The sequence below is a fragment of the Rosa chinensis genome, chromosome 5 (genome assembly GCF_002994745.2).
Source record: "Rosa chinensis cultivar Old Blush chromosome 5, RchiOBHm-V2, whole genome shotgun sequence".
NCBI classification, from domain to species: Eukaryota; Viridiplantae; Streptophyta; class Magnoliopsida; order Rosales; family Rosaceae; genus Rosa; species Rosa chinensis.
In genome coordinates, this window is record NC_037092.1 from 61549662 (window position 1) to 61621750 (window position 72089).

At 38.8% G+C, this 72089-nt stretch overlaps 2 protein-coding genes and 1 long non-coding RNA gene across 4 annotated transcripts; all 3 read left to right on the forward strand.

The window, feature by feature from the left end:
* Window positions 1-11765: 11765 nt before the first annotated feature.
* On the forward strand, window positions 11766-23011 carry LOC112165545 (4-coumarate--CoA ligase-like 7). The gene is made up of 6 exons (XM_024302093.2): window positions 11766-12936; window positions 13212-13401; window positions 14430-14575; window positions 22281-22348; window positions 22426-22528; window positions 22635-23011. The coding sequence occupies exons 1-6, from the start codon at window positions 11926-11928 to the stop codon at window positions 22746-22748; spliced, it is 1632 nt and encodes a 543-aa protein (XP_024157861.1). The 5' UTR covers window positions 11766-11925; the 3' UTR covers window positions 22749-23011.
* A 22344-nt stretch (window positions 23012-45355) lies between these two features.
* Window positions 45356-49586, forward strand: LOC112164785 (4-coumarate--CoA ligase-like 7). Its single transcript, XM_024301095.2, has 6 exons — window positions 45356-46615; window positions 46889-47078; window positions 48220-48365; window positions 48835-48902; window positions 48978-49080; window positions 49187-49586. Exons 1-6 carry the CDS (start codon window positions 45605-45607, stop codon window positions 49298-49300), a joined length of 1632 nt encoding a protein of 543 aa, XP_024156863.1. The 5' UTR covers window positions 45356-45604; the 3' UTR covers window positions 49301-49586.
* Window positions 49587-63614: 14028 nt separating this feature from the next.
* On the forward strand, window positions 63615-65817 carry LOC112201919. 2 transcript variants are annotated; one of them, XR_005800822.1, is made up of 5 exons: window positions 63615-63750; window positions 63829-64255; window positions 64862-64945; window positions 65070-65112; window positions 65621-65817. It is a non-coding gene; the product is annotated as an uncharacterized LOC112201919 (long non-coding RNA). The 2 variants fall into 2 exon arrangements; XR_002936954.2 differs by lacking the exon at window positions 64862-64945.
* Window positions 65818-72089: the final 6272 nt, after the last annotated feature.

The window sequence follows — 72089 nt, forward strand, 5'->3', positions numbered from 1 at the left end:
CACCCTTAGATCACCGCTGACGTGCCGTGCCAAGTTAGCATCAGAAGCTCCAGAAGCTGGGAAACTGAAGCACATCAGTCCCACATCAAAAATATGGAAGAGCTCGGCCTCTTCCCCACCTATAAATGGTTCTCTCCTATCTCCTCATTAATTACGCATTTACTACTTACCTACTGTTACTTTGTCAACATAAATACATTGACTGACTTAGGCATCGGAGAAGAGAAGACCGCCCAATGCGGTCTCCCTCTGACGCCCTCTGTATTTCACTTGACAGGTAGCGGAAGCTCAAAGAACATTGCAAGTAGCGGTCCACCCATCGGACCAGCGTTATCTAAGGTTTAGCTACCGCTAAATCTTAGACATCAACACAGGGTTATGGCTTCGTGCTGATAACGTGTTTTAGGGAAACGATATTTGAGAGAATTGAATCGTACTTTCATTGATAATAAAGGCCTCTTTATATAGAGGATAATAAGACATAGAATCATAGTTATATAAGGAAACGTAATATTACATTGATTGGATATCTCCAAGATTAATCTCCGATTTTATCTCTAATTCTAACCTATTACTACTAGGTCAAGTAACCTAGAGTTTGGGCCAGACACATATTCAGGATTTACTTGAACAATATTAAATATTTTTATTTTATTCATTTGTTTATTATTAACATACTTGAAATCATATTTAGCTTTTTGTTCATTTCCGTATGAAGATGAAGGGAAAAGTCATTTTTCACTTGAGTTCTAATGATTATGCAAAATGTGAAGTTCTATAATAACATTGTCACTTAGGTTACCAAAATATTATTTGAAAAGTGAATTGGAAGGTTGTTGGTATAATCATTAATTAAATCACACCCCATACCCTATTCAGATTATGTCCGCCATTAACAGGCCTTCAATGCTTGCCTAAAAGCCTCATTTTAAAAAAAAAACCAAGATTCAATGTAAAGACTCTCTCCGAATGGACCACATAAATGGTATTAAATCATGCATGACGTCGAAATCTAGCTTTCAATGGTATTAAATCATGCATGACTTCAATGTTGTCCTCCTTTTTGATCCAAACTCGATCTAGTTCCCTATCTGTTTTCTTGGCCTTGCTGCAATCGTTGCCATTATAACCACTTCTAATATCTTTACACTGTTTTTGAGCAATCAAAACAAGTGAAAGATTGCAATCCAAATCTTGTTACAGCTATTCTTGAGTTGTGGGGTAAAGTGCAGGATTTCAATCTTCTAGCAGCGACGTTAGGCCATCTCTAATCTTGGTGGTCTAAAATAGACCATGTTCTGAAATTTTAGACCCTATAAAAGTAATATTCATCCAAATAGTAAGGTATATACTTTTCTCAACTCCAATTTTTCGGGGCTAAGCTATAATTTGCATAGCAACATTTGCATGTGGTGGACTAATCTAGAACCCTTCTCCATCCACTTGTGGTCTACACTCTACAACATGGTCTGAGTGTAAACTAACTTTTAGCTTTTAAACCCTCAAATTTTTTTTATTTTTTTTTTATTATTTGTAATAGATCCAACCTATTATTGGAGATGATATTTGGAAACATATGGTCCAAAGGGTGGACTTTAGACTTAGGATTGGAGATGGTCTTAGGATCAAAAGCTTCTTCTTCCCTTACTCCAATATTGATTTTAAGAATCACAAGTTTTCATGATTTTATTTAAATGGTGCCAAGGAGAAGATCCGGATCCATTTTGTATGGAGCCAAGCTTTTCTTCCTTTATTATAATTAATTAAGGGGAGCGAAATCTATACCCCTTAATCCTTGTTTTATAATCTACACTCTAAGTTTCCTTTTTTTGTAACTTAAAATTTTTTTTTTGTCTAACTTAAATTTTATCTTTTTATAAGAATTTTGACCAAAGAATGAAAGGAGGAGTGTGGATTACAAACTAGGGAGTATGGATTTCACTCCCCTTAATGTTGCCTAATTTGGTTGAAATCTGGGTATAGCCTTAATGGAATTTTTTAGGTCTCTTAGAGCATCTTTAGCAATGCTAGCCATTTTTTTAATCAAATTTTAGCCAAAGTAGCTACTTTAGAAAGTCTCCTTGGTCTATTTCCTCTTCCAAACTACCTCTTCTCACCCAAGCAAACCTGCCCTCACTAAGTCACTATATCTGAATCCTCTGGAAGTCTATGGTCATCAAAGTCTCCTATGTCTCCCCTTGTATTCAATAGTTTCATTAATCAAGACTTGAGGGCAGTCGCACCAGTCATTTATTCAAAAAAAAAAAATCCCAAAGATCCCATGAGAGATGAACCGATAGACCCAAAGAACCCATGAAAAGGTCATTTCACTAATTACAAACAATTACAAATAGATCAAACTCATTCCCATAATAATCCCAAAATCATGGCTGAAAAAATAGATCAAATTTTTGTAGAAGTAAACCAACACCGTCCAGTTTTGGATTAACCATCAACTATATGATGGTATGGTATATGAGTCTAACATCTTAATATTAGATTAGATTAGAAAACTAACACCATGGTATATGGTTTGATAGAAGCATGTGGAGTTCTTTCAATGGAGAAAAGACTAGAAGGGCCTCAAAATACTAGTTTAGCTGGCCGTCTTGTTGTAGGCGTTGAATATTAGATAATTAGTGTAAACACACTCTAGCCTCTCCCTCCCTAGTAATTGGGGGAGATTTTTAAATCCAGTTTTTCCAAGTCTTTTTGTGCATTTTAATCATTATCTTTGTTTCAAAGAATTCGTCTACAGCACTTTGATGTATTGATGCACCAAGTAGGTCGGCTTCATACAGTAGGGAACTGACTCCATCTTATGGTAGACTAGTGACAGTCTTATCTACTGATATAAAAAGCTGGTCCACTAGTGATGCACTAATCCTTAAATGTGCCGTAAAATTTTTCATTCTTCAAGCTACTTTAAATTATTTAGGGGATTCAATTCATCATATTATGACAAAACCATGATTAGCTGATAAACTTCTTTCCAGGGTATATTTCAACACAGCCCACAGGCCCCGAAGATTAATTTAGATGAAAATTTATCGCTTTTTTGTTGAAGTGAGCATCTCATGTACCGAGTCTTTGATGCAAGGACGATAATATCCTCAATATCCTTGATATTTCCTCGAAATTTCTATTTTTTACAAGCACTGATATTAATTTTCACATCTTTCCGATATTTTATTTTTAGCTGATTATACAATTTTGATGTAAAATTTTAACCAAATTTCCATCAATATCGATATTTCCATGACTTTCGATATTTTAGTCATGGCTTTGATGTACCAGTGATGATAATCTAATACGATAGGTTAATGTGACAAGAGAAGAACGAAAAAAAAAACCATCAGTTTCATAGTTAACTTACTTTATATCAAATTTTCAAAAAAAAAAAAAAAAACTTACTTTGTATCATTTGACAATCATATGTCAAGACAATAAATCTCCAACCGGAAAAGGTCGACACTTCAAAGAATTCAACACTGTTAAAGGAAAAGCACATTATGTGCCTTCGTCAAAGAAACAGACGAAGAGGGAATCAAGCAATTACAAATCATAGCTCAATCAGCATTTAGTATCATCAATGTAATTGATATTTCCGTTGTAATCCTATCCCTATATAAAGGGGTTATGAATGAAATGAGTAGATAATTCCAATCCATTTTTACTTTTACACGTTATCAGCATGCTCAGAGCTAATTTTCTAGTTTCTTTCTTCTTCGCGTCGAAAAAACCAAAACCCTAGAAGAAAAAAAAAAGAACTTTTTCTTCCTTCTTCCTGCCGCCACCAACTAAAAAAAAAATAAAAAAAAAATTTCAGATCGGCCTTGCATCAGACCCGGCCTCAAAAACCACCTCCCACCTGCTGCTGCGCCGAGCACCATTAAATCCCCGGTCTGCAAGCTGGCCTCACAACCCGCCCGCGTCTACGCTGCAACAGCAGCACTCTGCCTCCAGTTTCCGGCATCGCTGCCTCTAGCCCAGCACCGTCGGAGCCCGCCTTCTGCAGCAGATCCCAGACACAGCAGATCCCACATCGATCCCGCCTGCATCACCTCCCCGACTGACAGCAAGCCTTGCGTGCACGGCCTCTGTCCCACCCGCCTCCAGCCCACCCGCTCAACGCAGCAGACCTGCCGAAAATCTTCTTTTGTACCCAACCCATCTGCACACCAGAAAGAGAGCGAAGAAGACGAAAAAAAAACAGAACAAAAAAAAAAAGAAAAAAAAAGAGAGAAAGCAATTAAAAAGAAAAAAAACAAAACAAAAAGGGTTTTGTGGCCCATTGTTGAAAAAAAAAAAGGAAGCAAATACAGTTTTTTCTCAAGACCAAAAATATCGCTACGCACGCCTGCATCAACACGCGCGTGTGCTAGGATTGTTTTATTTTCTCGAAATCAAGTATGTTTTCTTTATTTTATTTTATGATTTTAACAAAGCATGCTTTATACTTTATTGTTTATGCTTTTATTATATTTTGTTATTAAGCATGTTTTGTTCGATAATATTAATCTTCTTACAGCATGTCTTGTTATTTATGTTTTAAATAATTATGTTTAAGCATGTTTCAATTATGCTATAGTTTATACTTTATTTTGAACATGCCATATATATTTTGTTATATATTATTTATGCAATTCTGAGCATGTTTTGTGAATTTTATTGACGCTTATATAGTTATTCCTAAGCATGACTTTAATTATGCTATTGTTTATATTTTATTTTACGCATGCTATATTATTGCTATTATTATGTGTAGTATATAATTTGTTGTATATTTGTGAAATTTAAGCATGCCATGTAGTTTATTTTTTTTTATATGCTATATTTTAAATGTGCTATGATTATTTTTAATGCAACATATCAATACCGTTTGGCCATGATAATGAAAATTCATGCGCATTATATACACACTTACTGTGATAAAGTATTTTCACATAGCATCGAAAAAAATGTGACCATTACGAATCTTGATCTTGAAATCTAATTCATAAGTTTGGAAAATAATTCACGTGGATGTCTTTATGACTGCGTAATTTATTTCTTCTCTCTTGTTTATGTAGATGGCTGATCCAACTCGACCTGAGTTTGACATTTTGGACTCAGAAGGACTTGAGTACCACCGTTGGGTTTCCGATGTAGAAATTGCCTTTGTGGCAAGAGACTACACTGCCACCATCAAAACTCCCACTGACCCCAAAGACGATAGACCGTCTGATAAGGTGAAAGCAAATGCCTTAATGTTTTTTAGGCGACATATTGATCCTAGCCTACGCTGGGAATACCTTCAGTTGAAGACACCCAAAGAACTGTGGGATGCCCTAAAGGGACGATTTGGGAACATTCATGACACCTTGCTCCCATAACTGACCGTTCAATGGAATGAAATCTGCTTGCTTGACTACAAAAGGGTCAATGACTTCAACAAGGACATGTTGCGCCTAAAAGCACGTCTAAATTTCTGTGGAAGGGAAATCACAGAAGATGATATGATCCAGAAGACTCTTTCCACTTTTCCTACTTCAGCAATTATACTAGCGAACCAGTATAGGCTGGAGTACGATAACAAAAGAATCACAACCTTCAACAAGCTGATCAACCTACTGCAAGTGGCTGAGAGGCATAATAAGGTTCTTTTGAACAACAATTCTAGGCCTTTTGGGACAAAGAAAATTCCTGAGGCTGATTATGGCAAAGTGAAAAGTGGACAGAACCCCAATGAAAAGGGAGTTGGACGTGCTGATACCTTCCCACGTGGCAACAATGCACCACGTGGCAAGGGACATGGGGGTCATTATATGGGCCGTGGAGGCCCTCCCAATGTATGGCGCAAAGATGGTGGTACTGGCCCTAGTGGTCATGGAAACAAGGTGCAAAGGGCACTTAAGAACCCTTCAGTCAAACAGAATAGAGTTGGCAATGAACCATGCTATAGGTGTGGAATCATTGGGCATTGGTACAAGAACTGCCAAGCAAGCAACAGAGTAGCAGCCAATTACAAGAGATATATGGAGTCTAAAGAACAAGAAACTCACTATATGGAAGAAGGAGGCCATGACCCAAATGTCAACCTCACAATTGCAGACCTCAATAGCAACAAGGAACTTGCTCAGTCAATGGATGCACTAGATTTTGACTGACCTGCTTTATCTATTTATTTTCCAAAGACAGTTGTGAAGGCATAATGCCTCACTTTTACTTAGACTATTGTTTTGGTCTTAAAGTTTATTTTCAATCATGGATTGATGAATAAGATTTCTGAACAAGACCTTGATTTGATTATCGTTGGCTTATTAATAAATTTTGAATTTTATTCTGAAGCACTGAATTTATTCAAATTTATTTACTATACACATATTTACATGGTTCGAAATTGCAATATAAAGATGTAAAGCAATACATCTAGAAAAAAAAATTATTACTAGAATGAAAAGATTATCATTCTACTAAAATAAAATTACTCTAAAGAATCTGAGATATATTTAAAGTCAAAGACGCTCTGTATGCACCAAGAGCTAATCGAACCTTGTTAATGTTTCAAAGCAATTTATGCCAACGGTTACCATGTAAAAACACACCGTGAGAATGGAACTAAATACCTTGATATTACATCTAATGATTGTGGAAGGAAACACATCTTAGAGAAACTTATGTGTCAATTTAGTGGACTGTACCTCACTACGATTTGGATCATTGAATCCTATACTGTCACCAACAATGAAATGTGGGACACTGACTCATACAGGCTTTTGCATGACCGCCTATGGCACCGAGGTCGTGACATGATGATCCGTATTTTTCAAGAACTCACACGGACATCCCTTCTTTCGAGTGAAAAATGGGAGACAAATCCGCCACACTGCAACGTGCCGGTTCTAGGATTGCTCAAATGCAGTCATTGCTTTCTGAAGTACCAGAAGCACTACCTCCCTCCCATTATGCCTCATTGACTATTTCAAAAGCACATCACTCGTTTTGCAAAGCCTGCTCTTTAGCAAAAACAGGATCGAGACCTTCCTATGCTAAAGATACAAAACAAAACATTTCATTCTTACAAAGGATACAAAGAGATGTCTGTGGACCTATCCATCCAGAATACGGACCATTCAAGTACTTTATGGTTCTGGTGGATGCTTCGACAATCTGGTCACATGTCGTTTTATTGTCCACAAGAAATGCTGCAATACTCCTGGCACAGATTATACGTTTAAGGGCTCACCACCCTGATCACCCTATCAAGTCTATAAGGCTTGATAATGCTGGAGAGTTTACATCAAAAGCATTTGATGATTATTGCATATCTATTTGGATCGATGTAGAGCATCCTGTATCCCATGTGCATACACAAAATGGTCTCGCAGAAGCCACCATCAAAAGGCTACAGATGGTGACTAGGGCATTGGTTATGCGCACCAACCTGCATATATCTGCATGGGGTTATGCAATATTGCACGCAGCTTTACTTATTCGTTTCAGACCCACAGCTAGCCAACCATTTTCTGCGTACCAGTTGGTAACTGGATATGAGCTTGACACTTCACACTTACGCATATTTGGTTGAGCAGTATATGTGCCTATTGCGCCTCCATAGCGCATCAAAATGGGTCCCCAGAGACGATTAAGTATTTATGTCGGATACGAATCCCCAACAATTATCCGCTATTTCGAAACCTTGACAGGCGATCTCTCTACCGCTAGATTTGCGGATTGTCACTTTAATGAGACAGTCTTCCCGTCGTTAGGGGGAGATAGGAAAAAGGATTTTCCAAGGGAACGACAGGAATTGTCATGGTTTGTCCCCACTCTGTCTCATTTTGATCCCCGCACTTCACAAAGTGAAAGTGAAGTGAAAAGAATAATCGATCTTCAGAATGTAGCAGATTCGATGCCTGATACGTTTATTGATATCGCAAAAGTGACGAGATCACATATACCAGCTGCAAATGTGCCTGCAAGGTTAGAAGTCCCCAACAAGGGGCACGGTGCCGCAGATAGAGGCACTGCAACCGCACTTAGTGGAGGTGTGGTTGAGGCCGTGGCTCCCCAAGGAAGACGGGGAGGTCACTTGGTTCGATTGACACTCACCCAAGGAAGAAGAGGGTGAGTAAGGCACAAACCAATCATCAATGTATAGAATCCCTCTCATGAGATTATCTCTGATTATAGTTATGTCCATGAATCAATACTGGAGGACGCTCCGATGTTTGAAATGATTCCAGAGAACAAAGACATCTCAAAGGATTACGAGAGTGCGTATGAGTAGATAGACAGATCTTCCATACACATTGATGATATATACTGTTGCTCAAGGAATCATAGAGCACGATGATATCGAACCACGCTCTGTTGAAAAATGTCAACAAAGAGCAGATTGGCCTAAATGGAATGAATCAATCCAGGTAGAATTAGATTCTCTGACAAAGAGATAGGTATTTGGTCAGGTAGTGCTAACCCCACCAAGTGTAAAGCCAGTAGGACATAAATGGATCTTTGTCAGAAAGCGTAATGAGAAGAATTAAGTACTATGGTACAAGGCTCGCCTTGTGGCGCAAGGTTTCTCACAACGCCCTGGAATTGACTACGAGGAGACATTCTCTCCCAAAATGGACGTTATAACGTTCCGCTACTTAGTTAGCTTAGTAGTTTCCAAATGACTGGAAATGCAGCTCATAGATGTGGTTACTGCATATCTCCATGGGGATCTAGATTCAGAGATATATAAGAAAGTGCCTGATGGCCTTACATTACCCAAGCCAAGTGACTCTAAACCACGGAGTGCGTTTGCAACTAGGTTGAAACGCTCACTTTACGGATTAAAACAATCCAGGCGGATGTGGTATACCCGTCTAAGTGACTACTTGATTGGGAAGGGATATAAGAATGATGAATTATGCCCCTGCGTATTCATAAAGAAAACAAGTTCCGGATTTGCAATTGTAGCAGTATATGTCGATGATATGAACATAACAGGTACTCATGATGAAATAAGAGAAACGGCGAGCTACTTGAAATCCGAATTTGAGATGAAGGATCTTGGGAAAACTCGATTCTATCTAGGCCTTGAACTAGAACACCGAGTTTGTGGAATATTAATCCACCAGTCTGCATATGTCCAAAAGTCAGGCGATATAACATGGACAAAGCACATCCTGCTAGCACTCCCATGATCGGTCGAAGTTTGGATGCAAGAAAAGATCCATTTCGTCCAAAGGAAGATGACGAACAAGTGTTGGGAGCTGAAATTCCCTATCTAAGTGCAATAGGCGCATTATTGTACGTAGCCCAATTTACTCGACCAGACATTGCATTCTCAGTGAACTTGTTAGCTAGATTTAGCTCAGCGCCAACGCAGCGTCATTGGAATGGTATCAAGAACATTTTCAGATACCTAAAAGAAACCATTGACTTGGGACTGTTCTTTCCCTACAGAGAGACAAGAGGGACCGCAGATGGAATTGCAATCCCTAAAGGAAATGTTGATGGCGAAAGCGCCACTCACTACACTGAAACACCAAATGACGTTTTGGTTGGTTTTGCTCATACTGGGTACCTCTTTGACCCACATAAAGGTCGTTCCAAAAATGGTTATGTATTCACCATTGGGAGCAAGGCGATATCTTGGAGATCAACCAAGCAAACCCTTGTGGCTACCTCCTCGAACCATTCAGAGATCATCGCTCTACATGAGGCGGTCCGTGAGTGTGTATGGTTAAGAGCTATCATCACACATACTCGAGGAACTAGTGGTTTGAGTTCTACCACTGAAGAGCCTACTTGCATTTATGAAGATAATGCAGCTTGCATCGAACAGATGAAGCTAAGATATATCAAGGGGATAATACAAAACACATATCGCCAAAGTTTTCCTACAATCAGCAACAACAGACCCTCCTCAAGATTCAAGTGAATCAAGTAAGGTCTGAGGAGAATGTGGCAGATTTGTTCACCAAATCTAGGGCTGGGATCGGTTCTGTTTTTCAATTTTTTTGCAGGAACCGGAACCGGAACCGATGATGTTTTTTCGGTTCGGTGTTGCTACGTTTTTTTGCCGGAACCGACTTGGAACGGTTCGGTTACGGCTTGTAACCGGTTCCTGTACACACAGCAAAACAGCAACAAACCTATCCAGTTTCTCAGCTTCCCAGCCACATTATGTTCTGCAATTTTCTCAGTTTCTCCATTAAAGAACACAGCAGAACTGGAGGAGGAGGAGAAGAAGAATATGGCTGCCATTTTAGATTCTTTCAAGTTCCAACAACAATCTGCAGATTAACAATCCAACACGACATTATGTCATTATCCAAAGTCAAAACACATGAAGATGGCAAAACACATCAAATTGCACAGTTTAAATGCAAACAACAAATCTAAAAACACAGCAAATTGATAAATCTAGAACACAAATCCATGCAATAGATCTGGAGAAATCTCATACCAGTAGTTATGAAGAAGAAGAAGAAGAAGACAAGATCGATTCAAATTGATGAAATATGCCTCCAGTAGTCTGGTACAACCTCAATAAGACTGAAATAATAGCTATGAAGAAGTGCATAAGAATTAAGAAGGAAGAGGAGGAGGAAAGAAGAAGAATGGTTGCCGCGGGGGAGGTGGGGAGATATGGAACTATGGAAGTATGATTAAAAAGAAACAGAGAATATAGAGAAAGAGAAAGAGACAGAACAGAGAAAGAGAAAGAAGAACAGAGAAAGAGAAAGAATAAAGAAAGAGAAAAGGAGACAATAAAGAAAGAGAAAGGAAATAAAAAAAGAGAAAAGGAGAGAATAAACAATAAAGAAAGAGAAAGGGAGGTGGTGGACAACCGAGAGACAGAGAGAAATGGGAATGGGAGGGTGAGGTTTGTATTTTATTAGAAAAAAAGACAGAATAGGGGTTTGGGTAGTGGAAACTGACTTTATGGGGAAGGAGTAAGACTGACAGCACGTGTAGGTTGAGTGTATGACTATGGGTATCGGTTCCAGACACTCTTCTAGAATTAAGAACCGAAACCGAACTGAAAACTCACAAAACGGTTCGGTTCTGAAAATAAACTGATTTTGACAGCCAAGAACCGCACCGAACCGCACCGAATCGGCAATTTCGGTTCGGTTTTTTCGATTTTCGGTCTAAAAATCCCAGCCCTAACCAAATCACTGCCTAAGGCCACATTTGAGAAACATTTGAGCATAGGAATGCGAAGACTTTCCAAGCTCACTTGATTAATGTAAAGATCAGGGGGAGGTGTAGACGTCAGGGGAAGTCTAACACATACATGTCATTCTCAAATGTAGAAGGTGCGTTGTGCTCTTTTCCTTTGACCAAGTTTTATTTTTGTCCCACAGGGTTTTTGTTGTTACTTGGCAAGGTTTTTAGTGAGGCAACAACTCATGCACCATTTCGTCTTTGACTTGGCACAAGGGGGAGTGTTAAAGGAAAAGCACATTATGTGCCTTCGTCAAAGAAACAGACGAAGAGGGAATCAAGCAATTACAAATCATAGCTCAATCAGCATTTAGTATAATCAATGTAATTGATATTTCCGTTGTAATCCTATCCCTATATAAAGGGGTTATGAATGAAATGAGTAGATAATTCCAATCCATTTTTACTTTTACAAACACCACATTTTGGGTATTGATCATCTTTTTAATTAGTCAGCCTGCACGTAACTATTTGACAATCCCAATATGGTTTTGTTTCTAACCATGCAACATAACATTTCTATCCGTACCAAGACAGACATTCAACCATAGTGTAGGTAACAAATTCCTCATTCTCTGAGTAATCTCCCAGCTTTGGTTTTGTCTCCATCACCCTTTATACTTATAGTCCCACAAACCCATTTGCCCCGAAGTCGTTATCTTTCTGTCAAAAACAACATTGGGTATACCCATCACTCTTCTCTGACTTAATTTTGCAATGGAAACATCTGGGTATGGCCGTGATGGAGTTTTCAGGTCACTCAGACCACCTCTGGTACTACCCAGAGACCCAAATCTCAGCATGATCTCTTTCCTCTTCAAAAACTCTTCTTCTTATCCACACAAACCTGCCCTCATTGATGCCGAGTCCTCTGAAACCCTGTCCTTCTCCCAGCTCAAGTCAACGGTCATCAAGGTTGCCCATGGATTAATCCATCTGGGTATTAAGAAACACGACGTGGTTCTGATTTTCGCTCCCAATTCAATCCAGTTTCCTATTTTTTTCCTTGGAATTATTGCAGTTGGTGCCATTGCAACAACTTCAAATCCTCTCTACACTGTTTCAGAGCTTTCCAAGCAAGTCAAGGATTCCAATCCAAAACTGGTTATAACTGTGCCTGAATTGTGGGAAAAGGTGAAGGGTTTAAATCTTCCAGTAGTGATTCTAGGACCGAAAGGTTCATCTTCCCAAATTGAATCCAGCTCAAGAATTGTGGGTTTTCATGATATGGTTCAGTTATCTGGGCCTGTCTCGGATTTCCCTAGTGTAAATGTTAAGCAGACTGATACTGCTGCGCTGTTGTACTCTTCAGGTACAACAGGCCTCAGCAAAGGTGTGATTCTGACTCATGGGAATTTCATTGCTTCCTCTCTGATGAACACACAAGATCAAGAAGTGGCTGGAGAGATGCACCATGTGTTTCTCTGTGTGTTGCCAATGTTCCATTTGTTTGGATTGGCCGTCATCACTTACGCACAGCTGCGAAAGGGAAATACTGTGATTTCGATGTCCAGATTCAATCTGGAGAAGATTTTGATGACTGTTGAGAAGTACAAGGTCACCCATTTGTGGGTTGTGCCACCTATTATACTTGCTCTGTCAAAGGACAGTGTGGTTAAGAAGTACAATCTTTCATCTTTGAAGCATATTGGGTCTGGTGCAGCTCCTCTGGGGAAAGAGTTGATGGAGGAGTGTGCAAAAATTATTCCTCAAGGTGTAGTTATTCAGGTACTTAATCAAGCTTATCCTAATTTATAGTGTGATTGACACTTGTGGCTTTGGATTAGTTTTTTCTTGAATAAGATTTTCAATTGAAAATGTTCAGTTTATGTGAAGTATTGAAATTGGGTAGTGGAAAGAGTAGCCATAATCTAGTGTTGCAAACGCTAGGAGTGTGAAGAGGTTTTGGAAGTCGGTTTGTTTTGCATGTTTAAGGTGACCTCAGTTTAGTAGCTTTGGAGTTTAAAACTTCTCCATTGGTTAGATGTTTGCTTGTTTTGCAGGGTTATGGTATGACAGAAACCTGTGGACTTATTTCAATTGAGAATTCACTAGTAGGACCTCGACATAGTGGTTCAGCTGGCACTCTTGTTTCTGGAGTTGAATCTCAAATAGTCAGTGTAGATACATTGAAGCCTCTCCCTCCAAAGCAGTTGGGGGAGATATGGGTTAGGGGGCCTAGTATGATGATGGGTAAGTGCAATTTCAATTTGGTTGTTGTTAATCTTAGAGAAAAGAAAGAACAATTATTCTGCATTTAGGAGAAGTTAGCTTACTCATGATTGTCCTGCATTTGAACTGGCAGTTCATTCCATTTACATTGCAATCCATATTCTATTAGAGAATGCATTTTATTATTTTATTTTTCTGGTAGCTAGTTTGCGTATGGAACAATAACAATGAAACATGAGGTACCTTGGACCGCGTTTGATGAAAATTTTTGCAGTAGAAATTTTGATTGATATTTTGTAGGTTTCATGTCTAATTGTCTGCACAGATTTATGACAAGGGAATGTTTTTCTGCTTGGGACGGGTGTACTCAACACCTATGGGCTAATTGTAGAAAACTCAGTAGGTTGGGTGAGTTTGTCAAATCTGATTGAGTGATTGCCAATTTTGGCAGAGGCTGCACTGTGTCAAACTATGAACTTGTAGTGATGCTTTGTTCATCCCAAAGGAGAATATTTCTTTGTTCATTACCATGTAGATCGCACTCCCTTCCCTCACAATGTTTACTCTTTCCCGACTGAAGATTTTATGTGGAATGTTTTCAGAGAAATTTAAGTTGGTCTGCCACTAAATGAATAATATGCATTTTACTACAATAACATAAGCATGGAAGACTTTATATGACATGGGAATCTAATTGCGCCTCCACTTTCCTATTTTTAGCATGGATTAAGAACACTTTAAGCAGTAGCCTGGAGACATGTCAATATGATGCACACTTTAACTGAGGTACTAGTTTAACAGACAAAAGTACTCTCTTTTTCCAATGAGAATTCTCAGTTACGGATGCCTTCGTTCAATAAAATTATTCAAATCTAATGAGGTTGGAAACCTTTGCACTAGATTTGTCCATCAGGTCTATTTGGCTTAAACTTTGTATGGAAGTTAATTGGTAGAACTTTTCATTGAGTTATATTTAAAGCTTTTATATGATAACATTTACTCTATATTCCTGCATATGATAACATCATGATTACATTACTCATTTTCAGGTTATTTTAACAACCCACAGGCCACCCAGCTAACTTTAGATAAAAATGGTTGGGTACATACGGGAGATCTTGGATACTTTGATGAAAGTGGCCAACTTTTTGTGGTTGACCGAATTAAAGAACTCATTAAGTATAAAGGTTTTCAGGTAACTTCTGTTTTTGAAGGAATCAATACATGAAATGTCTACTGGCGATTTTGGTTCTAACTAGTTCTATTGGGTAAAAGTAGTCGAACAGAGTAAAGGCAAAAAGAAAGTTTGAGAATTTCTAAATGTTATCTCTATCTTCTCCAAAGATGGAGTATATATATAAAGTATGCAGAACCCTAATAGGAAAGTGACTACCTAATTACATCGTAATATACTTCTCCTTAACTACATAATATTTTAAATAATTATACTATCCTAATTACATAACAATTGCTACAATCATGGGATACGATGCAGGAGTGACTCACACCAACATTCCCCCTCAAATTGGAGCATACAGATCACGTATGCCCAACTTGTCAAGTGAGTCATAAAAGGCTTTACTCGAGAGAGCCTTTGTAAGAATATCTGCTAACTGTTCTTCAGTAGGAACGAAGGGAAACAAATTGATCTGTCCATCCAGCTTCTCTTTAATGAAGTGTCGATCTACCTCCACATTCTTTGTGCGATCATGCTGAAGAGGATTGTGAGCAATTTCAATTGCAGCCTTATTATCACAAAAAAGCGTCATAGCCTTTTTCTATTTGAACCCCAAATCTCTCAACAAATTTCTCAACCACAACATCTCACAAAGTTCTTGGGCCATTCCTCTATACTCTGCTTCTGCACTAGAATGAGCGACCGCATTCTGTTTCTTGCTCTTTCAAGTAACCAAGTTACCACCCACAAATGTGAAGTAGCCCGAAGTAGACCTGCGATCTGTAATATTACCTGCCTGATCTGCATCTGTGTATCCGGAAACATCCAAGTGACTATGCTTTGAAAAGAGTAATCCCTTACCTGGAGCAGACTTCAAATACCGCAAAATACGAAATACAGCACTCATATGAGCCTCACTAGGATTATGCATAAACTTCACCACACTAACTGCATAAGGTAAATCAGGTCTAATGTGGGATAAATAAATCAACCAGCCAACTAACCTCTGGTATCTGGCTTTATTCGTAGGTGCTTGGTCTAAATACTCTACTAATCGATGGTTTTGCTCAATAGGAGTATCAACAGGTTGACAGTCAAGCATACTTGTTTCTGCCAGCAAGTCGAGAACATACTTCCTCTGACTCAACACAATACAATCATTCCCACGAGCAACTTCAATTCCCAAGAAATATTTCAAAGTACCCAAATCTTTCGTTGACAGGACCCGCCTCGGATTTCACCCTGAAATCCAAAGTGACCCTGCGGGGCCCACCTTAGAAGAAATTCTACAAAAAATTTGGCGGAACTTCCCCTAAAATGGGCAACCCAAACCTGTAGAAAACATTTACACTCCTCAAACAATTCATCCTTATGCTCCTGGAGCCACCCTGCTCCCTAAATCAACATCAGTCTCCAATTCACAAAACACACATCTCAACTCGAAAAGCATAAATCTCATAGGAAATCAGAGCAATTCTAACAGAAAGGTATAAGAGGAAAACCTAATTCAACGACAGATGCGGAAGCCATGCTGTTGACTATGCCTCAACTCCGTGTACGCCCGACCTCAACCAATTCGCCTGCAAACTGGGCATTTGAAACCGAAGGGCCCAGGGGAAAGTACATAAAATACGTTAGCGTGAGTGGACAAAAATAAACAATTTTTAAACCAAGTGGATTTTATACTTTCCCACATTTATTTCCTTAAAAACCCTCGATGCATGTAATGATTTAGAAAACAAATCACGAGAAGCTTCGCTCAAGAAAAACCGACTAGACCGAGAGGAAAGATCGAAACTCAGATACTCAACAGGATAAGACCTGCCCCGCAGGTTACACGGAAATCAGACTAGGCCCCGCTAGTCGAGAAATGATAGGATATGGGGAAGAGATATCACCATGCGGGCAATGGAGCCTCCAGGCTCTACCTACCCTCAACTGCCACTCACACATAGATTGTGCGAGGAGGAGAACTAATAACCTCAACTTCCACTCACACATAGATTGTGCGAGGAGGAGACCAAATAACCTCGACTGCCACCCACGTGAGGAGGAGAATAAATCACCTCTACTGCCACTCACCAACACAAAGTAGGTGAGGAGGAGAACAAGCTACCTCAACTGCCACTCACAAACACAAAGTCAGTGAGGAGGAGACCTAACAACATAACCCGCGTATGGTGAGGAAACATCATCGAAAACCAGTAAATCCATGTAGCTTCCCCACATTTCTCACGAGATAGAAACCATGTATTCAACGACGTGACCCCGCACGCCAAGATTACTCTCAATCTCAAAATGGATAAGTGAGAAATGGAAATAAATCGACGGCGTGTCCCACACGCCCAGATATTCTCAAATCCGTAACCAAAACCGGAAATTAGTATAGGTAAATCCCATTTCCAAAAATCTCTCAAAATCTCCAAAAAGCCAACCAAATCCAAAATCCTTAATTAGGCATTCCCGATGCCAAAATTGAAAGTCAATAAACAATTGAGAATATCCAACTCCATTGAAACTCATCTTAAAATCTTCCAGGAGCTTAACTCGGTGATTAGGGATATGCTTAATTCCAGAAATTTACCTCGGAAATAAGGAATTCATCAAATAATATAATAAAACAAAACCAACCATTGAAGCTCATTATTGAAAGCAAATCCATGATATAATTCGAAATCAATTTCCGAAAATTAATTCATTTCCTCAAAAAGTAATATGAACAATCACTAGAGCATTATTTAAGAAAATAAATGCATGCATCGCTATTTAAAACAAAAGTCCACTCATAGTACTATTCCGACGATCACGCATTCGTGTTCCGTCATCGAGCAATAGCTCGGTACGTCGTCCTGTACACAATTATATTCTGTGAATAATTCTTCAATAATTTAATACAATTCCTAAAACCAATTCCTCATAATTTCACCTCCCAATTCTCCTCGGATTTAGCCCAAATTATACTACTAATACCAATTCGTTAATTTAAAGGTTCCAAGGCAGAACCGTGAGATATCCGACGGTCGGATTCTCGTAATTCGATAATCGAAACCCTAAACTTCAGAAATTCATAATTAATTCCAAGTTTCTCCAAAAATCACCAAACTTCACATACAAGCTCTACACTATTTATAGGATTTAATGGGCTAAAAACCGGAATTAAAACACTGTCCTACACGCCTCCACGCGCCACCCACAGTGGCGGCGCGTGGGGCTCACGCGCTGGCTGCCACCACCTCCGATGGCCACCAGAATTCAACAGTAGCTGCAAAACCACAGACCCAACAACATTCTCAACTACAACTTCTCTCAATTTTACCTTTAAACGTCCGGATTAATCCCGTGAAGAAAACCCAGAAATGGTTTTCAGATGCCCTCTTCTATTCGACCTCTACACCGGAAATTGCAGCAAGAGGGGTTGGGGAAAACGTTCACCAGCTCGAGGAGTCCCTGCTGTCCACCTTTGGCGGTCGGAGGTGGTCGGAAACGATGGAATCGCCTGAAGGATCGAAATTGGACCCGGAAGGAACTTCACGTCGATTTGAGCTTTTTCGGCCAAATCGTTGCAAATCAAGGGCACCAGCGTGAAGGTGGGAAGGAGGCGAGTTTGTGGTGGCTTGGAACACGCCGGGGGACGGCCGGACGGCGTCGAATTGCAGCGAGGAAGCTGCTGCCCGAAGAGGAAGGGGGAGAGCGCGGGGAAGAGAGAGAGCTGGGGTGAGTTTCCGGAAATGGAAACCTACCTCGGTAATTTTTCCATATATATATAATTTTTACCATGAACAGTAACTTTCACATTTTCGCGTATAACTTTCGCATGCGAACTCCGATTTTTACGAACCACATATGCACGCGCTCGGTTTAACGTTCTCTACAACTTTCATGAAGAACATTTTCTCAAATTTTGACCCGAACAAAAAGTCATATTTTAGGGCCACTAAAAGTATCGAAACGACGGTAAAAGTGAAAGTAGTTGTCGTTTACCGTCCAAATGACTAGTAAACGGGTAAGTGAAGATACGGGATGTTACATTCGTCTTAAATTAAGAAAATAATTGACCTTGTAACATCTGAATCTCCTCAAAGTCATCACCTGTCACAACCATGTAGTCAACATAAATAATCAAGGCAGTCACTTTACCACATCGATGCTTAAGAAATAAGGTGTGGTCTGAATTACTCTGCCGGTACCCAATTTTCTTCATGAACTTGGTGAACCTACCAAACCAAGCTCTGGGAGACTGCTTCAAACCATAAAGAGACTTTTTCAATTTGCACACCACCTGCTTTCTAGTAGAAGTACCATATCTAGGAGACAAATCCATATAAACCTCTTCATGTAGATCACCATGCAAGAATGCATTCTTAACATCAAACTGTTACAAATGCCAATCAAGATTAGCAGCTAACGAAAGAAGTACCCGAATTGTGTTAATTTTGGCCACTGTAGCAAATGTCTCATCATAATCCACTCCATACTTCTGCGTATAGCCTTTAGCCACTAATCTTGCCTTATATCTGTCCACTGAACCATCAGGATTGTGTTTCACAGTGTACACCCACCAACAATCAACTGTCTTATTCCCAGGTGGCAATGATACTAACTCCCACGTACAATTCTTCTCAAGAGCATCCATCTCGACTGTCATTGCCTACATCCACTTCTCGTCCCTCATTGCATCCTGCACTTTACTAGGAAGTGATACAGAAGATAATTGATTCACAAAGGCTATATATGATTTAGACAACCTATGGGTAGACATATAATTAGCTACAGGATACCTAGCCTTAGCATTCAAAATTGGTTAATATTTCTTTAGGGTCTAACCACGAGTGGAGCGTTCCAGTAAGACTCATGTTTGAACCTATATAGAATCGACTAAAGGAACAATACTAATAGACAAAGGTGGGTTAGGGGATTAAGGTAAACTACTACGTACCTCAGGTGAAGACTGAGCAGGGGAGACCACTGATAGAGAGAGAGAGAGAGAGATATACTGAACGGTTAGGAGCTTCTTCTTGAAGGGTAGACAATTATGCAATTGTCTTTTCTGTTTCGGAATTCACAATGCTCTGTTCGACAGTTGCATGGCGAAGGGTAGACGATTCAGCAATTGCCTTTTCTGTTTCGGAACTCGCAATGGTCTGTTCAGCAGTTTCATGGCGATGGGTAGACGATTCAGCAGTTGCCTATTCTGTTTCGGAACTAGCAATGCTCTATTCGGTAATTGCCTTTTCTGTTTCTGCAGGAGTATCGTTGGTTTCCGGGCCACTGGACATTTCCTCTTCACTAAATGATCGATCGTTTGAGATAAAGCGATCGATCGTTGGTCCTGTTTGATATTGTCCTTCATAAAAAGCACCCTGCTCCCCCTGACTATGAGTCGTAGAAGGTGGAAAATAACATGTATCCTCACTGAATGTCAAATCCATGGTGACATAAAATCATTGAGAGGGAGGATGATAACACTTGTATCCTTTCTGATGAGTTCCATACCCGACAAAGACACACTTGAGAGCCCTTGCGTCTAACTTGGAACGTTGGTTCTTATAAAGATGGACATAGACTACACAACCAAAGACACAAGTAGGAAGGGTATTAAGAGATGGGATAGAGACATAACTAGACAATACCTCAAATGGAATACGACCTTAAAGAGAGGAAGATGGGAGACAATTAATAAGATGGGAGGCACACAACACTGCCTCTCCCTAAAGATATTTAGGCATATTGGCACTAAGGAGAAGGGTGCGACCCATGTCTAACAAATGACGATTCTTCCGTTCAGAGACCCTATTCTGTTCTGGTGTTTGTGGGCAAGTGGTTTGGTGAACAATTCCATGAGATTAGAAGTAATCATGAAATCAATGATTACGAGCATCATATTGGGTACGGAAAAGATTATGAAAAGCTGTAAAAGCAGAGAAGACTGCATCTTTTGACTTAAGTAAAACAACCCAAGTCAATCTTGTGAAATCATCAATGAATAAAACAAAATAGTGCATTCCAGAAAGTGTTGAATGTTTGGAAAGTCCACATAAATCTGAATGAATTAATTCAAAAGGCATTGTGCTAGAATGAAAGCTGGAAGGATAGCTAGACCTATGGCTCTTAGCTAAAGCACAAGTCTCACAATGTAAGCTAGACTCCTTTATTCCCAAAAACAGAGAGGGCATGGACTTCTTCATACCTCCAAAGGATGGATGGTCTAAACGGCGATGCCACAACCACAACTCATTCAACCGATCAGAACTCAATGTCAGGGCAACACGGTTTTGCAGACTTGGCGGTGCTTGTGTATGTCCTGCATACATGCAATCCAAGTGAAACAGTCTCTCCCTTAGGTGTCCCTTGCCAATTATCACTCGAGTGCACAGATCCTGAAAGATGACATACATAGGATAAAAGATTACAAAACATTTGTTTTGTGTATTCAACTGAGACACAGATAAGAGATGATGAGACAGAGATGGTATAAAGAGAACATTATGAAGAGTAATGGAAGGTGTAACCTAGACAGACCCAATTCCTAAGACCAGGAAAAACTCGCCATTGGCATTAGAGACATGTGTTATGGATGGGGATGACAACTTAACAAAGAAAGACTTATCATAGGTCATATGATCACACGTACCAGAATCAATATCCATGTATTACTACCAGTAAAGCCAGAAACACGTAAAGCAACACCAATTTTACCTCGTTTTTCCTGAGTTAAGGAAACATTACCCTTGGTGAGATCTTCACCCTCCACACTATAGAAGTCTGATTCTTGCACCGACACCAATTGAATTGCAGCCTTGCCCTTCTGACCGTTGTTACCACCTTTCCACCCATAATTATTGGAGTTGCGTCTCATAAGCTGGGGACAATGACTCTTATAGTGACCATGATTTTTACAATAGTTGCAAATTACCTGATTGTTGAATTGTGCTGCTCCTTCCATTTTTCCTTCTTCAACCAGCAAATTTTGACAAAAACAAGGGGAGAAGAGGCTGACGGCAAGGTATGGGAATTTTAGGGTTTTAAGGCGAAAGGAATAGAGAACAAAGACAAAGGACAAACTCTCAAGGAGTACCAAAGACAAATTTGCAGCGGAAACAAATGAGACAGAGTCCAAAGGATCTCTACTCTGATACCAAGTCAAACAGAACAAAGGCAAAGAGAAAGTGACTACCTTCTCTATCTTCTTCAAAGACGGAGTATATATAAAAAGTATGCAGAACCCTAATAGGAAAGTGACTACCTAATTACATCATAATATACTCCCCCTTAACTACATAATATTCTAAATAATTATACAATCCTAGTTACATAACAATTTCTACAATCATGGGATACGATGCAGGAGTGACTCACGCGAACAAAAGTTTCTGTATGAAAAACTAATTATAATAATAATAATGAAAACGGCGTGGGTTGATTTTGATTTCTATGTAGGAGCAATATCTCCTGTCAGTTGGCTAATCATATGATTACCATGGTCTCAATATAAAATAAATTGTCACTGTTGCAACATCTCCTGTCATTTGGTTAATCATATGATTACCATGTTCTTAATTTGAAAAGACTTTGTCTCGTTGTTTTCCTCACTCACATCGTAGACATCGGACAATTCCTTTGATTTGCCTGTTACCTTTTATTTACTGTTCTTGTTTTATGCATGCTTTGTACATCCACTATACTATTCAATCATGTTTTCTTTGCTTTTGTGGTCCTCTGCTAGGTAGCACCAGCTGAACTTGAAGGCCTGCTAGTTTCTCACCCTGAAATATTGGACGCCGTTGTCATCCCGTAAGTTGTATGCACACAAGATTCATAACCTGTACTAATTACAGGACTTGAATAATTGGAATATTTGCACCATACAGATTTCCTGATGCTGAAGCTGGTGAGGTCCCTGTTGCATATGTTGTGCGCTCGCTAAACAGTTCACTGACCGAAGAAGATATCAAGAGTTTTATAGCGAGTCAGGTAAGGAGGCAACTTCAAGGAAGAATCAACAGCTAACTATCTAAATTGGTTTCCTTGATCCTATAATTGTCTTCTTGCATTATGATCCACTTGCTTCTTGAAACAGGTTGCATCTTTCAAAAGACTGCGACGAGTGACATTCATAAACACTGTCCCTAAGTCGGCATCAGGAAAAATCCTCAGAAAAGAGCTCATCGAGAAAGTACGATCCAAAATATAATTATATATTCCTCATTCTTATGTTTGTTAATTAGATGAAGACCAAGTCTACAGAGCACCCACAACATCGAACATACTACACTTGCTTTAAAGTTGCAGGTGGTTCTTATACTCATTATCGAAGAAGCTCAGCTCACAATAATTGTAGCTCATAATTCAAAAAGCAATATGGGATGATCCTGTCTTGATTGTTATACTTGGGTCTAAAGAAACCGGGACACAAACTGCCCCAAATGAATGTATCTAAGTGCATCCTTGCTGTTAGAGACATTTTATACTCTAATCTTGAAGTCTTTGTTCCACTCTTAGACTCATCTCGCTTAGCTTTTCTCGAAACTCATGTCACACCTGAACAAAAGTCTATAAAGGTGAGGTTACGCTTAGCAGGGACTAGCCTCTTTAAGTCATTATTACCTAGATGTCACAATCGAGTTATCAAAAAATTCTTAAAAAAATAAATAATAGAAACGATGCATGTCAAATGAGCTTCACTTAATTACCCGTCAGTCCATATATAAAAAACAAAAGAGCATACACGTCCTATACCGTGTATTTTACCAACCGGGGGTGACTCTAGATATTTCGAATTTATGATCAAACACCCAATAACAATTAAATCCACATTCCCTTTTTGTTAGTCATCTTGCTTAACCTCGATTTCCAAAATCGAACAGCTCTATTAGCCCACCTGAAATTTGGCCAGACGAGTCAAGCTCAACCACACAAAAACATTCATTTTTCGTAATTCAATTCGATATTCCACATATCCTTCCAAACTTCTTTTACAATCTATATGCACATTTCCCAATGCATATGTATCATGAATGACATCATAATCATTATAACACATATTTTTACATAAAGTGATAACATTCAATATTTAATCAACTAATGTCAAACAATTCACTGGTTTCAACTCTATTTATAAATTTAACAGAAAAGGTTCCCCGAGAGATCCTACCTAGAATCTAAGCTTCAAATCCAACACTGCTCAAAGTTAGTAACACTGCGACTCACATTCTGAATCCTTACCCTTCTCGACAATACAAATTGTCCCAAAATATCGATCGTAAACCGAGCCTCATAAAATGAGCCTTCTAGAAATAACCATTGGATCTAACTCAAACCTCTATAGATAGAAAGAAGACATCAAGACGAATCCGTAGAATTTCGCGGATCCTAAATCGGAGTTACGAATCAAAAGTTATGATCCGTCGAAGTTTTAGAGAGAAAGAGCTAGACAAAGAAAGCCTCTCACAAATTGGTATTGAATATATGGCTGTTAAGTTCCTATTTATAGGGAGAGAAGACCAATGATAACTTCCCATGTGTCAACAACAAAAACTTCCAACAAAGTGCTTGAAACACTTGTCAACTATAAAACAAAGTTTATGTCCATTTTTGACAAGTGGCAGAGGACTACTCTTTTAGGATAACAGCAACAAGGGTACTACTCCGTGGTCATCAAGTAAATATTTCAACCAATCATGAGGCGCCATGTCACTAATAAATTCAATTTCCACCCAAACTTAAAAAAAAATCATTAAAAATAGCTCGCCGAAAAATACTGTAAACTTGTGGCGACTGGCGACCTCTAGCTTTCATTTCCAAGCTCAAAAATAAAATTTGAACAATTTCAAAATTCAGAATCTCACATGGACATATTTTGAAACACTTAAAAATGATTCAGTTTTGAATTTTATCTCTACCTACACTAGTATACTTCATAATAACTAAAATACTTGTGATCAAATAAGTTTTTATGTTGTCCTATGATACTAGATTATAAGTCTTGAAAAGTTCTGTTAGCACTAAGAATGTAACATAGTTTAGTCTGCTGACAATGTAATTAAGAGATCTCCTTTCCCTTATAATTCTATAATGCAGCTGTAAAGAGAAACATGTATCTCATAATCATAATGATCATCTAATATATATATATATTTTTTAGTTTTGATTTCTATAATCTTGAAGATGTCGTTAGAAAACACAAATGTCCGGTCACTTCATAGTCATAATGCCCCTAATGTCTCATACTCTAAAGACAACAAATAATTCAAAGTATTGAAACTACATGTATTAAGTATTTTTTTATTCATTTGTTTATTATTAACATACTTGAAATTAGATTTAATTTTATGGTCATTTTCGTATGAAGATGAAGGGAAGAGTCATTTTTCACTTGAGTTCTAATGATTATATGCAGAATGTAAAGTTCTAATAACATTGTCACGTAGGTTACCAAAATATTATTTGGAAAGTGAATTTGGAAGATGTTGTTGGTATACTTATTAATTAGATCACAACCATGCTCCATTCAGATTATGCCTATCATTAACAGACCTTCAATGCTTGACTATGTCATGCCGCGATGTTCAAGCACAATTTATTAAACAAATTAAACACACACAAATATTTCAGGCTCGATGGTTCAGACATCAACACTAAATACTTCGAAATCGGGTTGTGATAGTTTGGTATCAGAGCATAAGGTCACATACTTGATGATAATCAGTACTACTCGAGTGATGGCCCGTCTGCAACTGTTCCCCATCTGATACTCTTCTGTACTGGTATAATTATTGGGTAATGTCGTAGTTTTAGGTGTTGGTCAGGACTTAAGTCTTTAATTAGAATTTTAGGTTTGCCCTATAGGTATTGTGGTAGAGCTTTGTGTAACTTCTTTGAGTTGTAGTCTTTTGAGGAATGAGAACATCTGGATTGAACTCTGGTTGAGTTGTCGACGATTATTTCATGAAAACTGTATCCTCTTCTGTAGTAGTAGTTGTTTTGGTTGTTGGGGTTAGTGTTGGAGACATCATTGAGTTTGAAAGTGTGTGCAAATTTGTGTATGATATTCCTTACTTCCAAGTGTAGAAGGTCAAGTTTTAGTAAGGGAAAGTATAGAGTATCGTATCCAAGGGATTGGGGGAAACCCCACCCTAGCTAGATCACCGCGAAAATAAATCTAGAAAACACATGCAAAGTCTACCTTTTTACAAGTTCAATAGTTTTGGCCCTTTGGAAGCCTAACTACCAAAAGTGATATTAACAATGAATAGTAGTGAATCGGCTTTTGAGTTAATTTTAACTATATTACAGTTAAAATTAAAGTGCAAATAAAGCAAAATAAAATAACAAAGTGTAAGAGATTTGATCAAATGAGATAAAAGGGGTTGTAAGGCATCACACCTAACCTCCTTTGTGCAAATTCTAAGTAACGAAATTTAACATGCTCAAGCCAAGATGGAATCCCCCTCGGTTCTCTTTATTATCGAGTAACCAAGAAACAATTATACTAAAGAATGTATCAAAGCTACCCCTTGATTATCGGACATAACTCTCCTACAATCCTTTTAGTTTCTACCCATTCCTTGATTATCGGACACAAGTAGACCTATGTAGATGCAAGCTAAGATCCCTTGATTATCGGACACCTAAGCCACATCCACATGATAAGCTCAATTGTAAGGACCCAAGCAACCTTATTTGATTATCACAAGATTACCATTTCTACATTTGCAACATGCTTTAGTTTACTAAGTTTGTCAAGCCTAGCATACTTCCATGAAATTATCAACATTTACCAACCTTAGGTGACGAATCTAAGAAGCATAAATGATGAACAATTAAACTAGCAAAGTAAAAATTCATGGCATGATCCATATTAAATTTAACTACATAGTTTGTACACAAATTCGGCTAGGGCTAAACCCTAGCTAGCCCCAAAATTATTCTACTCACAACTCATAGTTCCATAAATTAAAGCCATAAACTTGTAACACATCAAGTTAAGAGAGAAAATAGTAGATAAAGGAAGGAATACCCACGGGTTTGGTTCCAAAAAGAACCAAACCGTACCTCTAAGAACACTTTCTACCCTCCAAGATGCAAAATAAGGTGAGAAATGTTTTCTAGCATGGTATTTTTGGTTTCTAATGAGAGAAATGATCCAAAAACACCATACAACTCCACAAAGTCTCTTAGAAGTATGATAAGCAAGACTCGAATATGTGAAACTAGAGTTGTGATTGATCATAAGTGTATAGATACTTCGGTTTTGGTAAGGAAAAACCAAGAACCCAAGAAGCTATACACCTATCTCTACACAAAACTAATAAACTATGAACTAAAGCTATGAAACTAAGAGAAATGTGTGAAGAGATGTGTGAGAAAGTGAGAGAAGAACATGAAAAACGTCCACCATGAGGGGAGGGTGTTTTTATAGGCCAAGAGTGATGAATGGAGGGTGGAGATCAAAGGAAATGAAGGGCTAGATGTAAAGAACAAATGTGTAAGCACAAAATGTGGATCTAATCCTTAACTCTACATGAAAATGACCTAGGAAGCCCATAGATATTTTGGTGGAAGAGATAAAGTAACGATAGAAGGGTCATTGAGAGACAAAGGTGTAAGATGTAAGAGGAGGACCACTTGTCATCCTTCAAATTTTAGATTTCAAAATAACCTACACCTAAAGTCTTCCCACCTAAACTCTCTAACCCTAGTCAACAGCTGTTCCATGCCCCCCAAACATGTCCTTGGTTAGAAATGGTTGGAAATTCGGCATTGACCTCCATTGACCCATTTTTTTGTCCTTTTGCGCACTTTCTTCTCCTTTCTTCCTTCAATTGAATCTCCACGGAGACTTCTGAATTGGCCTTCGGTTTCTTCATAAAAAATGTTCCTCCATGAGTGTAGATCATCCTGATAAAATTTCAGAGCTTAATTTACCGTGGTATGGCCGTAAATTCTGCCGCAATCATTACAGCTCCGGTTTAGTAGTTTTCGTCTTTTAGTTAGAAACTTGCACCGATCTTTTGAAGGCCTTCCACTCCGAACTAGCTCTTACACTCTTCATAAAAAATGATTCTTAGGATGTCTAGAATAGATCTGGAAATTTTCAACTCATTCGGAGTTCATTTGGTAAGTCTGCCGCTCCTCCTTCCTTGCCTAGCTCTGTTTCTCCTAGCCGGAGTAGGAAAATGTCCTAAGACTGACTTTTTAGTGCATTTCCAAGCTTCTCCATCATTTCCTATCATGATAAGGAAAACATAATAAATAAATATACATAAACACAAAGGCTAAGCAAAAGTGCAAGATTAGGGGAATAATTACTAGGTAATTATGGACCTAACAGTTAGGATGTTTGACCTATGCTTGTATTTAATGTTGGTACAAGTATTCGAACAATTGTGATTGTGCTTCTTGTGTGTTGGATCGACATATGTTTTGGTTGGAAAGTACAGTTATTAGTTACCTTGTTGGGGTGGAGCATTTTATTTCTGCACATTTATTCTGTGTTTGGAGTGGCTTCGCTGTCTCTAGCTACATCTTTTTATGTGGCTTAGCATCATGGTATGTTGTTGAAAATTATGTGTTTAGTGATGCCTTTGATTTTAGTTATGGTGAAGGTTTCTGAAATTTTTATTGCGGTTATGCAATGCTTGTGGTGACTTATGTGTAGGTTAGAGAGTCTGAATCTTACTTTGATTTTGGTTATGAGACGATAGAAAATTTGTTCAGTGGTGATGCATGCATGTGTTATTATTGTAGTAGAGACTTTGTATAGTTTTGGTTTGTGAAAAGATTTCCTTGTGATATTGGAATGGTTGAGTTGAAATGAAGGTGTCATTTTCAATTCCTGAAATTCTAGTGTTGCATTATCGGTGTAGTGAGGCAGATACTATTTTGAGGACAGGATTATGAACTCATGTGTAGTTTGTGTGTAGTGCTGTAGTTTGCAGAGTTGTTGTTGTGTTGGGTACAGGGATGAAAGTCATGAGAATTACTCTAAATGGAGTGCAGCATTTTATCTACAGATTGTTGGACGGACCAAACGAGTGAATCTGGTGGTAGAGGTTATGTGGAGAGCATGTGTTTTTAACTTTATAGTCCTCACTTGTGGCAAGTATGTATTGACATTGTGGATTCTGGATGTCATCTAGGGATGGCAATGGGGATTACAATACCATCCCCATCCCCGAGGTAATTCTCCACCCCCATCCCTGCCCCAATCCCCAATAAAACTATATTGGGGATTCCCCGTCCCCATCCTCACTGGGGACGAAGCCTCCAAACCCGCCCCAAATCCCCAATAACAATTTAAAAAATAGAATAAATTTTTTTCTCATATTGTCTTTTTTAAAATCAAAATCTACAATAAGTTGAATTGAAACATGATTAAATTCATAAATCATAATTCAGTGAGTGCAAAAGTCAAACACTATTAAAGTAAAAGTGTAGCCATTAAAGTAAAGTAGTAAATATATATATTTGTAATTTATATTATAAAAATAAATAAATATATATATATATATATATAAATATAGGGGCCGTGACCACTTACCCAATTTCAGCATGAACATTGCCCACTTACTCCACCAAGATTTTTTTACTCTCATTTACCCAATTTAACATTTATTGACAATTTTATCCTCATTTTAATTAATAAATTACTCTCTCTCTCTCTCTCTCTCTCTCTCTCTCTCTCTCTCTCTCTCTCTCTCTCTCTCTCTCTCTCTCTCTCTCTCTCTCTCTCTCTCTCTCTCTCTCTCTCTCTCTCATTCGCCTCCTCACCCAGACCATTGTCATCGATCTGGCAACAGGGGCGACTTCTCGGCCATCACCACCGGCTCATACCCACCATGGCCATGCTCGCCGGCAACGTGAGATCGATGTGCGTGAGCCTCAGATCTCAGCACAGCCATTTCTCAACACACAGGTAGGGAAATCATACTTGTCACGGGGGGCTCGATCTTCCTCGCTCCAGAGATGCAGAAGGTTTTGATCAGAGAATTGGTGCAGAGGATGAGAGTGCGGTCGACGAACTCGGCGAAGCAGTGGCTTGTGAAGGGAAGAGGTTCGGATTCGTTGACCAGGAAGAGGTGGTAGGAGAGGTCGAGGAGGGGGAGACGGGACCAGCGAGATGGCCATTGGCGGTAGGGATGGCAAAAATCCCCAGCGGGGCGGAGCTCCATTGGATACCCGCCCCAAATGGGGGGAGAATTCGGGGACAAATGGGGAATGGGGATGGGGATCCCCAATCCCCACTATCTAAGATCGGGGATGGGGCGGGGATGGTATTATGATCTCCATCCCCAAACCCGCCCCAATGATATATACATATATTTAATTTATATATATATATATATATATATATATTTTTATAATATAAATCACAAATATATACATTTACTACTTTACTTTAATGGTGTTTGACTTTTGCACTCACCAAATTATGATTTATGAATTTAATCATGTTTTAATTTTACTTATTGTAGATTTTGATTTTAAAAAATGCAATATGAGAAAAAAAAATATTCTATTTTTTAAATTCTTATTGGGGATTTGGGGCGGGTTTGGAGACTTCGCCCCCAATGGGGATGGGGACGGGGAATCCCCAATATATTTTTATTGGGGATTGGGGCGGGGATGGGGGTGAAGAATTACCCCGGGGATGGGGATGGTATTCTGATCCCCATCCCCAACCCGCCCCATTGCCATCCCTAATTGGCGGGACACGAGATTGTGGATGGCCTTTAAGGGTCGAAATCAAGGTGATGATTTGGATAAGGATTTCGTTGGGGAGATCGTTGAGGGTTCGATTAGGGTTTGGATTTGGGCTTCAATTTCAGCCCGGTGAATGGAAGGAAATTTTGCTGATTGTTATCATATTGGTTGGGGGTTGAAAAAACGAGCCTCCATGAATTGATGGATGACGACCAATCCTGCACCGGCCTCACACTCCGGTGGGTGCCCAGAGCAATTTATGGGTGCCCATATCACTTTTTTTTTTTGTATACTGTGAGCTCCGAGAATGGGGAAGGAAAAAAAAAGTGAACGTGTACAATTGAACATATAAATTGATCAATTGTGTATTTAGTGTATTCATTTTGGTTCACTTGAGGATGTTAATGCTTGGATCCGTTGGGGATCTAATTAACGTAAAGAGAGAGATAGAGATATTGACACAAGATGTATAGTGGTTCACCTCCCGCCTTAGCGGGAGACTACGTCCACTTGAATGTTTAACTAATGTGTCGAGCCTTGCGGCCTAACAAGATTACAAGAGATGTAATCGGATTGGATTGAATTGGGAGGAGGCATTCCTTTTATAGGTGAAGGAATGCTTCTCCTTTACATTGTTTTCGATGTGGGACAAGCAAACAACTATTCTAGTATAGAAATGCATATTGTGGAGGCAACTTGGCAAGGCCGGAAAGGTGGCTTCCCGGCGGCGGATTTGCGACTTCCGGATACCATAGCGTAGCTTGAATATAGGGCTACAAGATGCAAGTAGCGGTTGGGCCTCACCATGGCTTGTGGGTGTCCCAAAGAGGGTGTTAATTATGCTTGGTGAGATAGCAAACTAGTCATGCTAGTAGGTATCTACAAGTCCCCGAAGTCCCCAAGTAAGATGAGCTTCTTGGTTGGGGAGTTATACACATGATGTCACCAAGCATAAGTAACCGGGCGGTACGGAGCCCCTACAAGTCCCCGAACTCCGTAAGAAAGAAGGGACTCATTAACCTGCACAACAAAGGCAAAAAACAGGCATACGTAGAATGCTCGTTGCATTGGGCAACAAATGTGAGTTGCATTGATATGCGTTGGCATATATGAGCGTAATAGTGCGCATATGGTCGTGTGAGCAAATGAATTGCATATGATAAATGCGTGACGCGCACAAGGAGACGAACGAGGTCAAGTTTGACGGGGTTATGCTCGCGAGATGCAAGTTGTATGAGCGCCGCGGAGGTATGCATTTGTAACTCATGAACGATGATCGTGCGTACGGTTTGTGTTTGTTTGGTTGTCTCTCGTATTAATGGAACGCGAAAAGAATTTGATTTGTCGCAATCGGTAAACGACAAATGGTAGAAAAATTCAATGTTCCATTAATGTGTAGTGTGTCGAGTAGACATGAGCGTAAAGCTCGAGGATTGCCGGGAAGGCATGAGCGGAAAGCTCGTGAGCGGGAAACTCGGGGTTGCTGGGAAGGCATGAGCGGGGAGCTCGTGGGTTGCCGGGAAGGCATGAGTGGGAAGCTCAGGGGTTGCCGGGAAGGCATGAGTGGGAAGCTCAGGGGTTGCCAAGAAGGCATGAGCGGAAGCTCAGGGTGCCGGGAAGGCATGAGCGGGAAGCTCAGGGGTTGCCGGGAAGGCATGAGCGGGAAGCTCAGGGGTTGCCGAGAAGGCATGAGCAGGAAGCTCAAGGGTTGCCGGGAAGGCATGAGCGGAAGCTCAGGGTGCCGGAAAGGCATGAGCGGGAAGCTCGTGGGTTGCCGGGAAGGCATGAGCGGGAAGCTCAAGGGTTGCCGGGAAGGCATGAGCGGAAAGCTCGAGGGTGCCGGGAAGGCATGAGCGGAAAGCTCGAGGGTGCCGCGAAGGCATGAGCGGAAAGCTCGAGGGTGCCGCAAAGGCATGAGCAGAAAGCTCGAGGGTGCCGCGAAGGCATGAGCGGAAAGCTCGAGGGTGCCGCGAAGGCATGAGCAGTAAGCTCGTGAGCGGAAGCTCGTGGTGCCGGGAAGGCATGAGGGCGAAAGTTAACGGGTAGCTCGAGGTGATGCCCTGAGGCATGAGCGTGACCGTTGCTAATTATGCTGGGCTGTATGTACAAGTCCCCGAAGTCCCCAGTCAAGGAGGGTGTTCTTGCGGGTTGATACCAAAGCGTAGCTTTGTGCCGTATATCAAGCATAATTAGTGCGAGTGCGTTGTCCATCTAGAATTGGTTGGAGCGAACGCTTTTGCCCTTTCAGGTGGGCCCCTGCCAGGCCCTGCGAGGAGTCCCCCACTCCTGGCTATAGACCTCCGGATGGTCGGAAAATTGTTTGATGAGGGGAGCTGCGCGGAGCAGAGGGTGTTGGGTAGCGAGCCCAATCTTTGGTACCCAAGCGTCGGGGTTAACTGCCGGATCAATGGCTGCCGTGGGCTGTGTTAACAAGTCCCTTTGCTATTTCTCGGAGGAGAAACTTGACTGCAATGCCGCGTAGCGGTCATTGTCATTATGAGGCGTTGCCTTACCGCTTGGCGGTTGAATGAAAAATGATAAACACATAGAGCAAGTGATAATATTTTGTATGAGCGTCCCATGTTTATTTAATTGAGTTGCAATTAAAATAGAAGCATGGCATATGTGTATAGCATATACTTGTAATGTGGATGCTAATATCATTTGTGCATTTTTGTAGATATGTTTAAGGATCATTGAGACCGATAAGTGAAGCATGGCATATCTAGCATGTGAGACCTAGAAAGTATTGCCAAATCTACGAAATGTTGTAGGCATGCTTAAAAGTTATGGAAGCATGTAAAAATATATCAAAGTGTGATATATTGTAGTCATGCTTAGTAGTAAAAGCATGTAACGGCTCTAATTGCGAGAGCGTAAAAGAATAAGATAGTGACTTATCTTGTGCCGATTTGGAGGCTAGCCGAGTTATCCGAGCTATCCGAGCATGACGCTCGATTGTTCCGGTAAAGTACCTTAGTCGAAAGGTGATGATTTCGCTAATTGGAAATGTGATCGGTGATTATATCTCCTTGAAACAAAATAGGTGATTAGTACATGAGTATGTAAAATCAACACTAGTATTTTGTATATACATTTTGCATATGTACTTTGATAAAATTTTAAGCAAAATGTATAAGCAAAATTGTTCCATTTGTGGGCTTCTACCATGAATTTCGAAGTTTGGAGTGAACAGCTCAATTGTATGGGAGAAATAAGCAAAGCCCATTTGAACGTGTTCATAATATTATAATATTATGAGCATGGTAGCATGTGTCTAGCAATTAAGCTATGGCCGTGTGCAGGCGTATAGAAACATAAGCCAAGTTCAATTATATGTGCCCATGGTACTATAGATATGGTAAAGTAGTTTGTGTGAGCAACGTGTCCAGATGAGAGGTTATGTACTTGTATGTGGCACACAATTATTGTAGTTGTAGTTGACGCGTGCAGCATAGATAAGAGCACAAACGTGTGCACGGTTACAATGGTGCGTCATGTTATAACAAGTATATAAAATCATGGTCTAATTGCAGCACGTAAATAACCAACATAAAGCATATGCCTATTAATGCGTAACAGGTGTGCACAGGAGACAAGCATAATTTATATGTGGCATTGCATTAATGCATAGCAGATCATGCACATATTTGAATTATGATAAACAATGGTTCAGTTCTGTCTCCTGTGGTGTGCAGCATATTTTAGTATATAGAGTGCTAGCTGTGCATAAGGCAAAGTAATGGAAGCAAATTTAGGCTGTTGAGATAGTCATTAATTAAACATGACGTGAAGATGCATGTCAGTTTGACATTTGGGCCCAGCTAAAATAACTACGTGCGTCATGCTAGATGTATATATAGTTATACATGTATAGTTCACATGACTCTCAACCTCTGCCACATGCATAATTGTAAAGTTCCATCCTATAATTATGAATTGGATACTTAGCTCAACACTTTGTGTGTGCATGTGGCCATAGCTGATGGAAGTGGAATATAAACATAAATATATGTGGTGTATGTGTGGACAGGTGTTCCATGCGGCAAAAGTGTATGTGGCCATAAATTGTGAGATAAAGCAGAAGCACGTGGTGCTTTAATTATATATGGAGGAACACTTAGCTTTGCCGTAGAGATGGAATTGCTATTATGGTTGGGTATAGCGAATATAGCCCAGATACCGCTGATCGAATGCTTGAACGCTCGGAGGCCACCGTAATTGATATCCATCGAGCATCATGGTAGTGAGCAAGGGATGGGTCTTAACCCGGATCGAGTGAAGATGCAGGCATGAGGATGAACAGAGCATTGTTTAGAGCTGGGACATCAGTGGAGCTTGGATGGGGGAACTTTTGGCCGACGGAGCCTTGTCGAGCGGTGCTCAACGGAGGAAGTTGGGCGGTGGTGCCCAGCGGAGGAAGTTGAGCTGTGATGCTCAGCGGAGTCGTGGCCAGAGGTTGTGAGGTTCTGGGACATCGATAGCTAGCGGTGGAGTTCAGCGGTGTACAGTCTAGCGGGTCAGCGGAGCGGAATGATCAGATTAACTGTGTCTTTGTTGGTGTTGGAGTTTAGCGGTGTCGCTGATATCAGTGGGCGGTGCTGCTGACAAGTTGGTTCAAGTTTGGTGTTACCGCTGACCGAGTGCGGCAGTGCTTGTGCAAGCTGCTATCGCTGGCGGAAGACTTGGTGCTCGGCGGTGACTCTTGGAGTCGGCGGAGACATGAAGTCAGTGGAGACTTGGAGCATGCTAGCGGAGGCGCTCCATGGCGGGTCGTTGTGCAAGCTAGTGGAGCTTTGTTTCAACAGCTGAGGAGGTGGTGATGCCTAGCGGGGAAGTTGGGCGGTGGTTCCCAGCGGCGGAAGTTGGGGACTTGGGCTTGCTAGCCTGGCTAGCGGGAGGTGGTTGCTCAACATAGAAGCTCGGCGGAGGTTTTGCCGCTGATAGTGTTGGGCGGAAGATGCCGGCGCTGATGCCGGTGCTGGCAGGCTGGCTAGCCGCTGGTGTTTAGCGGAGTGAGCTTTGCCGTTGATAGCGTTGACCGGCGGTGGCTCCTAGCGGAGCAGAGATTGTCCGGCAGAGAGTCCGGTGGAGGGAGGTTAGCAGAGGGCTAGCGGAGCGGAGGATTTGCAGCTGGCGGAGCTGCAAGTTGGGCGGAGGTGCTGGTGGAGCAGAGCTGGCTAGCGGAGGGAGCAGCAGTTGGGTCCGGCGGAGCTGCAAAGTAGAGCTGAGGCTCCGAACTCGAGTTCAGCGGAGATGCTCGGCGGAAGAACTCGGCGGTGACCTGGAGGTTGGCGGAGGAAGAGTTCGGCGGAGCGGAACCTGATGGAGACCACGAGTTCCAGGTCGAAGGTGGACGGAGCTGCAATTGGTAGTGACTGGCGGGAAATTTGAAAATTGGAGGGGTGCCCAGAGAAGTTTTCTGGGTGTCCAGAGAAGTTTGCCGCCAATTTTTTTTTTTTTTTTTTTTTAGTTGGCGTTGACCAAGTGAATAGTTCAGCGTTGACCTTTTTTGAGTTGGGCGTTGACCAAAAGTTGATCAAGCCTTGATGGGCGTTGACCTTGCCTACGGGCGTTGACCGACCCCGCCGGGCGTTGACCGGCTCCAATTTGATGTTGAATGAGCGTCGACTCGACACTTTCGGGTCAAAGTTCGTGGTAGGTGACGAAGCCTTTGTGTTGGCTTCCCACAGACGGCGCCAATGTTAATGCTTGGATCCGTTGGGGATCTAATTAACGTAAAGAGAGAGATAGAGATATTGACACAAGATGTATAGTGGTTCACCTCCCGCCTTAGCGGGAGACTACGTCCACTTGAATGTTTAACTAATGTGTCGAGCCTTGCGGCCTAACAAGATTACAAGAGATGTAATCGGATTGGATTGAATTGGGAGGAGGCATTCCTTTTATAGGTGAAGGAATGCTTCTCCTTTACATTGTTTTCGATGTGGGACAAGCAAACAACTATTCTAGTATAGAAATGCATATTGTGGAGGCAACTTGGCAAGGTCGGAAAGGTGGCTTCCCAGCGGCGGATTTGCGACTTCCGGATACCGTAGCGTAGCTTGAAGATAGGGCTACAAGATGCAAGTAGCGGTTGGGCCTCACCATGGCTTGTGGGTGTCCCAAAGAGGGTGTTAATTATGCTTGGTGAGATAGCAAACTAGTCATGCTAGTAGGTATCTACAGAGGGCAATAATATAATTATTGGGAGGCAATAATATGATTATTGGGGGGCAATAATATGATTATAAATTGATCAATTGTGCCTGAAGTGTATTCATTTTGGTTTTGGGAGTTTATACAATTCATTGGACGGCAATAATATGAGTATTGGGGGGCAATAATATGGTTACTGGGGGGCAATAATAGCCGGATTCCTGATTCTGGTGACCAGTTGCCAGATTTCGATCATCAGTTGCCGGATTCCGGTTACCGGTCGCCCGATTCCAGTCACCGGTCGTCGGATTCCAGTCACCGGAGTCGGCTGCCGGCCACTGGTCACCGGAGTCCGGCAAGGTGGAGGATGACTTCTCCCTCTAAGTGAGAAAGAAGGAAAGGGCAAAAAAGTCTCAAAAATAAATAAAAAAGAATTAATTGGGTATTAGGGAAATAATCTCTTAGAGTGTTTTGGGTAAACGGAGTTAAAAAACTGTTAGTGGAGCAAGTGAGCAAATTTTAAGCTGAAATTGGGTAAATGATCATTTCCCCTAATATATATATATATATATATATATAAATTAAATATATGTATATATCTTTGAGGTGAGTTTGGGGATGGAGATTATAATATCATCCCCACCCCATCCCCGTTCCCCATTTATCCCGAATTCTCCCCCCATTAGGGGCGGGTATCCAATAGAGCTCCACCCCGCTGGAGATTTTTTCCATCCTATCGAGTACTTGTTTTTAAAGAAAAATTTTACAAGTATTTAGTGTTGATGTATGAACCATCACGCCCGGTGTATTGTTGTTTATTTATTTGTTTATTATTTGTGCTTGAAAATCGGGGAGTGACAGCCTAAAAGCCTCATTAAAAAAAAAAAAACCGAGATTCAATGTAAAAGCTCTCTCCGAATGGACAACAAAGATGGTGCTGAATAATGCATGATGTTGAAAGCTAGCTAAAAACTGAATTACTCTTAATTGTTCAACCCAAAAATAGTGAGAGAATATATATAACAATTAAAACTGCCCATGATTTAATGAGAAAAAGAAAGAAATCAAAAGCAAAAAAGTTGTTAGGTAATTGTAGATGATACCAATGCAAGTTGGTTTAATTGTTTTAACCAATTTAGGCAACAACATTAATATATGCCCACAATTTTGAGTGCTTAACCAGAAATTAGAACATTCTATCCTTATCCAATACCTTCAAGTTTTAGTAAAAGCCTCTATAAATTCTTCATCATACAACACACACAAGTTAGTTAAGTAAAGTTCCAGTCTCTTTATACTTGTATAAGCATCCTTGTCTTACATAACTTGCAATGGAGAATTATGGTTATAGCTCAGATGGTATTTTCAAGTCTTAATTTTAAACCCCCTCTATTTGATAAACTCATTTTTCAGATCCCTAAACCCTAAAAGGAGGATAACGTCGTTTTTCTTAATACCAAGAGGAGTAAGCGCTTACTCGATCCGTCTTGGTATTAAGAAAAACAATGTTGTCCTCCTTTTCGCTCCAAACTCGATCTAGTTTCCTATCTATTTTCTTGGCCTTGCTACGATTGGTGCCATATATTACAACCACTTCTAATATCTTCACACTATTTTTGAGCTATCAAAACAAGTGAAAGATTGCAATCCAAAACTATGACCATTCTTGAGTGTTGAGTTGTGGGACAAAGTGAAGGATTTCAATCTTCCAGCAGTGATGTTAGGCCATCTCTAATCTTGGTGGTCTAAAATAGACCATTTTTAGACCTTATAAATGTATTATTCATCCAAATAGTAATGTATATAATTTGCTCAATTCCAATTGTTTGGGGCTAAACTATAATTTGCATACCAACATTTTCATGTGGTGGACTAATCTAGAACCCTTCTCCATCCACTTGTGATCTAGACTTTACAACATGGTCTAAATGTAGACCAACCTCTAGCCTTTAGACCCTCAATTTTATTATTTATTTATTTTGTAATAAACCCAACCTATTTTTCGAGATTTTGGAAACATATGGTCCAAAGGGTGGACTTTAGACTTAGGATTGGAGATGGTCTTAGGATCAAAAGCTTCTACTCCCTTACTCCATTGAGTTCAAAAATCACAAGTTTTCATGATTTGATTTAAATGGAGCAGAGAAGATCTATATCCATTTTGTATGGAACGAAGCTTTTCTTCCCTTACTATAATTAATTAATGTTGCCTGATTTGGTTGAAATCCAGGTATAGCCTTAATGGAATCTTTGAGGTCTCTTAGGAATCTTTGAGGTCTCTTAGACCACGTACCTTTAGTTATACCAAATGACCCAAACCTCTACTTGGTTTATTTCCTTTTCCAAGCTACCTCTTCTCACCCAAGCAAACCTGCCCTCACTATATCCAAATCCTCTGGAAGTCTATGGTTATCAAAGTCTCCTATGACTTGCTCCATCTTGTTATTAAGAAAATGATGTTTTTCTCATTTTCACTTCAAATTCGATCTAGTTCCGTTCCCCATATGTTTCCTTGGCATTGCTGCAATCGGTGCCATTACACAACCACTTCTAACCTCTTTTCACTTTCGCTGAAAACTGACTATAACTATTCCTCAACTGTAGGAGAAAGTGAAGCTACAACAAGCATGAGCAAAGAAGCGATTCTGACACATAGGAACTTCATTGCTACATTTCATGACCACAATGGATGAATCAGTGGCTGGAGAGATGAACCATGTGTTTCTTTTTGTTTTTCTCATGTTCCATATATTTGGCCGGTTGGTTCGATGGCAAGACTTAATCTTGGGAAGATCTTGATGGATGTTGAGAAGTAGAAGCTAACACAATCACTTTCTTTCTCGAGTTATGTTTATATTGAGGATCGAAGGCTTTAGACTGTATTTTTATGGTCAGTGAAAGGTATAATCTCTTATATATCTCTGTGAAAGTTTACCAAAGTTCTTAAAGCTAGCTAAAACAAATAAGTGGAAGTTTACAATGCATTAATGCATCAAAATATCAATTAACACATCAACTAATCCATTGATGGTGGTAGACTAGCTCACTACTAGCAAAATAACAATTACCCAGATATTTAAGTTTGTGTCAAATAAGTCTTATATGGATTTCCATGTGTAAAAGACTTTACATATGGTGCATGCCCCGATGTGCACTTGCATCGACATAAACGGATGGTTAGATTATATTAAATATATTCTTAAGTTATTAATAAAAATATTAATTATAAATATCAAGGGTTGAGATCATCTTATAAGTGTTGGGTCAGTTGCACCGTCGATGCATAGAATAATTTGCAATGGTGCATGCATCAATTACTTTTCTTTGTTGCAAGAGAGTGCTAATGCTCAACACTACACATAGTTTTGGAAGTCCGTGCAAAACTTTGATGCGGGTTCACTGTATCTCCACATGCATAGTTATGTTTGTTGTTTGTTAAATCAATGTGAACTTAAAGCAATTGTTTATTACCTCTTTGAATTCTTCATTGCATGTGACTTGCATTTTATTCTCACACACACAGTCACACACACACACATTTATTGAATATTAACCGATATATATTTTTTAGGGGAAATGATCATTTACCCGATTTTAGGCTAAAAATTGCCCACTTGCTCCACCAACTGTTTTTTAACCCCATTTACCCAAAACACTCTAAGGGATTATTTCCCCTTTACCCAATTAATTCTTTTTTATTTTTTTTTGAGACTTTTTTGCCCTCTCCTTCTTTTTCACTTAGAGGGAGAAGTCATCCTCCACCTTGCCGGCCTCCGGTGACCAGTGGCAGGGCGCCGGCGACCGGTGACCGGAATCCGGCGACCGGTCCCTAATAGTATCCAGTAACCATATTATTGCCCCCAGTAATCATATTATTGCCCCCCAATAATCATATTATTGCCTCCCAAAAATCATATTATTGTCGTCCAGTGAATTGTATGAACTCCCAAAACCAAAATGAATACACTACAGGCACAATTGATCAATTTATAATTATATTATTGGCTCCCAATAATCATATTATTACCTCCCAATAATCATATTATTGCCCCCCAATACAAAGTCCAATGTCTCTACTGCCTCCCAATAGACCACCAAAAATGCACCTTTTTGTAGGATTCACAGATAATTTGACTTTAATACACAGAAAACAACATGTAACTTATCAAAACACCACACTATAGTGATCCCTGTCCCTCATATCAAAGTCTACTGGGGGCCAATAATGTGTCTACTGCCCCCCAAAAATTACCAAACCAATGGCCCACTGGGTTTTCTTCCTTGTGAATTTCCATTAAGCCTTTCTCACGAAATTCTAACTCTCTGTGAATTTCCAAGAAGCCTTTCTCACGAAATCCTGCCGAAACCCGACCCCTACTCCACTGTAGTTGTCCACGGTGATCATATAAGTGCTTGATCTTTGAATTTGTATCAATATATATATGTCTTGAAGTATATGCCGAAGTCCACGTGTGTGGGGCACCCATTCTATCATGCCACAATCCACTGTAGTTGTCCACCAAGACCAGAAACAGCAGCGACATAGCAATTTCAAGAGCTCCACGGACCAAGAACCCGACCCGTACTCCACCTTCGTCTACGACGACAACTCCTCCCTCCCTCCGCTCCTCAAACGCCTCCCAAGGACTTCGACGGCGGCGCCTCACTCAACTACTTCAAAGACAAGGATGACAACGGCGGCGATTTCGGCTCCGTGATCATCAAGAGCCACTGCAATCGAACCACGAGGAGATCACGTGTCTAGGGATTCCGATCCACGATGAGAGCTGGACTCGCCGGAAATGGAGTGGAGCAGAGGTTCTAGGTCGACATGTGTTGGGAGGTGGGAGGAGACGAGAAGCTGGTGGTCTGGAGTTGAATTTCCGATGTAATTCCAGCGACGGTGGAGAGAGAGAGAGAGAGAGAGAGAGAGAGAGAGAGAGAGAGAGAGAGAGAGAGAGAGAGAGAGAGAGAGAGAGAGAGAGAGAGAGAGAGTCTGGGGGGTGAGAGGCTGAGGGGAGTCGAGTGAGAGAGAGAGAATGAGGGGAATGAGGGCAATTTTGTCAAACATTGTTAGATTGGGTAAATGAGGTTAAAAAACTCTTGCTGGATTAAGTGGGCAATTTTTAGTCTAAAATTGGGTAAGTGGTCACGGCCCCTATTTTTTAATATGTGAATATCAACCAATATATATTTTTTAATATGTGAATATCAACCAATATATAATTGTAATATTTGAACAATAACCAATAATAGTAATTCACTTCTAATGATAACATATACTTATTAATTAGTAAAATTCTCATTCGAGAAATGATACAAGGAGGGAGAGAGGGATGAATACCAATACCTCTTGCAATAAATATACAAATAAAAATTACATGATTAAACAAAGAAACACACCTATGTATTTATTCTTCATTTCTTCATCTTCCCCGTCGTCAGCTTCATCTCTAGAAGACCAGAAACCCCGCTTTGGTTATATTAATTGAAGATCAAGGCATCAATAAAAAAAATTTAGAACTAGCCGCTCTGCTAGGGTTTACTTATCGACTTCCCGTCCTCGACAAAAATCTTAAACCTTATGTTTGACGCCATAGCTAGTCTTGCCACTGCGATCTCCATCCTTGACAAAAATCCCAACCCACCATTATCTAGTTGGTCGTCTTATTTCCTGCAAATCTAATCTGGCGGGCTCATTGGAACCATTCTAACAATATGGAGAATGCATACTAGTTTTTCTGTTTGAGAGGTTGGTGATCATTTCATTTTCTAGTTTGACAGGTTGGGTGATCACAATTGGATCCTTCATGGAGGACCGTGGTTTTACAGGAATAGAATGATGATATTGGCAGAATATGATGGCCTTGGACAATGGATTGAATCCCACCAAAAAGGAATCCGGTCTCTCTCTTTGGTGGAGTCAATGATCGGTCGCATCATTTGTTTCAGTCAGATGGCTTTGCATCTGAAGGAGGAAGAACGGAGGATCCGCTTAGAGTTAGACCCAAGAAGGAGGATTAGGGTTTTGCGGCAATTTACTTTCTCTCCAACTGTCGCACATGAGCATAGATTTGTTCTTTAATAAATTAAAGGTTTTTGCAGGGATTGTGGGCTGTTTGAGCATGATGTGGTTGGTTGTGACAAGCTTCTACCGAAAGAAATAGAGGATTAAGGAAAAATTGCTTCATACAATAATGGCGGATATGTTGCTTTTCTCTCCATTCAGTGCTAAAGTTCTGGTTTAGGATTGTTTGGGGTTGAGTGGTACACAAAATTTTGGCAAAAGTGGGGCTGTGACTGCTTTATGAACTGATCAAATGAAGTCGGGATTACTGGCGATGGGGTTGCTCAAGGATTGGTCTAAACAGCTATGATTAAAGCCAACTTTCAACAATCTGTTTATGATGAATAGTGTTCCAGCAGATAAGTTCATCAATTTTTTCAGTGGTGGTGGAGACTCCTCAGGTGAGTCAGGTACCTCGGATTACATTGAGTGGACAAAAAACACCCATGTAGAGGTAGCTTTGATCTAGCTTGGCAAGATACTACTTATTTTACCAGCTCCAACATTGTCTGTGAACGAGGATGTGGCTCTGGTTATTCCGGTGGTTAACTATTTTTCCTAAAAAGAAGAAGCTTGGGCGACCTAAGGGGAGTAAGATGAAGCCAAAATTAGAAGATGCACTAAAAATGAAAGACAAAAATTCTTGTCTGAAGTTTAATGGGTGAAAAATGTTTCTGAAAATGCTAGAGGAGGAGGCCAAAGTGGTGGAGGCACAACTTTTAGTTGAGGAAGCTTCGGCTTCTTCTCTTTCTTCTTGAGTAAGAAAGATCTCAAAGAAGATAGTAGCTCTGTTGTTCATTTAATTCTCTTCAAGGCTCTAATCTTCTTTGTACTGGACGTAATCTTAAATGATAATTAGGGATAACTTAATAAATCCAAGGATCTCGTTGGTTACCTGGTCGTGGTGAGCAGACAGCGGCGAGGTTGGGTTAGGGTGATCTCATAATTGACCTGGGGTACCTGCTTTGGCTTGAATCTGGGTGTTATCCAGTTTTTGGTTGGGTGGGTTGGTGCTTTTGGTGTTTGACCTATTCTGCTAGTGCGACGGGGACGGTGGAGTGTTGGTTGTGGCCGTTTGACGGCTGTCATGGTGCGGCAGGGGTGGGGGCACGTTGGTGGTGGCTTTGATGGGCATGTGCAGGACTTGGCTAGTGGGCCGGGGCTCCTTTCTCTCTAGTGGTAATGATTGGGTTTGAGCTTTATTGGGCCCTGTCTTGACTGCTATTTTCTTTTATGTTTTTCTTTATTTTTGTTGTGCTTTATGTGGGTAATAAGTCCCTATATTTATAGTGTAGAGCTAGTCGAGCTATATATCCGTGTGTGCACTCAAAGTGCCTTATCTGCTCTAGGTAGGCGGCGAGTTCCTTGCTTCATTAAATGGTTCACTACTGTCTAGTGACAGGGTGAAACTAAGTGTCGTTGGATTTATCCTCCGGCAGCAGCATAATAGGAAAGCTGCACGTTTGGTAATTATGTTACGCTGTAATCGAGTTACATATCAAGTTATCTATTTGTTATGTCACTGCTATGACAAATTGTCAAAGCAAATAGAGAAGCTAGTAAAACATTCTTCGCTAGTTGGTGTCTAGTTGAATACATTTATTTGGTAGAGACTCTTGATATCATTTCAGAACATTTTCCAGATGCTTATTGTAATCAGGGATTTAGCTTCAATGCCCCTCCATTCGACAATTTCATTAATCAAAACTTGAGAGCAGTCGCACCAGCCTTTTATTTATATATATATAAACCTAGGATCACATGAGAGATAAACCGAATAGACCCAAAGAACCCATGAAAAGCTCATTTCACTAATTACAAACAACTAAAAAAAATATCAAACTCATTCCCATAATAATCCCAAAATCATGGCTGAAAAAATAGATCAGATTTTTGTAGAAGTAAACGAACACCATACAGTTTTGGATTAATCATCAATTCTATAATGGTATGGTATATGAGTCTAACATCATAATATTGGATTATGGTATATCATATGGTTTGGCAGAAGCATGTGGAGTTGTTTCAATGGAGAAAAGGCTAGAAGGCCCTTCAAATACTAATTCAGCTGGTCGTCTTATTGTAGGCAGTGAATCTCAGATAATCAGTGTAAACACAATCTGACATCTCCCTTCCTAGCAACAGGGAGAGATACGGGTAAAGGTATGTGTGATTCTAAATCCATTTTTTTGCAATTTTTTTTTTCATAAAATTTCATCATTATTTTTTTTTCAATGGATTCGTCTACGACACTTTGATGTATTGATGCACTAAGTAGACCGACTTCATAAATTAGGGAACTGACTCCATGCTATGATAGACAAGTGACGGTCTTATCTATTGTTATAGAAAACCGGTCTACTAATGATGCACTAATACATAAATGTGCTGTAATTTTCTTCAAATAACTTTAAATTATTTAGGGGATTCTTCGAATGAATTCATATGACATGATGATAAAACCATGACCAGACTAGCTGATAAACTTCTTTCCAGGGTATTTCAACACAACCCACAGGCCAGGAAGATTAATTTTAGTGATTGCTGAAGTGAGCATCTCATGTACCGAGTCTTTGATGTACTAGTGATGATTATCTAATACAATATGTTGATGTGACGAGAGAAGAGAGAAAAAAACAAAAAGAAAAAAACAAGAAGAAACCATCAGTTTCATCGTTAATTTCTTACTTTATACAATTGACAATCACATGTCAATACAATAAATCTCCTACAGGAAAAAGGCCGACACTTATAATTCTTAAAAACCACATTTTAGGCATTGAGATCATCTCTTTGATTCGTCACCCTGCACGTAACTACTTGGCAATTCCAATACGGTTTTGTTTCTTTCAGAGGAGAGGAATTTCTATCCTGATCCTTACCAAAACTGTCAACCCAAATTAATATTAAAAACAATTCAACCGTAGTTTTGGTAACAACTTGCTGTCTTCTCCTTATCAGAAATCTGAGTAATAATCAGTAATGCATTAAATGTCCCAGCTTTGGTTTTGTGTGCATCACCCATTTTACTTGTCTTCTCCTTGCCCAAAAATCTGCATAAAGTCGTCATCTTTCTATCAAAAACAACTACCCATCACTCTTTTCTGGCTTAATTTGCAATGGAGAAATCTGGGTATGGCCGTGATGGAGTTTTCAGGTCACTCAGGCCACCTCTGGTACTACCCAGAGACCCAAATCTCACCATGGTCTCTTTCCTCTTCAAAAACTCTTCTTCATATCCACACAGACCTGCCCTCATTGATGCCGAGTCCTCTGAAACCCTGTCCTTCTCCCAGCTCAAGTCAACGGTCATCAAGGTTGCACATGGCTTAATCCATCTGGGTATTAAGAAAAACGACGTGGTTCTGATTTTCGCTCCCAATTCAATCCAGTTTCCTATTTGTTTCCTTGGAATTATTGCAATTGGTGCCATTGCAACCACTTCAAATCCTCTCTACACTGTTTCAGAGCTTTCCAAGCAAGTGAAGGATTCCAATCCAAAACTGGTTATAACTGTGCCTGAATTGTGGGAAAAGGTGAAGGGTTTAAATCTTCCAGCAGTGATTCTAGGACCAAAAGGTTCATCTTCCCAAATTGAATCCAGCTCAAGAATTGTGGGTTTTCATGATTTGGTTCAGTTATCCGGGCCTGTCTCGGATTTCCCTAGTGTAAATGTTAAGCAGACTGATACTGCTGCGCTGTTGTACTCTTCGGGTACAACAGGCCTCAGCAAAGGTGTGATTCTGACTCATGGGAATTTCATTGCTTCCTCTCTGATGATCACACAAGATCAAGAAGTGGCTGGGGAGATGCATAATGTGTATCTTTGTGTGTTGCCAATGTTCCATGTGTTTGGATTGGCAGTCATCACTTACGCGCAGCTGCGAAAGGGAAATGCTGTGATTTCGATGTCCAGATTCAATCTGGAGAAGGTTTTGATGACTGTTGAGAAGTTCAAGGTCACCCATTTGTGGCTTGTGCCTCCTATTATACTTGCTCTGTCAAAGGACAGTGTGGTTAAGAAGTACAGTCTTTCATCTTTGAAGCATATTGGGTCTGGTGCAGCTCCTCTGGGGAAAGAGTTAATGGAGGAGTGTGCAAAAATTATTCCTCAAGGTGTAGTTTCTCAGGTACTTAATCAAGCTTATCCTAATTTATAGTGTGATTGGCACTTGTGGCTTTGGATTAGTTTGTCTTGAATAAGATTTTTAATTGAAAATGTTCAGTTGATGTGAAGTATTGAAATTGGTTAGTGGAAGGAGTAGCCATAATCTAGTGTTGCAAACGCTAGGGGTGTGAAGAGGTTTTGGAAGTCGGTTTGTTTTGCATGTTTAAGGTTACCTCAGTTTAGTAGCTTGGAGTTTAAAACTTCTTCATTGGTTAGATGTTTGCTTGTTTTGCAGGGTTATGGTATGACAGAAACCTGTGGAATTGTTTCAGTTGAGAATACACTAGTAGGACCTCGACATAGTGGTTCAGCTGGCACTCTTGTTTCTGGAGTTGAATCTCAGATAGTCAGTGTAGATACATTGAAACCTCTCCCGCCAAAGCAGTTGGGGGAGATATGGGTTAGGGGGCCTAATATGATGATGGGTAAGTGCGATTTCAATTTGCTTGTTGTTAATCTTAGAGAAAATAAAGAACAATTATTCTGCACTTAGGAGAAGTCAGCTTGCTCATGATTGTCCTGCATTTGAACTAGTAGTTCATTCCATTTGCATTGCAGTCCATAATCGATTAGAGAACGCATTTTTTTCTTTTTCTGGCAGCTAGTTTGCTTATGGAACGATAACAATGAAACATGAGGTACCTTGGACTGCGTTTGATGACAATTTCTGCAGTAGCATTTTTTATTGATATTTTATAGGTTTCATGTCTAACAGTCTGCAGATATTTATGAGAAAGGAATGTTTTTCCGCTTGGGATGTGTGTATTCAACACCCATGGGCAGAATGTAGAAAACTCAGTAGGTTGGGTTATTTTGTGAAATCTGATTGTCAATTTTGGCAGAAGCTGCATTGTGTCAAACTATGAGTTTGTTCAAGTATCACTACTGACTGCAACCTATTTCAAAGGGTATAGTTGAAATTTGCAAATTGCTGGAACATTGTCATGTATCATCTAAGATTCCAAATGATAATTTTCAACTGATTTTTGTATTACTTATAGAAGAGGCAGAGCTCTTGTAGTGATGCTGTGTTCATCCCAAAGGAGAATATTTCTTTGTTCATTACTATGTGGATCGCACTCCCTCCCCTCACAATGTTCACTGTTTCTGAAGATTTTATGTGGAATGTTTTCGGAGAAATTTAAATTGGTCTGCCTCTAAATGAATAATATGCATTTTACTACAATAACATAGGAAGACTTTAGATGGCATGGGAATCTAATTGCCCTTCCACTTACCAATTTTGAGCATGGATTAAGAACACTTTAAGCAGTAACCTGGAGACATGTCAATATGATGCACACTTCAAGTGAGGTTCTAGTTTAACAGACAAAAGTACTCTCTTTTTCCAATGAGAATTCTCAGTTATGGATGCCTTCGTTCAATAAAATTATTCAATCTAATCAGGTTGGAAACCTTTGCTTTAGATTTGTCCATCAGGTCTGTTTGGCTTAAACTTAGTATGGAAGTTGGTAGAACTTTTCATTGAGTTATATTTAAAGTTTTTATATGCTCTTTCAATATTCCTGCATATGATAACATCATGATAACGTTACTCATTTTCAGGTTATTTTAACAACCCACAGGCCACCCAGCTAACTTTAGATAAAAATGGTTGGGTACATACTGGAGATCTCGGATACTTTGATGAAAGTGGCCAACTTTTTGTGGTTGACCGAATTAAAGAACTCATTAAGTATAAAGGTTTTCAGGTAACTTCTGTTTTTGATGTAAAGGAATCAATACATGAAATGTCTAGTGGCGATTTTGGTTTTAACTAGTTCTATTGGGTATGAGTTTCTGTATGAAAAAAAAATAATAATGAATAAATAAATAATAATAATAATGATAATGATAATGAAAGCCGCGTGGGTTGATTTTGTTTTCTATGTAGTAGCACTATCCCCTGTCATTTGGCTAATCATATGATTACCATGGTCTCAATTTAAAATAAATTGTCACTGTTGCAATATCTCCTGTCATTTGGTTAATCATATGATTACCATGTTCTTAATTTGAAATAGACTTTGTCACGTTGTTTTCCTTGCTCACACCGTAGAAATCGGACAATTCCTTTGATTTGACTGTTGCCTTTTATTTGTTGTTCTTGTTTTATGCATGCTCTGTACATCCACTATACTATTCAATCATGTTTTCTTTGCTTTTGTGGCCCTCTGCTAGGTAGCACCAGCTGAACTTGAAGGCCTGTTAGTTTCTCACCCTGAAATATTAGACGCCGTTGTCATCCCGTAAGTTATATACACAAAATTCATAACCTGTACTAATCACGGGACTTGAATAATTGGAGTATTTGCACCATACAGATTTCCTGATGCTGAAGCTGGTGAGGTCCCTGTTGCATATGTTGTGCGCTCGCCAAACAGTTCACTGACCGAAGAAGATATCAAGAGTTTTATAGCGAGTCAGGTAAGGAGGCAACTTCAAGGAAGAATCAACAGCTAACAATCTAAATTGGTTTCCTTGATGCTATAATTGTCTTCTTGCATTATGATCCATTTTCTTCTTAAAACAGGTTGCATCTTTCAAAAGACTGCGACGAGTGACATTCATAAACACTGTCCCCAAGTCGGCATCAGGAAAAATCCTCAGAAAAGAGCTCATCGAGAAAGTACGGTCCAAAATATAAGTATATATTCCTCATTCTCATGTTTGTTAATTAGATGGAGACCAAGTCTACAGAGCACCCACAAATCGAACATACTGCACTTGCAGACTTGCTTTAAAGTTGCAGGTGGTTCTTATACTCATTATCGAAGAAGCTCAGCTCACAATAATTGTAGCTCATAATTCAAAAGCAAATATAGGACGGTCCTGGCTTGATTGTTTTACTTGGGTCCAATGGGACCGGGACACAAACCGCTCCAAATGAGACATTTCGTACTCTAATTTTTCAGTCTTTGTTCCACTGTCAACTTCTTATTATTTATGATTCTTTAACCTTTTAGATCAAATCAGACATGTTAGTTATGTGGAGAGAAATAGGTAATAAAATTTCCTCCTTAAAATGAATGAAAGGGAACCATGAAAAAAAATAAAAATAAAAATAAAAAAGAGAAACAGGGTGATGTGTGATGGTTCATATACCTATTCCCTTGCTTATTCATATAAGCACGTCTATAAGTTATGCAAGTTTGATCGCTTCACTTCCGAGGGGGACACAAATCTTTACCTCTTGATGTTTAACCTGTCATGCTCCCAATTTTTTTTTTTTTGGCCGACTGGAACCTGAGGAAAACCAGAACCTTTCTGTGCACAATTGCAACATTTTAACACAAACTACGTACATGTCGTAGGTCTTGCTCTGCCATCCCCATCTAGCTTCTTAAACCGATAAGTTTGCAGCAATCCAACTCAGTAGATCAAATTAATCTCACTTTATCTGCTGCAATGAAAACTCATTGGACTTAAATATAAAGTTCAAGTCGCATTTAATCGAACAACTTGACCCAAAAAGGTGGCTGTTGCAATTACGAAGATGATCACATGGCAGGTGGAGCTCTAGTTCAGTCTGACAGTTCAACAAACGCAGGCCATATTCCTCTCCTTGTTCGTCCTCTCTGAGCTAGTGCCTAGACTTTGTACTCTCCTTACCAATCTAGGTCAACAAAGGATCTCTTATGGATACTCTTCACTGAAAGGTGATAAAAGCCAGAAACTCCAATGTACGGACGTTTTAGTGAACCAAACCCAATTGTGCCATGCCACCATCCAAATATTACAGTTGACGTTCAAAATAGGGTCAGCAGTCATCTAAAAAAGCAGAGGGGAAAACCCTAGACTTCTGTGCAACTATAGCAGAGCAACATCCTCTCACGAGGATATAAACTAGAGAAGCACACGAGCTCTAATATCTTTTTAGAGAAAAATGCAGCTACCCTCCCCAAACTATCATGCCAAGGCCAATTTAATACCCGAACTCTCAAAAATATCAGTGTGATACCCAAACACATATTTTGATATCAACGTGATACTTCAGTCAAAAATTCCTAACGGTTCCATTTATTTGCTGACATGACAAGTATGTGGGTCCAAAAAAAGTTAAATGACTAACTTACCCTTTCGTTTTTGTTTTTTGTTTTCCTCTTCATCTTCTTCCGGGATTTTGTTCTAGCCAAACCGCCGCAACCTCCGAAGCAAACTCCGCCACCACATTTCCTTACTTACCTGACAACGTCATCAGCCACCAGCCACCAGCCACCAACCACCCACAACAAAATGAATTCCAATTTCGGCCTCGAACAGCTCGGCCCTGACCATAGATACCGCTCCTAACATCAAGAATCTCACATTACATGCAAATGCAGCAATTTGACAACTTCTAATCCAATTCAAATTGAGAAAAGAAGAACTAACAATGTCTGAAAACGAGAACAAACAATTCAACTTCTAATCCAAAATTTCAATCTCTCATCTCCACTACCAAAATTGGAATCCCACCTGAAAACTTTCACCGTTAACATGAAAGGCAACCGGCGACCCAAGCTGTCGATGAACCCACAACCACCGCCACCATCAAGGCCGCTCGACCACTTCCGCCATCGCGACTCCGACGCCAGCAGCTTCCCATAAGCCTCGTCGCATTCTCCGGCGTCAACGGCGCATTCCAGCGACTCTCATCCTCTCTGATCGCTCTCGTGATCGCCGAATCAGAACTTCTTCCAATCTCTTCTTCTTCTTCTTCGCTACTACCGCCATTATCACCCTCGACGTCGTCGTTTAATCTGAGTGACGACACTCCCCTCTGCCCCTGGTTCACAATTCGCTATTGGGAAGCAACTGCGAGTGGGAAATGACGGCGTCGTTTTGGGGATGGTGATCCTCGTCGTCTTCGGAATCGATGGCTGCGGCGGCATTGTCGTCGTCGATGTTAGTGTCCGAATCGACTGGTCGTGGAGGAGTACCAATAGCTACTATGGATATGGAGGCATGGTGGATAGCGAAGAAATCAAGTATGAAGTTGGTGAGAGAGAGGAGATAGAGGTCGAGAGAAGGAGAGAGAGCGAGAGACTGATAGCCTCCAAAGCCATCAAAACCCAGAAACCCGAAAACCAGAACCAAGAGAGAAAGAGAGAGAGAGATGGAGCTCTATGCTCTATTCTTTTTTTCTTTTTCTTTTTAATTAGTTAGTAGTAAAAGACTATTCTGCCCTTGATAAAAATATTACATAGGACTCACGTGCTTGCCACGTTAGCAAATAGACGGAGCCGTTAGGAATTTTTTACGGAAGTATCACGTTGATGTCAAAATATGTGTTTGGGTATCACATTGATACTTTTGAGAGTTCGGGTATCAAATTGGCCTTGGCATGATAGTTTGGGGAGGGTGGCTGCATTTTTCTAATCTTTTTAACTTGTGTTTCATGAAACATTACAAGGGGAGTAATGCTAGGTGAACCACCTTTTGGGAAACCATCTAGAGCCCACCTTAGGTGACAGCTTATGTGGCATAGCCACATCATCGAAGAATAATTTTTTTCTTTCTCAATTACCAAAATTCCTTTTTCTTTTTTCACTTTCTTAAATTTATCTTTTAAATCCTTTTTTTTTTTTTGTTCTTTCTGATCTAATCATCTGCGACAAATTCATTAGACATTGTTCTCTTCCTTCCTCCTCTCACCTTTTCTCTCACCTCCCTTCAATTGATCAGCGCCCTCTCAATCCGATTTTGATTTCCTCGCAACCAAATGTTCTATTTCCAAGGCTTCAAGAAAGCCCATATATTTCTACCCCTAGTGTCTTGAACGGGCATAACCATTGCTACAAGATGGAATCGTCACCCAATTTCTTAGTAACTTTGGGCGGAGGAAGCAACCAGTCCTCGTCATCTTTCTCAATAACTGTAACCTTGACACTTTCATAAACTTTTTCAACTTAATCCCAAATTCATCCAAAAATATCAACAAATTAAAAATCATATGTAATAAAACCGTAATAACTGATAGTGGATTATAGCTACTTACTACTGAATTCAAAGCTTTCTTCCTCTTTCCTAGGCACAAAGAAACTCATTTTAATTTTTTTTTTATTTGTTCCAACTATATTCTTAATTGGGTGTAGTTAGCAGAATATATTGCAATGCATTTAACCTTTCTTGAAGCCTGTCCAGGACACCAGGGACAAAAATACATGGGTTTTCTTAAAGCCTTGGAAATGGAACATTTGATTATGAGAAAATCAAAATCGGATTGAGAAGGCGTTGATCAATTAAAGAGGAGGTGAGAGGGTTGAGAGGAGAGGTGAGGCCTCGTTTGGTTCACGGAAGGGAAATCAATTCCCTTGTCTTTCCCATGAGGAAGGGAAACTAAAGTTCATGTTAGGTTTCCTTCCTCTGTTTGGTAAAGTTGGGAAAGTATTCAGAAAAGATCATTTGATTTCCCTTCCGGTGTTTGGTTGGTGCAAGAAAGGAAAGTAAAAATGTATCAATGTCAATAATACCCTTGTATTTTAAAATAAAAACAACATAAAAAAATTTCAAAAGTACACCAATTTTTTATGCAAGAAAGGGTATAGTTGCTCCAAACTTTTGTAATAAATGCTGGGAAATGGGAAGGGAAAATCAATCCCATGGGGTTTGAGTGGAATGATTTTCCAATGATTTTCCCCCTTACTTTCCCCTCTGTCAGGAAAGTATTTCCGGAGTTTGTGGTTACCAAACAAAGGAAAGTAATGACTTTCCGTTCCTGAGTCTTCAATTCTGTGAACCAAACGAGGCCTGAGAGGAGGAATGAAGAGAACAACATTTGATGAATTTGTCATAGATGATTAGATCATAAAGAACAAAAAAAAAAAAAAGGGTTCAAAAGATAAATTTAAGAAAGTGAAAAAAGAAAAAGGAATTTTGGTAATTGAGAAAAAAAAAAAAAGATTATGCTTCGATGACTTGGTTATGCCACATAAGCTGCCACTTAATGTGGGCTCTAGGTGGTTCACCTAGCATTACTCTTACAAGGGAAGCTTTGCTTTTTAGTGATCCAAGTGATTTTGTAACATTTTAATGGAGTACCAACCATATTAGAATTATATTTTAAAGATGGTATCTTGTTAGAACTGCTCATGATGTTAATGAATCTCTTTAGCATTTTAGAACACCGATAAAATTTATTACATGTTGAACATGAATTTACATGTGTGAAAGCAAGCGTTTAATGTACCAACCCAATTGATCGATGTCATCAATATACTCAAAGTGGGAAGGAGATCGATGATCAATTATTCAACCAAAGCACTTACATAGCATATTACAAGGATACCGATTAGTGATTGCCAACTAAAATGCAATGAATGAGTTATGACTAGTTGACAAAATAGATCAAGAAGAAAAGAACAAGAAATGACTCAAATCAGTCAAATGAGAGAAGAGACACATATGGGTCTCTCCCCTCTCCTTTTCCACTAAGATATACCAGAAGTGATGCATACTAAAGATGTCTTTCTTCATTCTAAGAGGAATTGCTTGAACTGTGAGAATTTTAGCAAAATATTATAAAGTTAAAGGTCAAGGGTAAATTAAGAAATGAAAATGATAAAAAAATATAGTAAACTCAATCAATCAAACTCACTAGAAGAGCGCAAAACAGACGGTAGGTAGTGTGAAAATCATGACTTTTTATTAGTATATGTATTTATTATCTTGGACTTCATAATCAACAACCTTAATTAGGGGTGGCTGAAAATGCCGGACGTACCGAAACCGACCGGAAACCGGCCGAACCGCCGCCTTCGGCGCCGACAAATACGGTTGCCAGTCGATCGGTACCGGTAGTACCGTACCGGAGGTAGGTGCTCGGCTCGGCAGTGGTACAGCCTATCATATAGGTTCGGTAATACCGAACCAGCCGACATAAAAGTTTTTGGTTTAATTCCAAAAACTCCCACTCTTTTGGGTCTGCCAAGAATCGAACCCTTCCAGCCTCAATGAGAATTCAAGCCACTTACCACTGGACCACAAGCTCACTTCTGATAAGTTAAGCAAAAGAGTTATATATATACACTTAATTTAAATTCATAAACAATTAAAAAGGTTCTCACCTTCCATTTCTTCCATAAACATATCCGGTGTCTCTCTCTCTCTTATTTGCTATTCCTTCTTCTTCCAGAAACGACTCTCTCTCTCTCTCTCATGTTCTTCGTTCTCTCTCTCTCTCTCTCTCTCTCTCTCTCTCTCTCTTCATTTTTGATTTCTATTCTTCTTCCATTCTATTGCTTCTTCCTCCATTTTCTTCTCGTTTTCCTTATTCATTCTTCCATTTCTTCCTTCTCAGACTTGAATCAAAATCAAATCTATAGCTAAATCTCTTGATCTCGAATGAGGAGGGTCGTCGTGCCGTCGTTTTAGCCACCGTTCTTCCTCGCTGCCGGCGCTGTTGAGATAGTCGGTCGACAAACCGAAACCGACCGCAACATCGGCATACCGATTCATCGGTAACCGATTTATCGGTATCGGCAGCGGTTGTAAAAAAAGGCAAACCGATGAGTTTCGGTTCGGTAACGGTGATGGCCAAAAAATGTCGGTTACCGGTACCGAGCCAGCCCTAACCTTAATTAGGATGCACGAGATTAATTACGAGTTGAGGTGCAAAAGCAATGCAAACTGTAAGTCATCTTAAAAACCTATGTAAGAAAGAGAGAGAGAGAGAGAGAGAGAGATACACGTATCAATAAACTCATAGAAGGAGGGCCATGATCAATTTACCCTAGCTAAGTAAGTTTCATTCTAATGGTAGTGTGTAAATCATGACTAGTTCTCATGCTACGTATGAAGAAAACAAAAATGGCATTGGGTTTGGGGTGAGGAACCTGCTGTGCAACTTCCTTGCTCTAGGTCAATGGAAAAACCTATAGATATGAAATTACCTAGCTCTATAGAAGCCTAGCTATCACGAAATAGAAGTTTTCTTTAGGAATAGGGAAGGAAAAAAATGCAAACAGTATCAAACCTTTGGCCCATTAGTAACTTTAGTACCTGACAAAAAATAAATCATTTTGGTACCTGAAGTTCGAACCCCGACCCAATATTAGTACCTAGAACATTGTTAGCCGTTACGGCGTTAATGGACTAACATATATTAAAGGGTACATAGGTAAATGCAGTTTCTATTTAAAAAAAAAATTAATTTCAAATTAGTATTTTATGATTAAAAATTAAAAATTAAAATTTTTTTTTTAAAAAGTCTCATGTCTGGGATCAATCCCAAATCTTCATCTTCTTGAATTGGGTATGAATCCTAGATCTTCATCTTCTCAAATTACCAGCACAACATCTCCCTTCCTAAGTTCCTTCCTCCTTTGTCTTCTACCTTCTCTTCTCCTCTCATACTCTTCTTCCAACCTCCAAACTCCACCTCTCCTTGAAAACCAAAAACAGAGAGAGAGGAGCCATGTCTTTCTTTGCCGCCACCACCCACCCCCTCCACCTCCGCACCACCATCGTCGCCGCCTACCACCCACATTTCCCGATCTCAACTCACACAACTCACACACAAAATCATAAAATCAAAACCCAGAAAATTTTCATGTTCTTAAACCAAATCCAATTAAAAAAGAAAAAGAAAAACTGAAATCGTTCTTCTCCCAAACCCAGATTGATTAGACAAAACGCAAAGAAAACCAAAACGATGCCATCAACAACCCGTGAGCTCTATCCAAACCTTGCTCAAAACCTTCTTCAAAAACCCCAGTACCATCTAATCCCAATCCGAGGCCAAACATCTCCATGCCCAAATCTTCTTAAATTCATTTACCAAAACCTCCACAGTAATCTTCTTCTTCCTTGACATCGACCTTCTTCAGAAGAAAACCCCGGCACCCAAAAGACCGAGAAGTGCTGGTGAAGAACAGAAGGTATTCAATTCGAGATATTCATGTTAGGATTGAATTCGAGAGAAGAAGACTGGTTGGGACTGATTTCGAGATATTCATGTTGAGATTGAGCATTAAGAGTTGAAAAGATAGACGATGAAATTAGGGAATGAAGTCGAAGCAATGGGTAGTACCTAGCTCTACCACAGACCCAAACTCATCCAATTTCAGACCCAAACTCCTTCTATGGCCGCTGAGTACGAACCTCTTTCTTTCTCTCTCAGCCTTGTTTCGGGTGAAGTTTGAGCGAGGGTTATGGCGACGGCGACGGAGAATGGTGGATTGTGAGGCTTGATTTGATTGGCATGGTGTGGGTGGCTTGATTGGAAATCTAAGCTTGAGGAAGAAGAAGAGATTGAGAGAAACAAGGAGAGTTGGGAGGAAGAAGAAGACGAAGAAAGTGAGAGGAAGAAAAAGATATTGAGTGAAGGGACGAGAATACCCCTCAATGTTCGCCACCTGCCTAACGCCGTAACGGCCAACAGTGTTCTAGGTACTAATATTGGGTCGGGGTTTGAACTTCAGGTACCAAAGTGATATATTTTTTTTATCAGGTACGAAGGTTACTAATGGGCTAAACGTTGGGTACTGTTTGCATTTTTTTTCCTTGGGAATATTACTAGTAACAGGAAATGTAATGTATCACATGTATCATTATGTGAGTGTAGAAAGAGTCTGATACTAATTATATTTATAGCAACTCGTTTTCTTTTTAAATTTGGGGATACAATTAATTATTCCAAATTAGATAAAGATCTTGAATCCGCAAAAAATATTCATAGGCAAAATCTCTATAGAAAACAATACCCCTTAATCGAACAACGAAAACAATTGTTTCAGAATTGGCAAGCTTATATGCTTGAAACCCAATCTGAAATATTTTTTCTTGATTTCATAGACCAACAAAGTCAGAAAAATATTCAAACCCTAACAAAAGAAAAATGGAAAACGGCAACCAACTCCATTATCTCGTCTAGTCATCCCCTTGTTAAAACCATAGTCATTGATCACCTCCAAACACTCATACCAGCATCACCCTTTAAAATTACTAGAGATGATCCTGAAGCTATAAAACTTATTGAACAAAATAATTATACAAACCAAAGCCTAGTGACTATAGGAAATCAACTAGACAAAATAGAAACAAAAGTTGATAACATTTTTTCAAAAGTAAGCATCCTACCCCCAAAAACAAACAGAAACACCATTAATTCACTTCAGTGACATTAATAAACCTGATTGCAAGCCTGTCTCCACTACACAAAAAATTGAGCAAATGTTAAAAGAAGGGTTAAATACTGTTTACTCCCTATACTTATAGGGTTTCATCGTTTCAGTCCCTGACCTTCGAATTTCACCTAAAAAGTCTCTAAACTCCCAATTGGTCCCTGCCGTCAAGCATCCGTCAAAAACTCCGTTGTCTTCCCCTAAAAAGTCTATTATACCCTCAATTACTTTTATAAAAAATATTTTAAAAAAATATCTTCCTTTTTTTTTTCTTTTTACCTCTTCTTCTTCTGGCTCTCTCGACTCCTTCTGTTCATCTCCTCATCAAGATGGTTTCAATCCACAGACCTTCAAAAGGTGAAATGAAAAAAAGAAATAAAAGAGAGAGAGAGAAAAAAATATTTAAAAAAAATTAAATGAGGGCATAATAGACGTTTCAGCAACTTTAACATAAAATTTTGATGTCAGGGACCAATTGGGAGGAAATTGAGAGTTCAGAGACTTTTTAGGTGAAATTCGAAGGTCTGAGACTGAAACGATGAAACCCTATAAGTATAGGGAGTAAACCATATTTAATCCTTAAAAGAACTAAAAACAAAAGCTGAACCCAGTAGACTTGCTGTCATCCATATTCATGAATCATCTTCAGAATCTTCCTCCCATTGTGACAGTGATTCTAGTACGATTTCCAAAATAAATCAAACATTTAGGGACCTCCAAATACATAGGATAGCTCACCCCAAGAAACGAAATTTCAAAAACTGGACAACACGCCATTAGATATTCAACCTAGTACTTATCCTAGTAATCAGTTTTCAGTCTCTTCTGATAAAACATACGAATGGAACATTGATAATTTATCAGAACAAGAATTAAATACTAAATAAATTACATCATATGTCCATGGAGGCCAATACCTATATCACCAATCATAATTTTAGTTAGCCTGAAATTATTGACATTCTCTCCACAGGATTCACAAGAATACTTCATTCCTGGTGGGAAAAACATCTCACACCTGACTCTGGAGCGGCCATTAAACAAATAGTTAAACATGATGAAGACAGACTTCCAATCTTCCATGAAAATATCGGGATGGGAATTTATGATGTTGTCAACACTTTATTCTACACAATTATTTAACACTTCATAGGCACACCTAGTCACATTACCTCTAGAATCCATGATCAACTTAACAACCTTAGATGTCCAACCTTAAGCGACTTTAAGTGGTATAAAGGTGTCTTCATTTCTAGTGTTATGCTTAGTGACAATAGTAACCAATCCTTCTGGAAAGAAAATTTCATAAATGGCCTACCCAAACTATTTGCTCACAAAATTAGACAAGTCCTAAGTAATGAAACAAGACACATTAATTATGATACCCTTACACATGAAAACATTATTACAGTTATTTAGAAAGAAGGATTAAAAATGTGCTTAGATATGAAATTAAACTCTCAAGTAAAATCTGATTATATATTAAGTTTAGCCATGCAAGACAGTTTCTTCTGTCAAAAAACGGTCATGCCATTCTAGCTGTATTTTCAAAATTATCTTGATCAGATTTTTCTTCATAACTGTACTCATTTGTATTTGAAATCAGAACAGATTGATAAGGTGGACTAACATAATTTAATTAAATCTGCAACCTCAGTTTGATGCTTGAACTCAATACCAGTCATATACATATATATATATATATATATATATATATTGTAAGATCATATAGAACTAGATATATGAAGTTTGTATGCACACTAGTTGTAGCAGCAGACAAAGTAAAAGAAGCCAAGTTATTGGGATTTAAATGAAACATTGGTGATTTAATTGAGTTGTGAAATCATTAATAAACACTTGATTAAAGCCATCTAATTTGAATTTAAATATTCAAATTATGCATTGATTAGGATAAGACCTTGTCTGAATAGATAAGGAGTTATAAGCAGTTTCCTTGATGGAAGGAACTGCTATAACTGCAAAACTGTTTTATGGATTTGTTGATTCCCCTGCAAGAACATAAACTTATCTCTACATATATTCCCATCAATACAAGGAGATTGTATCGTATGAATCTTGGAGAAGGAATGGACAACACCAATCAAACTGGTGAATTACTTAAACTCAATATCTAATCTTAGTTTGACATAGAAATATGCTTTTAGCTTAGATGCATTTTCTGAACATGGAATGCAATAGGCTAGATTTATTTTACACACACACCCACATATATAGTCCAACACAATGTCTTGTTCTTGAAGTATCTAACAGCAACCTCCCAACTTATTCCCGACACCAGTCATCACGCCACAAGGTTAACACTCGCGTGGGAGCATTTCTATATATAATCTGCTCTCAACTGTCTTCGAACACCAAGCTTCATCACTCAATTCTCTTGACGCAAGATCGAGAAGCTTTTGCTTTTTCATATACCATGATACACACTACAACAGAAAGTCTTTTTAGCGACCAAGTTTTTTGCGAGGAATTTATTTTCCTTAGTAAATGTCACTTTTTACGAGGAAGATTTTGATTCCTCACTAAATGTCATTAGGTTTTCGGCGAGAAACCTATTTTCCTCACTATACATCACTTTCTACGACGAATATTTTTGTTCATCACTAAAAGTGACCATAGTTTGGTCTTCTAAATCATCATGTTATTAGCAAGGAAATATGAGACTAGGGTGAGGAATTTTTTCATCGTGAAAACGACATTCAACGAGGAAATAATGATTTCGTCGTTATTAGTTTGGCGGAAAATTATGTAAAACCCGCCAAATTCAATGGTGACAAAATTATGGATTCCTCGCTAAAATCCCGTGTTTTACGATGAACTATTTCCTCGTGAAAAGAAGCAATTAGCGAGGAAATAATGATTTCGTCGTTATTAGTTTGGCGGAAAATTATGTAAAACCCGCCAAATTCAATGGCGACAAAATTATGGATTCCTCGCTAAAATCTTGTGTTTTACGATGAACTATTTCCTCGTGAAAAGAAGCAATTAGCGAGGAAATAATGATTTTGTCGTTATTAGTTTGGCGGAAAATTATGTAAAACCCGCCAAATTCAATGGTGACAAAATTATGATTTCCTCGCTAAAAGCCCGTGTTTTACGATGAACTATTTCCTCGTGAAAATAAGCAATTAGCGAGGAAATAATGATTCCGTCGTTATTAGTTTGGCGGAAAATTATGTAAAACCCGCCAAATTCAATGGCGACAAAATTATGGTTTCCTCGCTGAAAGCCCATGTTTTACGATGAACTATTTCCTCGTAAAAAAAAGAGCAATTAGCGAGGAAATACCGATTTCATCGTTACTTGTTCGGCGGAAAATTATGTAAAACCCGCCAAACTCAATGGCGACAAAACTATGGTTTCCTCTCTAAAAGTCTGTGTTTTGTGATGAACTGTTTCCTGGTCAAAAGAAGCATTTAGCGAGGAAAATACACTTTCCCCGTTATTAGTTTGGGAAAAAATTGTGTCAGGCCAGCCAAAGTCAACGGCGATAAAACTACAGATTCCTCATTAAAAGTTTGTGTTCTACAAGGAACCATTTCCTAGTAAAAGAAAAATAATTAGCAAGGAAAAAACGATTTTGTCGTTATTAGTTTGGCGCAAAAATTGTATAAGACCCCCCAAATTCATTGGCGACAAAATTAAGATTTCCTCCTAAACCAGATTTTCCTGCCTCGACCGGATATTTCTACCTCAATGAGATATTCTTGTCTCGACCGAATATTTCCTCCTCGACCAGATTTTCTTGCCTCAACCGGATATTTCCTCTTCGACTAGATATTCCTGTCTCGACCGGATATTTTCACCTCGACTAGATATTTTCGTCTCAACCGGATATTCCCTTCTTGACTAGATATCACCACCCTAACAAGATATATCTCCTCCCACAAGATAAGAAGTCTCCTTTATTAAGATACAATCCCTATAACATATAACATATTATGAATTTTTCCTATTCCTATTATTTGAAGGAGCTTTCACATCGATGATCAAATTATAATTTATCCATTTCCATTAGATTAAGGAGTTTTTACATTCCTAATAAATTAAGGGTAAATGCTCTATAAGAGGTACACAGACATGTGCTACAATTAACATTACTAATGAATGACATGTCATAATATGATGGACCTCTCTACAATTTAGGTAGGCCTCATCAACAGGCCGGGCCGGGGCTAGCGGGCTTGGGTCGGGCTTTATTGTAAATCGAAGGATCCAAGCTCATCCATATAAAGCGGGCCTTGCGGGCTTTTTCGGCCTTTTGCGGGCCGGGCCTTGCGGGCTTTATTTACAAATAAATCTTTAAAGACACTAATTTTTTTATAAACTTATATTTATATATCATACACTCCAAAGAGCAATGTCTATGAATTCAAAGAAAATAAAAAAACTAACCGTTGGATGTGATCATTACAATAAATTATGAGTGTGGTAAAAAATTTAACCAATTTCACCATATTTTCGAATCCGATCGAATTGGTCAACCGTCGTCACTTCTATGTCTTCTTGGTTGACCGATGGCGTAACAACCGCGAAACGTGCTTATTTTTCTACATCACGTCTATAAATATTCCATCGATGAATATGCGTGGACATAAGATAAAAATTTCAATTTTAATTATAAAGACGTTGACGTATACCAATTTGCCTCTTAAAGTTGTACGACTTATATGTTGCATTTAAATTGTTGAGGTTCACTCTAAAGCAACTATGAAGTGGAAAATGAATTTAGAGAAACCAACCGCTTCATAGAGAGATTGTAATGTTTTATGGTGGTTGTAAAAAATCCAGCCTATTTGGTTCTTGTTTCGAATTCAATCAACTAGGTCAAACTTAGTTACTCTTATAAACCTATATTTATATATCATACACTCTAAAGAGCAACCCCTATCAATTCAAAGAAAATGGAAAAACCGACTGTTGAATGGGATTATTATAATAAATTATGAGTGTGGTAAAAAATTTAGCCAATTTCACACACACACATATATATATATATTATATATATAAACAAACACACACACACACACATATATATATATATATATATATATCTCTATATATATATCCTCTATATAAACACACACACACACACACACATATATATATATATATATCTCTATATATATATTATATATATAAACACTCACACATATATAAATATATATATACATATATATAAACACACACACATATATAAATATATATATACATATATATAAACACACACACACACACATATATATCTCTATATATATATTATATATATAAACACACACACATATATAAATATATATATACATATATATAAACACACACACATATATAAATATATATACATATATATATATATAAACACACACACACACACACACATATATATATATATATATATAAACACACACAAATATATATATCTATGTGTGTGTGTGTATATATATTTATAAACACACACACACATAACTACAAATATATATATATATATATAAAATATTTTACAGGCTTTTACGGGCCGGGCCTAGCGGGCTTTTAGGGGCCGGGCCTACAGGCCGGGCCGGGTTTTTGCGGGCTTTAGGCGGGCCGGCCCTCGGCCCACCAAGGCGGGCTTTTGCGGGTTTTTTGACGGGCCGGGCCGGGCTAAAAGCCCTCCGGGCCGGCGGGCCTCCATCGGCCCACTTGATCCGCGGGCTTTTTGATGAGGCCTAACTTTTATAAATGACATATTGAAGGATTCGAGAAAGAGGAGCCAACTACCAAAAATAAAAAAAACAAACGAGAAGCGGGACAATGAAAACCCAAATGACCGAAGGCGGGGAGGAAGGTGCCAATTCAAAAGGAAAAAAAAAAATTAAAGATAAAACCTAAGGAAACAAAACTCTTATCTTTTTCGCCCTTCTCTATCTCTGACGGCGTTCTACCAAAGCTCTGTCTCTAAGGCTCCTCTGAATCTCCCATCTTTGAAGTTCTCATCTCTGTGAGTAAGATTAGATTCATCCCTCCCTATATATTGTTCTTGTATAGCTTGATTAATCAAGGTCTTATTTTCTTGTAGGCTAGGTTATTCGTTGCTGTTCCAATTATTGAAATTTTTGGATTCGATACAGCTCGATTGATCAAAGCACCAACCATCGCATTCTTTGCTCTGTTAAAGGGTTAAGCAACAGGTCAATTGCATTGCACTTGATTTACTGTGCGCCATGAGTTAACGAATGCAGAGAAATTTTATTTTATTTTTATTTTTTCACCTTAAATAGCATCATGATGAATTAAATTCTGATCAGCTTTATTGTTGCCTTCGTTGAGTACTCCAATTGATGGGCTGGTCAAATATCTCTTTGAATTCAATTCTTCTGAATACTTAGACTGTGGGTTGCAGGTTTCTGTTTGGGATTTCACTCTCTGATAGGCCTGTGTGGCAACAATTCATTATTTGCTCTTCTGGGTTGTTCTTTGGCTACCTTGTCAATTGTGTCTGTGAGGTTTGTTTCCAATTCAATTTGATCATTTTGAATTATGTTCAAATGTTTCTTCATTCTCAGATATGATTAATTGTTGGTTGTGAACATTTTCTCAATTTTCCTTTGTTGTTGTTCTTAGTTTCATTTTTCACTGTTTGATTGGTGAAAATTCAGGAGGAGAAATTGGATTGGAATAATGAGTATGCTACATTCTGTTCCAAATGGTTGTGTGGTGGCTTTGCTGTTTATAAAAAATCTTAAGGTCATGAACTTTTCTCAGCTACCTAAACAGAGTTTTGGGACACTGTTTAGGTAAAAATGGGTTTTCCTTGCCATGTTTTTGTTTTCCAATGTCAAATCAGCTTTTCTTAGTTGTTATGTTTGTATGTTCTTCTATCTTTGATTCAGTTCTCCTTTCATTGATTTTTCTTTGTCACAAACAGAGTTTAGAATAACGTTTTGGTGAGAATGGAATTTCATTTGCCATCTTATGATTGTACCTCAAATTACATTTTTCATGCTGTTAACATGTCTAACTTAAATATCAGGAATACGTGTATAATCGTGAAAATAAGTATAGTTATAATTACTGTTGCATAATCCTCGACTGATGAAAACCTCTTGCAGAAGTAAAGGCAGCAAATTAAAAATAGAGAAACAAAAAAGAATAGTCTACTTAATTGCGAGGTGTTAAGGGGTTTTGTTCTATAGGTGAGAGTCACTTCGTCTTTCTTGCAAATTGTAGAATTGTTAATTCATGGGCATTAAGAACAACAGTAGATGAACTGGATAAACTAATATGTTCTCACCTTATTTGCTGATGCAGGACTTTCAGATTAGGTGGCTTTCTATTGGACTTCTTATTTGCTCATAAAAAGGTGAGAAATTTGATCTGTCATAATGTATTATTCCATTCAAGGGTGATGGGGAGTTGGTAGCTCTAAGATTCAGCTTTTATTGGTTTTCTTGTTTCGTTTTCTGGGTTAGTAAGCTATGCATACCAACTGTTTGATTTAAGTTCTGACTGAAATTCTATTAACTGTTTGCTGACGCAGCAGCTACCTATTTTTTTCAAACTGAAATTTTCTGTATCATGATCATTTAGCTAACTACGAGCAGCTATAACCTTTTATCTAGACCTTCATTTTAGAGAATAATGATATGTTAATCTTCTTGGAGTGCGAAGAGCATGATTTCATCAGATTAGAGTTGAGCTTTTGGAAAATTAAAATATGTCAAAAGTTGATGTGCCATCTGAAGCTTATGACCACGACTTAGGTTTTGAATTAGGCACAATTGTATTTTATTAATTGTTCAGTTAGTTTTTTTCTTTTTTTCTTTTTCCTTTCTTTCTGAAACATATAGACCTTTTGCAATTGTATACAGTGCTGCGCAAAACAGTGGATTGCTATCTTACACATTTTTGAAGACCACAGGAAAGAAGACATTTATTTTTGATTTTGAATTGTTGAGAGCACAAGGATCGCTAAGTTGGTTTTGTTATTGGTTTTAGACTATTTTTGTTACTCCTTAGGTTAGGAAACACTTTGATTGTTACTTTGGTTTTATTATTATGAGATTTATTATTGGTTTGACTATTTCAATTAGTTTTAAATATTTTCATGTAATATGGTAAAGAACAATCGGTGACAAAACCATATGTATTGTCAACAGTTTCCTCGTAATAAGCAATCAATTGTAACGAAAAAGAATTTCCTCGCTATAGGCTATAGAATGTATAATGACGAAAATAAATTTCATCGCTATACAATACACAACTTATGACGATAAAAATAAATTTCCTCGTTAAAAATTATAATATGTATGACGATGATAGTAAATTTCATTGCTATAGGTTATACAACTTACAATGACAAAAAGTAAATTTCCTCGCTATAAAATATAGTATCTACTGTGATGAAAGTAAATTTTCTTGCTATAGACTATACAACTTACAACGACAAAAGTAAAATTCCTTGCTATAGACTATACAACTTACAACAACAAAAGTAAATTTCCTCGCTATAGCAAATATAACCTACAACGACAAAAGTAAATTTCCTCGCTATAAACCTTATAACCTATATCGACAAATGTAAAGTTCCTCGTCATTGAGTACCTTTGGCGAGGAATACACCATATAACCTACATCGACAAATGTAAATTTCCTTGTCATTGAGTACCTTTGGCGAGGAATACTTTTCTCTCGTACAAGATACATATAAGGAAGAAAATAAATTTCCTTGTTAAAGATTGCTTATAGTGAGGAAAGACTTCCTTGCCATAAGATACCTACAACGACGAAAATGTTTTTTCAATTTTTTTATTATTTACAATTTCTAAATTATTTACATATCATTAGCGAGGAAATAATACTTTAGCGATGAAATTTATTTTATCGGGAAATATATTTAACGACTATTTTCTGGCCTTCAAAAAATTTTAGTGAGAAAAAAGTATGAGTTTAGGCGAGGAAAAAAATTGTAGCTAAAGAATAACGGCGAGAAAAAAATATATTCATCGCGAAAAGGGATTAGCGAGGAAATAGCATTTTTCTCGCGGAAACTTTTCTTGACCACCCTACCGCGAGGAACTGGTGACAAAAATATTTTCCTCGCGAAAACACTACGGTGAGGAAATCTCAGTTTTCAGCGACAAATTTGTTCCTCGCAAATTAGCATTTCTGTTGTAGTGACACCTGCCGCACATACACTTCACATATATGCACTCCCATCAGCTATGCAGACATATACATGTAGACTAATAAAGAAGACTATGCGTATTTGGCTAAGTCCAAATTCTAACTATACTAAAACTGAATATATTGTTGTTGTAGAGACTCTTGTTATTATTCAAGAGGTTTTCTTGAGGTGTATTGTAATCAGGGATTTCGGCATCATGTCTCCCCCTATGTATTCATCCGTTTCATTAGTAAAGGCCAGAGGGCAGCGGCATAGTCCTTATGTCAAAAAAAAAAAAAAAAATTGAAATGGGAAAATGAGAAACGAAATGAATAGTGACTTGAAGGTTTTACCCCTTTCCCCTTTAACGAAATCACGCCCATTTGTCCCTGCCGCCTGTTAATCCATTGAGCTACCACCGAATTCTGTGCTCCGCAGAAGCGGATAGAAGGTGACAGGGGTAGAGATTGAGGGAGAGAGAGAGAGAGAGAGAGTTTATTTGCCTGGTAGAAAGAGAGACAGAGAGGTTTTTCCTCAATGGACATTGGTTTTGCCCCAGTAGGGTACATCTGTGTTTCCGAGAATTTCTTCTTCACTCATTCTGAAGCTTTGCATGTCACTGATTTTGGGTTTGGGTGGTGCGGTAGTTGCTGAGATTGATATTGATTTTGGGGCATTTGGATTTTCAATCAGGATGAGAGCAGTATCGAAATTGTCTGAGGTATGTAACATACCGTATGTTGATCCGGATAGTTGTTTTTCATTTTCTGGGAATTTGTTATGGGTTAGAGAATTATTGGAGTATTGGAGGCTGTAAACTCCTCAAACTCGATGTAAGTTTATGCCCATTTGATTTTTTTTGGGTATGTAGTTGGATTTTGCTGGGTTCTGAATTTGAAAAGGAATCAGTAATAGAGTTCATGTTGGGTTGGTTTCGGTGAAGGAGGAGGGAGAATTAAACGGTTCTTTTTTATTTAATTTAAACTCCTTAATCGGTATTGGAGGCTGACCACAAGAACAGAGACATTTAAACAAGTGGGAAGGGAGAATTAATCAGTATTGGAGGTTGTAAATTCCTTAATCTCTGTCCTTAAACTCCTTAAAACTAAGCAAATATTCCTTTCAAAAAATAAGATCTATGATGAAAAGACCACAAGATTTAAAGACAGTGGTGCTTCTGTCTAGGTACCTTCTACTTTGATAATTAGTGTGTGTGTGTGTTGATGTATCATATATATGTGGTTTGTGTGTGGAGAAATGTTGTGAATTGCTATAGAAATGATGCGATGATGCATGAAGTTTGTGTATGATTCCCAACAGTAACTTTTCAACTATCTAAAAATCTCATATCGGTTTTGGAAATGATGCGATGATGCATGAAGTTTGTGTATGCAGTAACTTTTCAACTGTCTAAAAATCTCATATTGGTTTTGGATTTGGGATAACTAAAGACTTCCCTGCTACCATGAAATTACAGTATTAGAAGTTATTGGGTTTAGTTTGCATCTGAAGGGATTGTTGACATTCACTAGAACTAAATGTTTAAAGTAACCTCTTGCTCAAGGAACCCATCTGTAACATGCAAGGCAGTTTATAAAACAAATGAAGGTGGTGTATGAAATTCATAAACTATGACCCAGAATGGTTTAATTATAAATTCTGGGAGCCAGGAAAGAGTTCCATAGATTTTTAGTGGCAGAACTCCATATAATTTCACATTGATCATACTTCCAAAATATCATATATAGATACTGATATACTAGTATTCATCATCCAAAGTCCAAACACATAGCTCCAAAGAAAAGTGCATAATTTGTTCAAAAGCAGAATGATGGTAAGCCAACGTACCTCGACCTTTATTGTGTGTTTTTCTTTTCTGGTCTATTAATTTCCTCACTAATTACAACATCTATCATACTTTGGTCAAAAATATCAAACTTTGATTTGAGTACATACTAATTGGATTACTGATCATGCAGACGATAGAGATTAGAGTGCATATAGACTTCCCCGGGTGCGAGAGCAAGGTTAGAAGTACACTTCAGAAGCTAAAAGGTACGTCAATTCGGGGTATCTGAGAGATTAAGGTATATCACAACCTAGCTAATAATTAAGCTCAACTGACCCAATCATGGTACGGAAAACATGATCACGCATCAATCATTTGGTGAATTACAGATCGATTTTTTTTATGTTGTTTTGGTTTAGGTATTGACAATGTTGAGATAGACATGGCTTTGCAGAAGGTCACAGTGACCGGGTGGGCAAGGGCAAGAGGGTTGTCTTTTTGAAGTCGCTTTCTACTGGTGCTTTTGGTCACTGGTATGTGTTCTTTTTCGTAACTGAGTGAGAAATTGTTTTTGCTTTTGGTTACCAAGTAGTGCCTTTTCTGTTCATGTCCCTGTGATCAATGTACATTTAGTTCGTTATGTTTGTGTGTCATTGTGCTGCTGGTTAATTTTGTTTTGGGAACTATCAGAACCTGTGGTATTAAAGTGATTAGGAGAACTTGATATTAAGTTCAAGAGAACTATTCAGCTGATAACCTGCTCATACTTGTGTTTTGTACAAAGCAAATTATTTAACCTGTGAGATTCAAGTGATTAATTTTTATTAGAGTGCTTGATATGAAGTTCTCTAGAACTGATCAGCTGTCGGTCAAAAATCTGCTCATGTCTTTTTTACAAAGCTAATTGGAGTAATGTCTGTTGGTGTGCCTGGCAACTTTTCATCAACATGTTCATGCCTCATCACTATTTTTCTTTCAAGTATTGTATCTCAATATTTTGCTTACTGTGTTTCTGCCTATCTAGGGCCATTTAAGTGCCTTATTTAAAAGTGCCTTATTTACTGTTAGTATTCTTAATAATTCATACTCTACTCTCTTCAACAGAACTACATATGTAGGGTGCCAAAATGAAAACCGACTTTGACCCTTCACAAATTGTTCGGAGACTGGCCGGCATGTCTTTCTTCTTGATCAATTTAGTACATATAAAATTCAGGAAGCAAAGAAATGGCAGCATTGTGCGGGCCTTTTTGTGAGTTTCCAACGATTGTGCGTACATATCATATCCATTCTTTAGAGGTGGCAAATGGGCCGCTAGGCATGAACACGGCACGAACTCGGCACGTTTAGAAGCGGCCCGAGCCCGTTAGAGGCCCGGCACGGCCCGAGCACGACATATTACGGGCCGCAGCCCGGTCCGTTTATAATATAAAAATAACATATAAATATATAATTTATAAACATTACAATTTACGCAATAACTCAAATAGTCAATAAGATTACAACATTAATTTTTAACGAATACTTTTTCTGGAAAACTTCAACCATCTATCATTGAACTTCACGCTCGGACCTTCCAACTTATCAATGGAGGAAGATGCCAACGGCTTCTTCTCCTCATATATATATCTCTAACCTTTAGCCCTCAATTTCTCCATCTCTTGCTCTTGAATTTCTCTTCTAATCCCTAAATTTGATCACTTTTACTGGCAGCGGACACCTCTGATCTTATAATTGTAAAGATGAAGGTATTTGATTATTCAATTTTACTCAAACTATTGTGCTTCATGTTTTAGATGATTGTATTTCATATATTGTATGATTTTCCTTTGAACGCATTGTTTTCAAGGAATCGGAGGGAAGTTGGCTATTGAAAGTTTTGATTAATCAATTACGTTTGTACTGAATGTTTAATCAATTAAGTTTGTACCAATTAAGTTGGGTACTGAATGTTTTGATTAATCAATTAAGGAAGTTGGGTACTGACTGTTTTATATGCCTCTGTACTATAAAAATATGTTTTGATTAATCAATTAAGTTTGTATTGAATGTTTCTTTTATATATGATGCAGTTACCGTAAGTGAAATAGAGGGTAAAGCTTTAATTGGAGGAAAGTTGGGGATCACATCGCATACATTATTTGCAGCATTGTTTTCGTTCGCTTGATATGTCTTAAGAGCCAAGACTTCATTGAAAGGCAGGAGGTAATATATATGTTTGAAAGATAGTTCTGTTCTTTGGTTCTCTTTGCTCTTGCTAGTTTTGTTTTATTTAGATGGACTCTGGGGATGATTTGAATTTGGGTGAGTACTATGATAATGTAGATATATTTCCACAACCAAACCCTGAGAATATGCCATGTGAGTCTTCGGGTTCAGGTGAACCACAACCTTCAACCTACATCTCAAAATGATAATAGCCAACCTAATGAGGTTGGCATTGAACCTACTGATCCCAACAAAGAAGATGTGGTAAGAAAAAGAAAACGGAAGTCTGATGTGTGGGATCATTACAAAGTTGAGGAAATTGATATTGGTGGAGGTAAAAAAGATTAAAGGGCAGTATGTATTTACTGCAAGACACCGTTAAGTTGTAAGAGCAATAACGGTACTGGCCATCTTAAGAGGCATGCTAAAAAATGTGTGGAAGTACATGTAAGAGCAATAACGGTACTGAGAATTACTTGCTTCAAGATCTTAAACATGAACTATGATGATAATTTGACATACATGCTCTATTATCTATTATTTATTTACTTATATTTCATGTCTATATTTGTATGAAAAGCAAGAGTCTCTTTCCTTTGATGCAAAGATGTTTTTTTTGATAGGATTGTTGTTGTTTTGTATTTGGTACCCGAGTAATTTATTATTCTTGTGACAATAAGAAAATGAAATCAAGGGAGGCAACGGCAAGTCTAAAGAGCAAAGTAGGTCGAGCTGCATGGTTTTCTAAAACCGTTATAAGAATTGTGATCTAAATTTTTATAATAAATTTGTGCAGATGAGAGAAATTTCAAATTTGTGCTTCTGATTTTCTAAACTTATCCAAGTTTATTTTATACTTCCACTAAGGGATCCCTTTTTTTGGTCTTTTATAGGGATAGGCATTAGACCAACTTTTAGATCATATTTTCACATCTTAACCGTTCAGTTTTTAGATCCTAATGTATAGATCACTTCTGCAAATTTTCAGCCAAATTGGTGATCGTTAAGGCATCCAAAACTGCAATTTACACAAACGGACCGAATCTGTTGAACCGGAACCGTTCGTGTTTATAATGGTAAATTGCAGTTTTGGATGCCTTAATGATCATCAAATTGGCTGAAAATTTGCAGAAGTGATCTATACATTAGGACCTAAAAACTGAACGGTTAAGATGTG

What these genes read in the sequence shown, in the direction of transcription:
- LOC112165545 (XM_024302093.2), top strand. Translation starts at nt 11,926, where the DNA reads ATGGAAACATCTGGGTATGGCCGTGATGGAGTTTTCAGGTCACTCAGA. An exon ending in TTAAGTATAAAGGTTTTCAG is followed by an intron (nt 14,576 to 22,280) that starts GTAACTTCTGTT and finishes GTCCTCTGCTAG; the next exon opens with GTAGCACCAGCTGAACTTGA. An exon ending in AGAGTTTTATAGCGAGTCAG is followed by an intron (nt 22,529 to 22,634) that starts GTAAGGAGGCAA and finishes TTCTTGAAACAG; the next exon opens with GTTGCATCTTTCAAAAGACT.
- LOC112164785 (XM_024301095.2), top strand. Translation starts at nt 45,605, where the DNA reads ATGGAGAAATCTGGGTATGGCCGTGATGGAGTTTTCAGGTCACTCAGG. An exon ending in GGGGCCTAATATGATGATGG is followed by an intron (nt 47,079 to 48,219) that starts GTAAGTGCGATT and finishes ACTCATTTTCAG; the next exon opens with GTTATTTTAACAACCCACAG. An exon ending in AGAGTTTTATAGCGAGTCAG is followed by an intron (nt 49,081 to 49,186) that starts GTAAGGAGGCAA and finishes TTCTTAAAACAG; the next exon opens with GTTGCATCTTTCAAAAGACT.